The 72,089-nt window shown below is 36.2% G+C and overlaps 1 protein-coding gene across 1 annotated transcript; it reads left to right on the forward strand.

Moving 5' to 3' along the window:
- Positions 1 to 9,866: 9,866 nt before the first annotated feature.
- On the forward strand, positions 9,867 to 57,016 carry LOC149238865 (uncharacterized). The gene is made up of 3 exons (XM_089369688.1): positions 9,867 to 10,125; positions 10,372 to 10,439; positions 56,225 to 57,016. The coding sequence occupies exons 1-3, from the start codon at positions 9,867 to 9,869 to the stop codon at positions 57,014 to 57,016; spliced, it is 1,119 nt and encodes a 372-aa protein (XP_089225814.1).
- Positions 57,017 to 72,089: the final 15,073 nt, after the last annotated feature.

Raw genomic sequence — 72,089 nt, forward strand, 5'->3', positions numbered from 1 at the left:
ATACCATGGGTCAATACCATGTGCCATTTTGGTGAATACCATGGGTCAATACCATGTGCCATTTTTATTTTTATTAATTCTAATATTAGGGTTAATAATGGTTTTTTGCATGGTATTAATAACAATCTAGTCCATGGTATTGTGCCATAGTATTTTGGCCATAGGTTTCACCTAAATATAACCCATTTTTTGAGTGTTCGTAAATATAAGGTGACTTATGGAGTAAATATAAAAAAGATGTTTTATTTGTTTACCATACCTCTCGTTTATTTATATTTTTATTAATTTACCATACCTCTTTTACAAATATGGTATTTGGCCCATAGGATTCACTTAAATAAAACCTCTCTCTTGAGCCTTCATAAATAGAACGAGGGTTATGGACTAACTATAAAAAGAGGTTTTATTTATTTACGATACGTCTATTTTATTTATATTTATTTATTTACCATACCTTTTGAGTAAGTATAAAAAGACGTTTTATTTATTTACCATACCTCCACTTTACTTATATTTTTATTTGTTTACACCCTTACATGCATATAAGGTGACTTATGGAGTAAATATAAAAAATGTTATATTTATTTACCATACCTCTCATTTATTTATATTTTTATTAATTTACCATACCTCTTTTATAAATATGGTATTTGGCCCATAGGATTCACTTAAATAAAACCTATTCTTAAAATGGTCGAATGGATTCACTTAAATAAAACCTATTCTTGAAAATGGGCGAATGGAAGGTTGTAAGTCCTAATTTCAAGGGCTAAATTTACCTTTTTTACCCTCTCCCTTAAAATAAGGTGGGCTATTTGAGGTGATTTGTAAAAATGTACTATGATACAAAATATTCGCCCACTAAAAATTTAAAACCCCTTAATTTCGCCAAAGGGCGAACATTCGCCCCTAAAATTATCCTTGATACTTGGACATATCAATTTTGATCATATAGTCAAGCTTAGTAATAAAAAATTTGTCAAGGATTTTCTTAGGCTTTCAAAACCAAAGAATATTATTTTCAAACCCTGCCAACTAGGAAAGAAAATTCTAGTTCCATTCAAGTCCAAAGATAACTCATCATCAAATCCATTGCAAATGGTACACATGGATTTGTGTGGACCCTCCAAAATGTAGTCACCCACAGGTAAATTTTATTTTATGCTAATAATTGATGATTTCACCAAGATGATGTGAGTTTCATTCCTCAAAGATAAATCTAAAGCTTTTTAGAAGGTTAAAGAGTTTAAAGCCATGGATAAGAATGAAATTGATTGAAAAATCAAAAGCACAAGGTCTGACAATAGAGGTGAGTTTAATTCAAAATAATTTGATGAATTTTGTAAGAAGAATAACATCAAAAGGTAGTTTACAATAACAGAGACTCCCCAACAAAAAATTGTAGCAAAAAGAGCAAACAGATCAGTGCAACAATTAGCTAGAGCCATGATGAACTAAAGGAATGTTCAACAAAGGTTTTGAGTAGATGTTATTCATACAACAATGGTTATCCTCAACAAATCTCATTTTAAATTGAATAGTGATCAAAATCCCTATGATTTGTGGCATGACGTACCTGCAACAATTAAACACTTCATAGATTTTGGTAGTAGATGCTACATCAAGAGAAATGATGAGAAACTTGGAAAATTCGATGCAAGAGTAGATGAAAGAATTTTTCTCGAATATTCAAACAACAAAAAAGGATACAAATGCTATAATAAAAATACCAAGAGTATCATTCACTGCATTGATGTAAAGGTGGATGAATACGCTGAGCAAAAAGAGAAACAACTAGTAAAAACCAACGTTGGTGAACCAGTCAACATTGGTGAAGAATATGTTGATTCATATATGAAAGAAGACGATGAAGAACCTTCAAGTACTAAAAACAAATATCCCCTAAGGTATGTACAAAAAAACTAACCAATTGATCAGATTGTTGGTGAACTAAATATTGGTGTGTGGGAACTTGTTCCAAGACTTGCTAATAACAAATGCATTAGAGCAAAGTGGGTTTTCAAGAATAAATTGAATGATCATGGAGAAGTGGTAAGAAACAAGGTTAGATTTGTATGCAAAGGCTATAGTCAAATAGAAGGATTTGACTTTGATGAAAAATTTTATCATGTTTCTAGATTATAAGTAATACATTTTTTTTTGGCATTTTCTTGTTTTAATAAATTCAAAATCTATCAAATTGTTGTCAAATATGCTTTTCTCAATGGAAAACTGCATGAGGAAGTATACATAGAGCAGCCAGAAGGTTTTCAACTAACTTAAAAACCATATTATGTTTGAAAACTCAAGAAGGCCTTGTATGGTATCAAGAAAGCCCCTAGAGCTTGGTATTCCAAGACAGACCACTACCTGCTCAAGTGTGGATTTAAAAGAGGTGCAATTGATAACAAATCATATGTCAAAGAAAAAGATGGAAAACTAATTGTGGTGGTTGTATATTTTGATGGCATCATCTTTTCTAGTGATTCATATTTATTTACCAATGAATTTTCAGTTGATATGAAGGCCGAGTTTGAGATGTCCATGCTTGGAGAGACTTCCTACTTCCTTGGATTGCAGAATACACAGACCCACAAAAGAATTTTTATCTCTCAAATAAATTGTCTCAAAGAAATGTTGAATAAATTGGCATGGAAGAATTCTCTTTAGTGAGCACTCCATTGGTGACAGGTTGCAAACTTAGAAAGATGGATGAATCTCCAGTAGTTGACTAGACTTTATATAGATCCATAACTGACAGCCTCTCATATTTGACAGATTCAATATCAGACATCATGCAAGTCATTTCTATAGTTGGAAGATTCCAAGAAGCTCCCAACTAGAGGGAATGTGTCACGATAGAGGGACTATGGAATAAGCCTCGATATTTGGTTATTTTGCATATAAATAGACCAAGAGTGCATGAAGCTTATAAAGAAATTTGGCTTGCGAAGGGCTTAAACAAGCTTAGAGCCCAAGAGCCTATCTAATGGTCACATTGACCTGGATCTATGGGATAAGATAATTAAAGGGCTAAGAAAAGGTGATTAAGGTATAAAATCAATGGGACTATCATTTTTGAAACTAATTTGGTAGTTAGGTGAAAGTTAACTACATATAAAATTAGAAGAAGTACTGCTAAAAGGAAAGAATTGCTAAAATCAGTGAAAAAACTCAATTTAACTTATAGAAAAAGTTTGTTGTAATTTTAGAACTTGGTGAACATAGTCAGAGAACTGAAATAAATAGGAAAAAGGAAAAAAATAAGAATGTATGCAACAATCAAAGAAAATAAAAGAGGCAGAAAATAATAAGCCAAAATTCTTTATAAGTAGGTTTGAGAAAGTATTATACATGAGTTTTTCAGAGAAGAGATATGAGTTATATGAGTGGGTTGAGGTGAAGTTACTAGTGATTAGAGATTGATGAAGGTATTGGTGATTGAAGAAATTTATTTTTTTTAAATGTAGAGAAGGAATTTATGGCTCTAGTATGAAAATGGAAGAAAGATGAACCATTGAGCACCAAGAAAGTTGTATCTTGGAAATCATGGGTTGGTGCTCCTTCAGTGGGTGTTGGTAAATATTTGGGGTTGTAAATCCATTCAGTTGTAGCTTATAAATTAGGGAGGTGTAGCTAGAGAATTGTAAAAACAAGTTGTAGCTTGCCTTGTGAATTAATTGAAGAGCAATTTTGAAGAATGTGTTTTCTCCTTTTGTGTTCCATTGTGATTAATAATATTTTTTCCTATCATGTTTTAAATTAATTTCTCAAATATTTAATGAGGTCATAGTATTCTTTCACAAGTGAAATAAATCTTTTTAAATTGGTAAAATTCCCACAATACTAATTCACCCCCCCCCCTCTCAGTATTGTCCTGGTTTCCAATAAACATGACCCCACAGAAATTATTACCTATCTACTTTCGTTGCCAACTGTTATCAGAAGTTAGTTTTCGAGGAGTTTATGACAAATTAATTGAACACTTATTTTTAGTGTTGTACACGATCATCTTTGAGACAAAACCTCCTTGCATGAAAGATCAAGTGAAGGAATCACTCTATGAGATTGTTGATTGGTTTGCTTCACCAGAGGGCACCTGCATTAGATGTTTTAGGTGTCAAACAACCCCTCACGTTATGTCAAGGTATGTGACCAACAAGGTGGTCTTGTAGGAGGTATCCTATTAGTTGAATAATGGATTGTATGCACAACAACATACGAGGAAAAAGACTCATTGACCCACTCTTCCTTTATGGATTTGACTTTATGAGCTAAAGAGAATTAAGGTGGTCGATGTTGAAATTGAATAACTCAACCACCTTCACTTTGAAATCATAAACTTCCATAGATACAATCCTAGAAAATTGTGCAGGAAACACTATGAAAAGATACAGTGTACCTATCCATATGGACCTATGATTGTACCATAAGATGAAAAGATTAAGAATTGGTACACTGCTCTTAGAAATAATCGACCAAGAAATGAAGAAAGTCCCTCCTAGGTTCCACAGGTACCCGATGTTCAAATGGAGGAGATTGGACAAGAAGAAAATTCTCAAGTGGACACTATAGCACCCATGAAGAAGTCATAACATGATCCATTGGCAGAGAGTAGTAGAAAGTTCAGGGATGGTCCTATGAACAAAGGTTTGATTGAGGAAGAGCAATAGAGGAACCAAAAGGAGGAGGAAAAGATAAGGTTAGAGGAAGAGAGTGACAGAAAAGAGGAGATCTTACAAAGGGAATAAGAAGAAAATAAGAAGTAAGATGACTTGCTAAAGATGAGAGAAGAGGAGGAGAAGAGAAGAGAAGTGGAAGAGGAACTACAGAAGCGGTCACAGGAAGAACAAATGAAGAACATAAATGAGGATAAATCCACAAAGATAATGGAGGAAGAACATATGACTCGTGAATTAGAAGTAGAGTTGGAGGAGGAGGATGCCATTGAACCTATTGTAGATGAACCAGATGCTCAGCCAGATCCTCCTCTCATCAGGGGCCATCTCCCATTTAGTGAAGTGGGAATTGGTCCTCCGCCAAATGATAGGGGCATGGATGTATCCAACCTCACCTTTGACCGTATGAAGAAGAGGCTTGTACAATAAAGGCGAAGGTACTTTCCCAATGATCCTACCCATCCAATTTACATATCGACAATAAATGTGATAACATCTAACATCAAGAGAAATCTTAGAGAAATCGTGGCAGCAAATGTGGATTTTGCAACAACATCTCAAGATAACACAAAATATCTTATGGGTGAGGTTGCATGATTACACAAAGATCTAGCTGCCACAAAACAATAAGTTGATCATATTACCATAGAGAATCAACAATTTTATTCCACTAGTATAAACACGAAAGAGATATGGGTAGCCATATATGAAGAATTGAAACGAATGGAAGACAACATGAGGCAACTGTACAATGAGATGATTTTATTGCATGATATGTTACACCCCTCGTTCAAATTTATAAGAAATCTCAAGATATCTTGAAGTTCCTCAAGGTGACAAGCAGAGTTGTAGAATTGATACAGGATTGGGGCATCAAGTATCCTGATGTTCCTGAAAATTTGGTCAAGAAGGAGAGGATAGTTGCTAAGGTGGATAGAGCATGGTGAAGACTTATTGCTTAGAACTATGCCCACTAAGACCTTAGTGAAAAAGTGACCAATGCAATTGTTTCTTATGTTGGATTACATAAATCTAATGTAATTTTATCTTTTATGAATAAATCTAATGTAAAATAAGTCCAAGAGACACATGTGGAATGTAAAATGATATATGTAGAATATGAAGAGTCACATAGAAGCCCATAGGTTATAGAAGTCAAAGAGTCATCAGTAAACTCAAGATTCATTGTAATTTTTTTATAAATAAGCCCTCATAACTCAAGCAAAAGGTTGGGACCTTTAACGTTTTGGCCTTGGCTTCTCTAGTTTTGCATAAGGGAGAAGATCATTCTTTTGGAGAAGCAAGTTGTAGCTTCAAGTTCCACTATTGGAGCTAGTGTTTCATCAATGTAACAATGTACTTGGATCTTCCATTAATCATCAGAATCTCTTGGAGCCAACGCTCTCTCATGCATGTATTGTAAGTTTTGTAAGACTATTGTTTAGATGTTTTTGGTATATGTTGTGTTATGCATACCAAAGATAATGAAATATTTCGTTGCTTTAAATATGGATCTTATTGAATGGGTGTTTTTATGTGTTGATATGATCATTGTTACCTTCTGAACTAAATTGCAGGTTAATCATCAAACCTTCTCAATTTATTTTGTGTGTCTCTCTTAGGATAGTACTATTACTTTGCTATTAGAGGCTCATCTTTTATCTCTCTTGTGTGGAAGCTCCTTCTACTCCTTACACTTGATGGCTCACAAATATTACATAATTGGTACCCCAAAGTTATGTGTATGATCTCTTGTGTATGTTTTGCAGCTAAGGCATTATTTTAAGATCACTTGCAATGGTCATACCTTATATTTGGATGGGGCTCCTACACCAAATGGTGTTCTACACCGAACGGTGTGAGGTCTAATTCAAACTTCACATCAGGGAGAAGCCCTATATGTAGGCGACATCCAACATTGTCAACACATTCATGCTCTTTAGTCAGTGATCTCAATTCATAAGTATGTTATGCTATATGTTCAAAGGAATTAAAGCCCCATTCAATCATTTTTTAGTATTGTTGACCTGTTATGTTGACCCTCCATATACTATTTGTACTTTGTGATTCTATCTCTTGACAACATCTCTCAATGTTCATTTTGTGTCCATTGATGGGGGATACATCAAGGCCCTCCTTCAATGGATCTCCTCCTATTGACACCATGGCATTATGTAGGAAAGGGATCTAGGAAACAAGTGGTACCTTGGAACTTATAGTCATTAATTATGGAATTCCTTGTAATTGATAGTGGGTTTCTCTCATTGGATCTTGATCATTCAAGTCTATAAGTGTTCAATGTTAGATACTCTATACATATTTACCATATTGTACTAGGTACCTTGAGGTTAAATTTCGTTATTGGTGAGACCCCTTGCATCTATTAATGGTATTCATCAATGGTTGGGCATTAGGTGTCTTTTATCGTGTTTGGAATATTTTTTTCTATTCATATGATATAGAATCATACCATATATCGAGTTGAGTCAATGTCCTTTGGCCTAGGGAATATCATCCATATATGCTATCCCTTTCCATGTTGTGATGAAGTATATAACTATTGTATGAGTACTTTGAATATCACGTGGTGACTCTAATTTGTACTAGATGTATTCTTGATGCATATTATGACATGGAATCACATCGTATTTTCTCATGGCTATGATCTTATTTATGACATGGATCCATTGTGTACTTTTTCATGGCCATGATATTTCATATCATCTCATGGATATACAATGTATTGTGTTGGTAACAATGCTTTTTCCTACATCTAAGCAGGGGTATTCCTACCACATGGATGATCTATATATTTGAATGGTTGTTTATTTATTGCCGGTACTTCCTAGTTTATTTATTTACGATCTCCTTCCTTAATCCTTTCATAATTGTGAATGTTTGTAATTCATTTGAACCTTTATTTCCTCTTTTGACCTCATACATTAGGGGGCATCTATATACTTGTATATGCTACCATACTCCTTGCAAAGATGTTATTATATGTTACAAGGATGAAATAAATATCATAATTATTTCATAAGGAAATAATTATTTGTCACAATATATAATTATGAAATAAGAATTATTTCATAATTGAGAGAAAAACCAAAAAGTCAAAAGAATGTTCTAATGAGTTTGAAAAAGTTCATAGATGAGCATGGAATTTGAGAAAAAAATTCATAATAGGTCGGCAAAATCTCATAATTGAGCATGAAACTTGTGCATGACTTGTAATTTCTTAGTTCACATGCCATCAAACCTACCTTCAACTTGTATCCAATTAATTCAGGTGACATGAATCCTATCTTGAAGGAATTCTAAATTCCTATAAGAAGAGACCAATTTAAGGGATATGGGGTATCTATAGTTTGAGAGTCCTTATGATGGTGAAATAGAGGGGGTATCTATAGTTTGGGATTCCTTATGCTAGTGAAATAAAGAGATGGATAAGGAAGATCTTGGGAGTTTGGAGCCAGAAGTACCATAATATTCTCAAGCTAATATAATATTTTTTTACTTTCTTTGGTTATTAATATATATTTATGGTATTTTACCTCCAATCTATGTGAATTATTGTGATTTTTTTGTAAACATTGGTAGATCTACTTTTTCTTAAACAAGCTAGATTAAATCTGGTTGTCATTTATATTATTTGTATGCTAAGTGAGTTTGAGGGAGGTGTACTTTGTTAATTTTTTGTAGGTAATTGAATGTTGGAGGAAGGAGTGGAATCTTGGAGATGCATCAATTAGGATTACACGAGGGAAGAAATTGGCATAAGATAAGGATTTCCCTCCCTTGCTCATAAGTGTATACTGAATGTAAAATTCTAGATCTAGTGTGAAAAATCATATTTATCTATCCCTTGTTTTCCACTAATCTCTGTAGAATCAATGGGAGGACACAATTTCTTGTGCCCCCTCGCCCCCACCCACCCCCCCCCCCCCCCATTAATCACACATGTGGGTATAGCCATGTGAGGACTTTCAAGAATATTTTAAATGACCAAAACTTTATCACATTAAGGGTTGAGGAAGTGAAACTCCTCACCCTAGATAGTGATTGAGTTATGTTAAATATTGGGTTACTAGGAGGAGAAGGGGTTTCATTTTTTTGCATTATACTTATATTTTTAGAGCATAATAGAGGAGGAGGATTCTGTAGGATATTTTCATGCCACATTGTCAAAGATAACCCAATAGGAGTTCCCATTCATTTATATGTGTAGTTTTACTCTAATAGACACATATATTTCATAATAGTGTTTCCATAATTTTAATTTCATTATCAATAATTATTAAATAGATGGTTGGGATTTCCCCCAATTAGGGTGATGAAGTGTGAGTGTACGAGCTTGAAGATAACACAGGTGAGAGAACAACTAGGACGGCCGCCTACTGCCATCAAGCTAGATCAACCGGACTTTTTGGCATCCTACATGACTGCAGGAATTTCAAGGAAGCAAATTGGCATGAGTATGGGGGGAGAGAAGGGAAAGAACGGTGGTGGTAGTGGGATGGGACGTAGGGTAGGCGAGAATGGGTACATGAGGGTGGCAAGTTTAGGAAGGGAGCTCAGAATGCAGCAAAGGGAGGACAGGAATAGGGCAGTGCAAGCGTCGGGATCTTCTATGGTCGAGCTCAATTTTGGGTATGTTTCCTCTGGTTTACCTCCTGCAATTCACTCTGATAAGCATAGTATGTTGGAGGAGGAGGGAAATATGGGATATGCTGGGGAGGGGTTGTGTCAGGGTAGGCCTGAGGACCGCATTGAGAGGCAGAGAGAGGACCAAAGCATAGGCATGCCTGGGGAGTGTATTCTCACGCCAAACGGTCGGCCCTGGGAAACTAAGGATGAAATTCATAAGAAGGACAGGATGGTAGATGGCTTGGCCACCAACCTTAGTCCAGGGGGGAGAGAACAACGAATCCTCAGAGCGACGAGGAAGGCTGGAGTGGGGAGGGAATGCTAAGAAACAAGGATATGCCGGTTTATAGAAAGACAGAAGTTCCTAGAAAGCTAACGTTTTCCGTTGACAATTTCAAGCAGGAGTCAGTAAAAGAAGAGATGGCACGCCTGGGTAGAGGTCGGGGTGGTGGGGGCAAAGGGTGCTAGAGCTAGCCGCTTAAAAACGATCTTACAACTTCGACACCGATAGGTCAGAGAAGAGGCAGGAAATCTATTAAGATGGCGGTCCATGAAGCAGCTTGCGCATACAGAGAAGGGACGGATGCTGACATTCGCCAGCTAATCCAGGATATGGATGATAGCATCATGGAAGAAGATTTTGAGCCAAAAATGGAAGAATGGGGGGATATAGTCCCTGACCCAGGGCACACCAGGGGTAGGAGGATGCTATACAGACAAGCCGTGTACTGGGTCATGAAGTGTTTACTGGCTAGAGCCCTAGAACCGGTGGTGGGGGAGATGGCGGAAATAGCACAAGGTATGCCAACATCAAAAAGGACGTCAAAAACCTGCAAATTATGTTGTTTATGCAATATAGCAAGCTGGATGAGATCCAGCAACGTCTGATGAAGCTGTCTCCAGTGTCAGGTGACTCTACTGCTGCATAAGCTATCATGGAATCTGATAAAGATGATAGAAAGGAATAGTTTTCTAACTTCCAGTTTTTACTAAAGGCTAGCATTTACTTTTCCTATGTTTTTATGTTAGTTCGGAACTTGAACAGTGTTTGTTAGTTCGGACTTGAACAGTGTTTCTAGATGTGAAGTATATTTAGCTTGGATTGAAAGACTGGTAAAATTTTGCTACTAGATGGCATATAACAAACTTAGGTGGCCAACACACTTGGTTTCCCATATGGGCAAGTTGAGGCCACCAAAATTCTGTACATGGAACAACTTGCTTTGTAAATAGAAAAAGAAGGAACTACGGTAACTTACAAAAAAAACTTATGGTTTGGATTTAACATCTATTAAATATTATTTTTCATAGGCGAATATACAAGGTTGAGAATGATCTCAAATTTTAATATTGACCATTATCCCATTTTAAATTTTACACTTTACAATTTTTATTTAAATAAATGTCTTCTACACTTTGAAACACTAGGTGTTTCGGTTTAGATTTCATGTGAATAAATCTTACCAAAGGAATAAATGATATGGCTTGTCAAGAATATGAAAGGTTACGAAGATTAAAAAATAAACTATTTACCACTTTGGACATGGATTCCATAGGAGGTATGGATATTCTTTAGAGAATTTATTAGTTGAGCTTTGAATTGGGTGATCTTTCCATAACTAATGTCTGCACAATTTACATAACATGAGATGAATGTAAAGATCCCAAGACTTACAATTAAAATTGGTCTTCTATGCATGCAAACATCTACAATGTTGCGGCCTTCGATGTTCTGGGTCATGTCAATGCTAACAAGTGAGAAAGAAAATTTTCCTTCACCCACAAATCTTGCTTTCATAGATTTGGATAGTGTGGGCACAACTAAACAAATTAAACTTTTTTGACTATGGGAAGAAACATTGAAAAAACCATTTTCACACTTTTCTTGAGTTGAGTGAAACATATGAAGTATTGCATTTCAACAGAAGTGCCCCATAGTCTCCACACCTTGTTCTTCTGAGTGTGGTAGGTTTTAATTTCTTTGATTTTCCTAGATGAAACCCTAATGTGAGAGTCTACCACGAGGATTTTTTTGGATTATTTGGTGCAAAACTAGGAGGAAGCTGTCAGGGATCAAATTTGAAGGGAGGGGTGTGACATTTCAATTTGAAAGGTTGATTTTATTTTAGCTTTCCAATATTGACGAGTTAAAATAAAATACTTTTTTCATATGAAAATGGGAAAAATAAATAAATTTCTATGTGTACCTCACACATCACACCTTTCATTATTTAAAGTTGTGTAGATATCAAAAATCAAATAAACAATCTTATATATAGTCGAAAACTCTAAGTTCACTTGAATGAGCATACTTAAAGGACACTAGTTCACCAATATTATAACCTATATAGGAATGACATATAGGAAATTTATTAGCACCATTTACTTACACTATATAGGAATCATATGGAGGGAATTCAATAACACCATTTACTCTTCCATTTCATGGACACTCATGGACACCATTGCTAAAATACAATGAAATTGATTGTCTTTCTTATAGAGTAGTCAGTCCAATCATTAAAGCAAATTGTAATGAATTTTTTTAAAAGTAATCAAAATACAATATTATTTGTGGATATTACTGCAATATACAATAACAAAAAAATAGAAAACAACTACTATTTAAAATATCCAACAACACAATTTTCCATAAATGAAATATAAATCACAAGAATATTTTTTCCATGAGAAATATAGGCATAATGATTAATGAATATGTGCATTATGAAGAAAACACCATTGACAAAAGAAGATAATAATAACATTATTTTTTTTCAACATTAACAAATTTTTAAATTGAATACTATTAATTTCAAGTTGAATTTGTGATAATTAGAAACCATGCCTAGATTAAATGAATTTTGATTCCTAGTGCCTATTGTAGTGTCTTGATATTAAATAGGAATAAATAGTTAACATTCATAAATGCAAGTGAGAGGAGAAAGTAGTATAGGCAAGCAAATGGAGTAGGCAAAAAATGAAAACCAGTAGGAAGTAAGAAGATCTAAAGTTGGATCCGTGGAAGATTGGTAGCTACCATTTGTAAATCCAAGTAGCAAGATGATGTAGAGCTGCTTCAAATTGGAATTGTTTCTCCTTTGTGAGTGGAAATAGTATTCACCACAACCAAATCTTTAGATCTTAAATATCCACTACTAAGAACATAATCTTAATAGATATTTTATAAATGCATGCATGAGCTACATAACAATAGGATTCTATTGTATAAAATGGCAATGTTTATTTTTTTGAATTATGTTGATATGGGGAAAATTTGTTAATATTGTTTTTTAATTTGTCATGGTATATTAAAAATTGACTAATAAAGAAAAATAAAACTATAGAAATAATGATAAATAGACAGATTATAAAAAGTTCCAATATCCTTTAATGAAAAAAAAACAAAAGAATCTTCATTTCAAATTTGTAAAGTAAATTTATGTTTTAATCTTCATTTGCATAAGAAATAATTTTATGCTCTTCTATAACAGGCTAAAAAACTCTTGAAAGGAAATAACAACTTATAACAAATTCAATTTTGAACATGTTGAGCCACTTATACTAAAAGAAATTATGGAAACCAATGCATCATCATAAAGATTCCCCCTCCTAAGAAAGAATGGCTAAACAAAAATTAGGATTATAAAAATGTAGGTGGGGTCCCCATGAGAAATAGGTAGTATCAATATCAATTGCATAGTTTATTCTCATTTAAATGCTTGGTGCCACAAGGAAGTTTTATATTTTTTTACAAATGGTTTTTTCTATGACATATATGGTTTAAAGAGGTTAATTATTTTGAACGCATACGTGATTTCAAAAATTATGATTATCTCTTGTGATTGATGTATTTTCAAGTTTGGATAATACAAATCTATTATCAACATGCAATAAAAATGTACCTTCTCTCATGGAATGATCATCACTCTTGATGATGTGAATACCTTGCAATTGCAACTAAAAGAGTAAAGATACAATTATTACATTGAGTTGATAAGAGTTAATAAGTGTAGGGTTTCAAAATCACATCACATTCACTGTGACATAAGAGTATAAACACAAGGATAATATGGTGAAGCCTTACGCCCATTTCAAAACACCAATATGCATGTAATACAATGAACTTTGGTAAAGGTTTTAATCATATATATGTGAATCAAAAAATCAATGCAAACAATACAATTTTAATAATAATGTATGTTGATACATGTGGTGTGCGCTCATGTTCATACCCTCCTTTCATATGAAGGACAATTCATAAATCTTAATTTTAAAAATTCGATGCCAATTCCATGACCTTGAGACGCAATACCAATAATAACTCTCATCTGTGATCCATGTCAATTCCCACTGGTCTACATGGATTTTGTGTGTGGCATAGAAACATGAACAAATTTCACATATGTGGAACTATCTCTGCATCTTGGATAATGAATGAACACGATACCGTGATCTAGTTTGTTATGACCTTAATTATCTATAACCATGCCTCTAGGTCATAGGGAAGACAATTCACCATTAAGTTCTGAGGGTGATGAGAGTTAACTCCCCGAGAAATGAACAAGCAGGATAAATGGTTGGGAAAGCGGGAATGTTAACCCTTTCCTCACGTCATTGTTAAAAACAAAACCAAGTTGATCATTGAAAGGCTCATCTTGTGCTACAACATCTAGGGAAACCATCTCCAATTGATATAAATGATACAAGAGTAGTTGAAATTCGCAGATACAGGTATGACAGGCAATTGTTTCTCCTCTCTGGTTCATAATTTTAATTACAAATTTTTGACTGGTTTCATTTTTCTGTTTATCATGATGTAATGTGTTAATACTTCCCATCATTTTACTTCCCATCCTCTCTTCATTGTTTTTCTTTCTTGCATGCATGAGACTTGTTTTTTTGGTGCCCTCCTTGCTCACATTGGAAATATAATGATTCCTATTGTCCCTTGAGCCATGCGCCCATCCAAGATCTATCATGCACATCCTATTCAAAACATACAGGCTTGTATCCTGAGCCTCACACTGAATAACTTGGTAATCAAACAGTGTCTCATTATTTGAGCACCAACAATTCCAAAATGAGAGGTCATATTCCCTCCAGGAAGTATGTGACCGCATGCATATTAGCTCAATATAATGCTGAATAGGTTGAAAACCAAGGTATTAGATCATTGTTTCTTTTTACATGATGCCACACAAAAAATTCCTGGTGCGACTTCGACCATCACATGACAACCCTAGTTCATGTCATGGAAAAATGAGTGTCTACTAACATATTTATCTCATAAGTTGTGTTCAAATATAAATTGTTACCTCCAACTATGTTACTTTTGAACACTACTCAGGTTGTCCGACCTAATGGGAGTTAAGCCATGGTTCTAGTCACACTTGACTTGCATCGTCCTAAAAAATATTCATTGTCCTTCAACTCAATCACGCTGCCAAGTTATGTTGTGTCACGACCATGTTGTAGCCTTCTAAAATCTATCGATCACATATTGTTTAAGAAGAATCCACACTTAGCAACGCCCAAAACTTCATCTCAATAAATTCTCATACATGTTGTGTTCAAGATCATTGGTATGCCTTCCCGAAATCCCCCCTATACTAAGATGTCTCGGCCCTCGATGGTAAAGGTTTCAATGGGTTGTTTTCTTTGTCAATTATGTATGACCATAAAATCTCAAAATCAAAGAAAACCCACATTTATATAAATGGGGTAGAGGTCTAGCTGCTATAGGGAAACCTTTACCCTATTATGGAAAATCATAATCCACATACATGACTTAAATTGATTCAATTCTCAAGCCACATAGTGATGGTTAAATGATGGTCTTGGGAATGTTCAACCCATTTCACCCTTCATAAGTCTTACTATAATTCCTTCTCAACTAGTCACGAGTTCGTGATTTAGACCTAATAACCCAAGTCATGATCACAATTTTCTTTTACTATGATTGGCCTCTTAGGCCACATCTATTCACCGCATGTCAATCTTCATGCATGCTCTGCTGAAAACTTAATATAGTATAAAATAAAGGAAATTTCCCTACAACTTGAGGGCTTGATATACTTAAGGCTTATGTGTATATATTATAATATCTTCTTCATATACATATATATCCTAATATTAACCATGCATACAGGTATATTCATCCATTCTATAATCATACATAACATTTATCATTTCCTATGGTGCAAGGGTGTCCCCTATCTTGGCGATTCTTACTATAATTTGAAAATTTTAAAATTGGAAACATAAATTGTTATCATAACTTACATATTAAGATCCATCTCACATATAGATATTCCATATATGTTTATGGCCATTTTTGAAGAATAAGAATAATGTCATATCTACTCATTTTCTAATATTTGATACATGTTAAGTCACATATGCTCACTATACTTCTATTCATTGTAAGTCACATATGCTCACTATACTTCTATTCAATTAATGGTTGGTACTCTTATAATTTATTTCTTACATATTCATTCAAATATGGTCTCAATAAGCAGTTCCGACATGAAGCACCATATTTATTTTCCCATATTATGTTGATACATCCACACAGTTATTCTGGTCACACTTCTCATGTGCATGCATTCAATTCTCTTCCCTATTGTTATATGTTTCCTTTATCTGTGTATACAAGAATCTAGCATAATTATGGAAAACATGACTCGAGACAATATTTATTTTGATTTTTACAGTCAAAAATATGATAGTTTCATAACAAATTATTTTGATTACAATCAATATGAGCTTTTTTAGCACAGGCTCAAGGGGAAATAGAATGGGGAAATAAAAGAATTAATATGACTTGGAACAATAGTAGGAATAAGAAGATCAAATTTTCCATTCATTTCGATCTAGATTTAGAAGAATTTAACCAGATATATCATATTGTTCATTTATAACTCGGAGTTCCCACTCCTCCTACACCACATGCATCCCAAAATATGCATCTTCCTCACCCAAGCATAATATAATTTCCCGAACCTCAAGCTCCTCAACAACAATAGTTCCAGAACTATGGATGGGAGGCTGACCCTAATAGGCTTGCCTTGGGATTTTCTCATTGTCCCACCTTCTCTCATTACTCTATGCAACCTATTATAGCTCCTCCATAGATACCCTCTTCTCTATTCCATGCTACATCATTTCATGCACAACAACCTATTAAGTAACCTGCACAATGGGTAGTAGGAAAATTGCATGCAACTATTATACCTGTACATTCTCCTTGTGAGGACACCTCTTCTCATACTCATTTTGATATCTCTATAATCGAAGGAGGAGGGAAGAGAGAAATTTCCTCTAAATATATGCATCCATAGACACAACCAGAGAGGGAAAAAGGAAGAAAATAAATCTTACTATTTGGTTGGTCCAAGCAGAGATTTGGAGCTTACTTGAGTTTCTTTGGTATTATGGTTTTTAAATTATTTTACTTGTATCATTTCATATTTCGATATTGGTATACTTTGGAACAACACTTCTTCATGAATATGATATATATCTTTTTTATTTTATATAATGACTTTATATGGGAGACATAAGATGGTTCTATATGTTTGATTATTTATATATTTATGGTTGATGGCTCACTTTATACACATGATTATTATTATGTTGGTGTTAGTGGTAATGTCATATTTTGTATGTTTATTATGGAGTTACAAGATTAATGTGGATGCTTCACGGAGTCAGTGACCCCACCTACTTTATAAAATTAACTTAGTTTACAAAATAATCATACCAAAATTCCTTCTCTAGATAAAAAGAAAAGATATTTATCTTAACACATAATTAGTTCAAAAACAATTTTGAACTCCAATTACCTGAGGGAGGTATAAAACTAGATTGAAGGCAAGGAAAGAAGGATGGAAAAAGTTAGTGAGGAGATGTATGTATAAATACTTAATATTGTCATTTTTCATATGGTTTATTATTTCAAAAGTATCATAGCTTACCTATTTTTGTGAAAATAGAAATCCTTTCAGGAGTGATAAGGAGTAAAGTGAGCTCATCTAACTTTTGGTCCTTTTTCTTAAGGTTTTTATCGGTTCTTGCATTGATTACTACTATTAGAAGGTCTAGTATTTCTTTCTATCAATACTAATTAGTATGATTTGTGTAGAAACATTGTTGTCTAGTCTTATCAAAATGAGTACATGCTGCCCAACACTATATCTTTCTTTATTGATTGACATTATAATGTCTATTGTATGAATTTTATTACATGGTAGACATTTTTAAGCAATTTCTAGTTCAAATTTTCTCATAAATCAGCTATAACAGAAAGTTGTACTTTCATTTTGCTAATAAAATCAATATTATTGACATATGATATATTTTAGCATGAATTCTCCTATACATTTGCTGTATATTTTCTAATTTTTTGAGGCATATTTACCTAATATTTATGGTAGGAAATTATTATTAAACTTCATATCAGATTTAAAACACATGCATGTATAGTCTTATGGATAATAAGGTATGATTTCTAAGGAATTTTCCTGCAAAGTAACTTCTTTATTTTTTTTTTATTTTTTTCTCTAATTTTGGTTGATTAACATACAACAGTATATGTAATTATTTATCTTTCTTCTTTTTTGTTTATTATACTTTTGTAATTAGTTTTCTCAAATTTTCCATAGATAATTTCCTTTCTCTTATTTGTAAGAAGTTACTGCAAATAATTGTAGCATAAATTTTGGGAATTAAGCCTACGGCCTAGTCCCATTATCTCACTAGCCCAATGAGATTTAAGGGTGTTACTGGTGAAGCACAAAATATTTTCTCATTAATAGAACCCTAGACGGCATCCTAATTTGCAGGAATATGTTCATGTGTATGTAGGATTCCACATTCCATGATCATGGTAATGTTATTTCTGGATATTTTTACTTAGTGGATGGTACATGGATTATGTCCAATGTTTCAAGTGGACACTCCACCCATCCTCAAGGACCAAGTGAAGTTGACTTATTAGAAAAAGAGTTCCAATGAAACTATATAGATGCTAAGATGGAGGACTGCTAAATTTTCCAACATTGGATTTCCATAGGTCAAATAGAATGTTAGCGAATGAGGACACATGATAAACCATTCAAAGAAAATGACATTTTAGTTAATAAACTAAAATGTAATATAAATTTGAATATTCAATCAAATATTTGGATTGATTAAATAATAAATTATTAAGGGTAATGAGAAATAATAGATAACTAATATTTGAAAAGGGAAGGGGGATAATGGGGTCATTCAAACAAGAAGGGGTGGGGGATCCAACATATTAGGAGAGAGAGGTGGGAGTGGGGGAGGGGGGTTAGGAGAAAGAGAGGGGAGATTATATTAAAAGAAGGGAAATAAGGGGAGAAATAGAAACTGATTAAACTAAAAGGAGGGAGAATTAACACATGATTAAACTAAAAGGGGGAGAAGGGGATGAATAATAAAGGAAATAAATGAAGATAGGATACAAATGTAATATAGGCTTAAGTAGATTAATTATTGAAAGAAAGAGAACAATAGAAGGAGGGAAAAGAGTCAAAGGTTCATGTTTTCAATGAGAGGTTTCAATTAATGGCTTAAATTAAATCCATCTTCACAATTAAAATTATTAGGAATTTTTTTGATTTGAGGGCATCTCAGATGATCTAGGGGGAATAGAAGGGAGTGGAGGAAATAATTTTTGTTTGACAAAAACAAATAAGGTTCTTAAATTTATAGGAGTGCTCAATAAGAGTTTATTTAGTAAAATGATTATGATGAGTATCGACCATGTATCCTTTTAGCCAGACATTAACGAACCTACTTGTTTGGACTATATAAAAATTTGCACACTAATGGAATCTCATAGATGCTAGGACCAAGAAATGGATCAAATTGATATTAAGCGTATTTGAAAATTTGCTTCAATATCTTTGAAGGGTTTGTGTTTACGATTGAAATGTATTGCCAAAAATTAGGGGGGTCTCCTAGATTTGAAGTCCCAATTAGACCTCACACCGTTTAGGATAGGATCCCCATCCAGGGCTCTGATGCCACCATGAATGTTTCCTTTCTTGGTTATGGAATGAGAAGGTGTCAAAGTGGGGACAAGAATGAAATGCCTAGGCAGCTAAACAAAATCATCCCAAGATTGACAAATTACAGAAATAGGTACAAACAAGTGTCAACAACAATAAGAAGAGGTATGCCTCGAGAGGGATTAGTGAGCCAAAACCCAATCAGGAATACAATACACAGGAACATGCTAGAAGTTAAGTGCAAAATAGTTCACAATATATCAGTGACATGGAAAGAAATAAGTAAACACCGATTTAAAATCAAAACATACTTGCAATAACTATGAATCAGTTCATAACATATTGCATATATGAGAGCACACATGACAACCAATACAACCACCATGAGTAAGCATAGGAATCAGAGCCAAACATGAAGAACATCTTATTAATGTTACTGCAACTTCAAGTACATATCTTGCAATTGGTCAAAACCCAATAGTGGAACATGGGCTACTCATACCATTTCCCAATGCAAAACCCTAGCCTCACTGCAACTCCACTCTACTAGCTGCGAAGAGTTGAGTGCATCACACTCTCAAGTACAAATCAACTATCTAATCCGCCTCAACTCAAGTGCTAAAATGCCCAACAATGCAGCATGAGGGCACATTTATAGAGATGAGGTGATTGTTCACCTACCATGACCCTTAACCTCCCCCCATGACTCTTGGAATTCTTCATTGTTCTCTCATAGATTTATTTAGTACAAGCTGAACTGATATCAAAATAACTACTAACACCATGATGAGAACATTTACATACCGATAGCAAAGAGGATGTGAGGAGAAAAGAGAAGTTTTGAGAAACCATAGAGTTGGTTCTTGTTGCCAACATTATTGTGAAACCCTGGAGACTTGCATGAAAGGTTGTACTTCTTGCTACTCCCTTGCTTTCATCCAATCATCTTTTGTGGTTGTGTTCCTACCATTGCCACCAAAATTTAGGAGACTGAGTGGACCCACTTTCGACATTGTTGAAATCCTAGTTGTGTAGCTTCTGCCAAAAAAACATTAGCTCTCTCCATGCAAACCTTCCACCTACAAATGCATGACATTGGTCATATATACTTTTAACAAAGAATTATTTTAAAATCATAAGCATTTGATTGAAAAAAAGAAAAGAAAAACCATAATTGGCCCTCTTCCCCTTTATGTAACGGTGTTGCTGAAGCACGGGGCCTTTACAAATTTTTTCCCGAGTTTCCTTGATATTTTCATGATCCATAGACCTGCTATTATGCATATGACAATCACCGAAAACAACTCCATGGTCTTGAAATGTCAAAATGCATAGTTCCCTCTGCTTCTATTTAAGCGCTCTTATGATAAGTTGCAATTAATATTTGAAGCACCAGTGGCGTAGTCTCATTATCATGGAGATGGTCTGGCTGTGACTATGCGAACTAGTGACCTGGGAAGAGTTCGCACATTCACACTACATGAGGGTCACGTCCTTTTGTTGCTTTTGGAGTGCGATGCTGTGACTTTGGTGGAGGTGCGATTTACAAGAGGTCGCACAATCGCATTGCATAGTCGGTCGCACATCCCTGTGGCTTGCTGGAGTTTCAAAATGCAATTGTGCGACCTTTGAAAACAAACATCTCTCGTTTCTTTGCATAAAATGTCATTTCTTATTTTCTGTGTAGAGACAACGGTAGCGAACATTGGCAATATTGCTATGACATGCTTAATTTTTTATACCCCGTGTATTGCCAGACAAATGCGACGCACTATGTTGAGTGCATGCTCGTGTGCATAATGGGGCCATCACATTATAGCACGGGACATTCCTTCTATCACCATGGATCCTGAAAACCAAAAGAAAGTCATTCCCTATATGTGCTGATGGTCCCTGTTTACATACATTCGGCCCACAATGTTACCAGTATACAGTGTCATCCATCCTTTCCTATGTTGCACCAACAATATTTTTATGACTATCAACCTAGGTCATTAGTATGATTTGCACGAATGGTCGTTATATTACACCAATCTTGTGCCACAACCTTTCCAACTCTAATATAGCAACATTTGCATTGCCTCAATGATTCCCGAGGCGCTATTTCATGCCCCTATTGATGTGTATTAGCTATTTGGCTCATCATGCTCTTGGGGTCATTACTTAGTCAGTTTTTTAACTCCTTTCCTTTGTTGAAACCTAACACTGTGCCCTCTATAACAAGATGGTCATTTATCAAACGTCTAGGCAAGTCATAGCTTGTGATAACAAGAAGTCGCAAAGTCAGATATTGCATAGGCCACTGAATCTCACCTCTATGACCTAGGGAGGGATCACATGATCATGTAGTAGGATGGGTTGCACCTTAGGTGCATATTTGAAATTCCTCGTTGTGACTTTTTGACCAGTGGAAGAAGCTGCAACTTTGCGACTCATGAAGATCACATAATTGCACTTTTGGCTAGGTCACAATTTAACTAGAGAATGTCGTGGGTTGGGAGTGTGATCAACGACCTTAATCACACTTCAACCAATCCGACGCGGAATATACCCAGATGGTGGCCTGAGCTGTGACTTGTACCCCAGCTGAATCCAGAAAACACCTGGAGTAATACCAGTCTTAGTTGTGCGTTGGGAGTTAATCCAATATTTCTGGCATAAACACCATATATAAGGGTCCGATAGTATGCATGTGGAGCGATTTTGTTGGTGTGAAATGGTATTGACATTACTGTTGTGCGATAAGCTTTGGCTAACTCTCACGGAAACATGATATGTGGGTGTCATTTTCGAAAAGCCGTCCTATTGGTATTGAAAACGTTTTGGTTACCTCACCACTGCAACGACACATTCTCTTTGTGCAACCCTCCATCATATACATTAAAAGCATGATTGTACTTATAGTCGATGTTTATTTATGGTCCGGTGTTATTTTATAGTCTCCAGCTTCCAAATAACATTTCATTACCATGACGTGGCGTGCTTCCAATTCATCATGATATCACTCGTATCTATGTGCGATGGAATCGAATCATTTTATTATGAGGCTTTGTGTAATGATGCATGATAATATTCATATGGTGAGGAAGGGTCAGTCGTTTGGTGGACAAACATATATACAACCCCTCACCTTTATGTCCTGAGCGTAGTCTTAGCAACCTTGCATCATACTGTGTGTTTTGGAAAGTAGCCCCAAAGCAACCATTGGCCCATTCTTTGGCAACATTGGCAATGCACTTCATGTGTTATGATCCCTTGAGACGTGCATCTCATAGCGCTCTTTATTCATCAATGTACAGATCATCATGACACATTTTCTTTCCCTTCGTGATTTTTCCTGCTCTTCCCTCCCATCAATGTGTTGTGTTGTGGCAGTGCAACTATCATTTAAATTGTGTTGATACCTGTTGGTCGCACTCTTTTCGAAGAGAAGGATATTACGTATAAAAAAAAACCCTTGCAATACATGCTCATTGTAGTATCACATATACATCAAGCGTTACATTGTGTGATTTATAATGGTGCCTAGTGGTGTCTCCACTATACCTCATGGCATAGTTTGGATTGCTGGTCGTTTGTGGGATAAACCTTTGCCCTCATTCCATATTCCTAAATAAATATATAATGGCCAAAAAAATCAATGTAGCGTTTGGATTGCTAAGTAGTGTGCACCTTTGAAATATGAGCCTTTCAATCACCTTTAGAGTGTATAGATGTCTCAATGGTTTTCATGGATTGCATATTCGCATACTTTAGCCCATTTAAAAAAAAATATTCCATGCATAAGGTATGTCAACAAGCTTCCAAAGGTTGGCTCATATATCTTATAAATACATTATTTCACAAATTTATGTCCATTCATAAATTTGCATAGCCTCGTAATCATAGCATTATTGGGTCAGCCCAACATGCCATATTGCAACATGAATCAATTTAAGGGTCTCTTTTATCATGGTATCTTATAATTTAAACTCAAGACTTTTGGTGCATCACAAGTATCAATATGCAATCATAAAATTCAAGAAGTACCCTAATAGAGGCCTAAGTAACCTATGATGGAAACATTTTGTTTCTCTTTTGAAAAGTGTGTGCCTCATACACTAGCTCCCTGTGAATAAAATTACATATAATCATATTTCATCTTGAACACATGAATTAACTTTTGGTACATGAAGTGATTTTCATCATGATACAATGATTTGGCGTAAGTGTTGTGTATTGTTGGCAAGAATGCATCCTTAGAGGTCCATAGGTTAGGTAAAACATGAAGGGGACATATATTTGACAATATAGGGTTTCAAGCATGATGGCATATTTCAAACCCTAACATATTTAACAAAATGAAAATGAGAGTAAAGTCACATTCATCAATACAAGGAACCTTCATCAACATATGTTATAGAAAGATGAAACTTTAAAGGAATATGACATTTCTCAGTGTACTATTAAGGTGAAAAATTGTGTAAATCCCCAATCCATTCCTACAATCAATACGTAAGGAGGAGAAGTCACATGTGCCACAAATGAGCGGGTGCACCTGAAAGGGTTTGATAGCAAGGGTCATGGGGAGAGTAACTAGCTCACAAAACATGATCAAAACCTTAATGGCTTGGGCGAGCAGAGGGGGAACCCAAAATTTTGGATATGCTCAAAATTGTTTGGTGTTGTTGTAGTGGCTATAACAATTAGCGAACCACAGGTAGAGTCCATTATCTCTGCCAACATCCATATAATAGTTCAAGTCTGGAAAATGATGCAAGTGGAGTATTGAACAGTCACTATGGGTACCTCTTGCACTACCTTGACCTTTACAGATATTCACTCCCTTTGTGTTTCAGCTAGGTCCTGCTAGTCATTAAACACCCAATTAGAAGGCACATATGCCAGTAGTTGATGATGATGCAAAGAACAAGGCACAATGCTTATTATATCCAAAATTTTAAAATAAGTTTCTGGTGTTGCTCTACTGCCAGCAGGCATGGACAATACCTCGACAGAGTCACTTCAAGAAATAAAAAACATTGCTCCACTGCCAGCAAGCCTGGTCAATACCCCGACGGAATCATTACATTACCTCTCTATGCAGGAGGCCTTTCTTGATCCTTTCCCTTTATTTAATTTCATTTTATTTCATGTGCACATTTAGCATTTATTATTGGGTGTTCATTACGCCAGGGCAGATGAGGGATCCCTACTTATTTTGTGGGAAAGAGAGGTTACTTCTTTGTTGACAGAAACTAAAAGATATTCTGGTTTAGGTTTTCCGTCATGCCAAGATTCCAAATTTCATCTCCAATTAACAGGAGAACAATGAAAACAAGTCATTGAAATATTCAAAACCACGCCGCACATAAGGTTCGGGTTATGGGTAGGTCATTCAAACTGATTAGGGTTACCCATAAGCAACATATTTATATTTTCCTTGCTAATGAGTTAGACTTGTAGGAAAGATGCCTAGGACGTGAATTTTAATGACTGGTATTAAGAGGAGCTACCTCTTGGAGTAACCATCACAACCACACACAGCCATTAGGGTTAGGGTTTTAATATTAGGGTAAGCAAGACCATGCAACCGTCTGAGGGTGTCAACATGTGTGAGGAGGCCACGTAATCCTTTTAAGGTTTGAACATGTGAAAACAAGTGTGAGAAAACTAGTCATAACAACAAAGGATCGAAGGCTCCAAGTTTGCACAACATCATGTGGTGGCATGTAGTATAGGGGAAAATGCAAGGTTAGGTCAACGGCCAGTGTCGGCTATGCAAGAAGGAAAATGCATTATGTAATGCAATAGGTAGTATTTATGATGCATTACACTGCTATGCTAATGCAAGGAAGAAAACATCCAATTGCAATTAAAATACTAATGCAATCCGTACGCATAGGTTGTAATGCAAAATATGAATGCATAATTAAATTCCAAATGTTATGCAACAACTAAGTTCCTATGATAGAGAAAACACAACCAAGCATATCTAAATCTTAGCCATAGAAGAAAACGATAGAAAGAAAACTTTTATAAGAAAACCTTAATTAGAAAAATAATAAGCAAAACCTAAAAATTAACTAGTCTAAACCCTAAAACCCTAATTTAACCAGAGAGGATGTTGGGTCATGTGAAATCAAACTTCCAATGTAGCCATCACAACAGTTCCTGACATGCAAAAGTAAAGATGTCAGCAATTAGAATATGTAAAAATATTTTTTCAAAAACCAAAATTCTCACCTATGAAACATGCACAACAGGGAGAAGACCATGTCTACTTACAAGAAAATGTGCCAAAAAAGGTCGTTCAAGACAAACTGAGTACAAGCCTAGCAAACAGAATCACAAACTTGAAATTTATAATGATCCCTCCATGACATACATCCATTCATGCTTAACCCTAAATCCAATGTGAGGCAAGATGTTGCCTGTTGGTAGAGAAATTTTCTAGATACGATCCTTCAAGCCAATTAGCAACCTCGTCATGGTATCAAGGATGATCAACTTGATGACTTTGAAAAGATGAATTTTCATCGGTTGTAACTGAGATACCAGAGGATTCAAACATGGAAACCCTAATTTCAAAAACTCTAGTTTGAAGTTGTCCATGGATTTAGTTGAGGGCGTGAGGACCTGACATAACCAATAGCGAAAGCTGAAGTGCCTCACTGTCCTGACAAATCTCTGAACCTTCAAATGACAAGCCATCAAATATTGGTTGTTTTGTAAGACTAACACATGAGTGCATATGGTCATAATTAGTTGTGAAAGGACAATTATCAATTAACATATTGTTGATTGGATTAGATGTCTGAATATTGATAGATTGGCAATTCAACATATCATATTCTTTAGATTCCCAATAATGAATTGAATCAACCAGAAGAGTCTGAGGCAGAGGAGAGGTTAGGTGATTGGTACCTTCCCATGTTTGGCATTGATAGGGGGTGGAAATATGTGTTTGGAGCGACCTCACTTGAATTAGAGGATTTCTGAGATGAGATTGCATTCAAAAAGATGATGATGAGAGGAGAGTGGTGTGCAGAAACCCCAGTTTCAGAAACCCTAATTTTACATGGTTCAGGGGTCTCATCACGAACGCGAGAACTTGACATAACCATTAGCAGAAGTTGAAGTGCCTCAACCTCCTGATGAAACCCCAAACATTCTAAAGGTGAATAATCAAATTATGGTGCCTTTGTAAGATAAATAGATGGGTACAAATGATAATCGCTAGAGGTGTGAGCGAATATGTTTTTCATATAATGAAAATCACTAAAGCCGCTAGTTTGATCAGGTTGGGTATCTGACACATAAGGCTCTTCTTGGATTAAGAGTGAAGAGGAATTAAGGAGAGAACCATCTTGAGTTAGCCGATATGTAAGGCCTTCGTCTTCACCTATTAAAGGTTGTGAACAGAAGAGATCAGGAACATGAGATTCATCATTCTCATAATGCAATTGTGAAACATCACCCTCATGTTCATGATTGCAACCAACACCGGCAAGATAAAGTTATGAATGGTTTGTAGAAAACCCTATTATGGTAGACACATGAAATAAATCAAGGTATAATGGATGAAAAGGTTCAAATGAAGGGGCACCAACCATACCAAGACTCACATCTTGCACAAAAGGATTTTCATGTATGTCATATTTCGTGGATTTGATAGTACAATCAACTTTATGTGAGATAAGACACGAGTCATGGCCAATCGATGAATGGAATTCAAGAATAGAGTGAGGCATGTGTTTAATGGGTTCAAGATGGGTTTCATCAACAGTGAGAGATGTTGCATCAACATAATTTTCAAATTCAAATTCCAAAGGATATACAAGATCTTGGGAAGCAAGACAATTTGATTCATTTCCATGAAAGTTCTTTTCATCATATGAACCATTTACAACCAAAGTTTAATTATGTAACCAATCAGGAGGAGGATGAGAAATATCAAAAGCAGTAATTTCCTCCTCGAAGTCTTGAGGTTTTTCTGGACTTAGAGAGGTAGGAAAGACAATATTAGGGAAAAGATCTAGGAAACTTGTAACTTGTTGATTATCATGATACTCATAAGAATCAGGATTTATTTCAAATTGAAGGTGTTGCAGAGAAACAAGAACCAACCGTTGAAAATTTTCACTTACACACACCCAATGGACATCTCCTTTAGGAAATTCAAAACAAAGATGAACAAATATAGCAGTAAAATCCTCTAAATATTCTCCACATTTCATCCTAAGCACAATCCCTATAAACACATGTTGACAATCGTACCTGTGAAACACTTGTCAGAGCTTATTGATGAGTTGCTCAAACGAATGGATGGAAGTTACTAGAAATGTGTGGCACCATCGCTTGACGCGAACTTCAAGGGTGACGGAGAACCTCACATAAGCAAACTCTTCATCGTCGATCTTGTAATATTTGAAAAACTTAAGGAAATAAAAAATGTGCTTGGTTATGGATGTTCCATCCTCACCATCAAATTTTAACTGAGACAAGCGATAGAGATTCTCATTGGGGATTGAACATTGACAAATGTATAATTCAGAGAAGAACTCGGGAGTGAGATTCAGGACAAAGCCATTTACAGATATGAGACTAAAATTCAGACTCCAAGGGCTCATCTTGTCATCTAGACCTCCTTCTAGTGCCAATTTGTTGATGGGTTGAAATGTACCACCAAAAACTAAGGGGTCTCCCCTGTGTGAAGTCTCAATTAGACTTCACACCATTTGGGGTAGGAGCCCCATCTAGTATGTGGGCCTGATTGACACCATGAATGTTTCCGCTCTTGATTATTGAATGAGAAGGTGTCAGAGTGGGGACAATAATGAAATGCCCAGGTAGCGAAACAAAGTCAACCCAAGATTGATAAGTTTCAGAAAGAGGTACAAACAAGTCTCAACAACAATATGAAGGGGTATGTAGTGAGAGGGATCAGTGAGCCAAAACCCAATCAAACATACAATAAACAGGAACATACCAGGAGTTAATTTCAAAATATTTCACAATAGATTATTGACATGGAAATAAATAAGTAAACACATATTCAAAAGCAAAACATACATGCAACAACTATGAATTAGTTCATAACATATTGCATATATGAGAGCACACATATGAATAGAGTAAAAATACCACACAACCAATACAACCACCATGAGTAAGCATAGGAATCAGAGCCAAACATGAAGAACATCTTATTAATGTTGCTACAACTTCAAGTACATATCTTGCAATTGGTCAAAACCCAATAGTGGAACATGGGCTACTCATACCATTTTCCAATGCAAAATCCTAACCTCACTACAACTCCACTCTATTAGCTGCCAAGAGTTGAGTGCCTCGAGCTCTCAAACACAAGGTGATAAAGTCCCCAACAACGAGGTGTGAGGGCACATTTATAGAGATGAGGTGATTATTCACCTATCGTCCCTTGACCTCCTTGACCTCGTGCCATGACTCTTCGACTTCTTCATTGTTCTATCATACCTATTGTTTAGTACAAGCCGAATTCATCTCAACATAACTAATAACACCATGATGAGAACATTTGAATACCAATAGTAGAGAGGATGTGAGGAGAAAAGAGAAGTTTTGAGAAACCCTAGAGTTGGCTCTTGTTGTCAACATTATTGTGAAACCCTGGAGACTTGCATAAACAGCTGAACTTCTTACTACTGCCTTACTTTCATCATATCATCTTCTGCCATTGTGTTCCTGCCATTTCCACCAAATTTTAGGAGCCTGAGTGGACCCACTTTCGACATCATTGAAACCCTAGTTTTGTAGCTTCTGAAAAAAACCATAGCTCTCTCCATGCAAACCTTCCACCTAAAAACACATGAAATTGCTGATATATACTTTTAACAAAGAATTATTTTAAAAGAATAAACATTTGATTGAAATAAAGGAAAGAAAAACACTAATTTTCCCTCCTCCCCTTTATGTAACGGTGTTGTTGAAGCACGGGGCCTTTGTGAATTTTTCACGAGTTTCCTCGATATTGTCATCATCCATAAACCTACTATTATGCATATGAAAATCATTGAACATAGATCCATGGTCTTGAAATGTTAGAAGGCAAAGTTCCCTCAGCTACTTTTTAAGCACTCTTATGATTTTTTAAAGCAAGTCACAATTAATATTTGAAGCACCAGTCGCGTAGTCGTATTATCATGGAGATGGTATGGCTGCAACTTAACAACTTGGTTAGACACTCTTATGATTTTTTAAAGCAAGTCACAATTAATATTTGAAGCACCAGTCGCGTAGTCGTATTATCATGGAGATGGTATGGCTGCAACTTAACAACTTGGTTAGAGGTTGCACAATCGCACTGCATGAAGGTCGTGTCCTTTTTCTTCTTGTGGAGTGCAATGTTGTGACTTTGATGGAGGTGTGATTTACTAGAGGTCGCACAATCGTGTTGCATAGCCAGTCGCACATCCCTGTGGCTTGATGGGGTTTTAAATTGTGATTGTGCAATCTGTAAAAACAATAATCTCCAGTTTCTTTGCATAAAAGGTCATTTCTTCTTTGCTGTGTAGAGACAGCAATACCGAACGTTGGAAACACTGCTATGACAGGATTAATGTTCGATGCCCCATGCATTACCAGACAAATGCGACGCAGTGTGTTGAGTACATGCTCGTGTGCATAATGGGGCCATCACATTATAGCATGGGAGATTCTTTATATCGCCATGGATACAAAAACCAAAATACATTCATTCCCTATATGTGCTGATGATCCCTATTTACATACATTCACCCCACATTGTTGCTGGTATACAACATCATCCATCCTTTCCTATGTTGCACCAGCAATATTTTTATGACTATCAACATAGGTCATTAGTATGATTTGCATGAATGGTGGTTATAGTACGCCAATCTTGTGCCACAACCTTTCCAACTCTAACGTAGCAACATTTTCGTTACCTCACTGACTCTCGAGGCGCTATTTCACGCCCCTATGATGTGTGTTGTCTGACTAGCCCATCACGCCCTTGGGGTCATTACTTCATCATTTTTTTAAATCCTTTCCTTTGTTGACACTTGGTAATGTTCCCTCTAGAACAAGCTAGTCGAATATGAAGCGTCTAGGCAAGTTGAAACTTGTGATAACAACAAGTCACAAAGTTGCAGAAGAGGGTGAGATTGCATAGGTCGTTGACTCTCCCGACTGCGATTTCTTTCCTCTATGAGCTAGGTAATGGTCACATGATCATGTAGGAGGATGGGTCATACCCTGGGAGCATGTTTGAAATTACTCATTGTGACTTGGCGACTGGTGGAAGAAGTTGTGACTTTGCGACTCATGAAGATCGCATAATTGCACTTTTGGCTAGGTTACAATTTAACTAGAGAATGTCGTGGATAGGGAGTGTGATTAGCGAACTTAATGAAGTCACACTTCAACAACTCCGACGTGAAATTTACCAAGATAGTGGCCTGAGCTGCAACTTGTACCCAGACTAAATCCAGAAAACACATGTAGTAATAATGGTCTTAGTTGTGCGTTGGGAGTTAATCTAGTATTTCTGGCATAAACAAAATACGTAAGGATGTGACAGTATGCATGTGGATTTATTTCTTCCATGTGAAATGGTATTGACATTTCGGCGATGTGATAAGCTTTGGCTAACTTTCACAGAAACATGATATGTGGGTGTCATTTACGAAAAGCCTTCCTATTGGTATTGCAACCATTTTGGTTACCTTGCCACTGCAACGAAATATGCTCTTTGTGAAACCCTCCAACATTTATATTAAAAGCATGATTTTATTTATATTTGATGTTGATTTATGGTCCGTGTTGATTTATAATGGCTAGCTTTCAAATAATGTTTCATTACCACAATGTGGTGTGCTTCCAATTCATCATGATATCACTCGTATATATGTGTGATGGCATCGACTCATTTTATTATGAGGCTTTGTGTAATCGTGCATGATAATATTCATATGGTGAGGAAGGGTCAACCGTTTGGTGGAAAAAAATATATACAACCTCTCGCCTTTGTGTCCCGAGCGATGTCTTAGCAACCTTGCATCATACTATGTGTTTTGGAAAGCGGCCCTAAAACAACCATTGGCACATTCTTTGGCAACACTCTTCATGTTTTATGATCTCGTGAGACATGCATCTCATCACTCTCTTTATTCATCAATGTGCAGAGCATCATGACACATTTTCTTACCCTTTGTGATTTTTCCTACTCTTCCCTCCCATCAACGTGTTTTGTTGTGGCAGTATAACCATCATTTAAATCATGTTGATACCTGTTGGTCGCACTCTTTTCAAAGAGAAGGATATTATGTATCAAACAAAACCCTTTGCAATACATGCTCATTGTAGTATAAGAAATACGTCCAGCGTTGTGTAGTGTGATTTTTAATGGTGCCTAGTGGTGTCTCCGCTGTACCTATGGCATAGGTTGGATTGATGGCCACTTGTGGGATAAACCTTTGCCCTCATTTCCATATTCCTTAATAAATATATAATGGCACAAAAATTGATGTAGCATTTGTATTTTCTAAGTAGTGTGCACCTTTGAAACGTGAGCCTTTCAAACACCTTTGGAGTGTATAGATATCTCAATGGTTTTCATTGACTGCATGCATAAAAAACTGAAAATCCTTTGTGCATAATGTATGTGATCAAGCTCCCAAAGGTAGTGCATAATGTATGTATGTAGTGCATAATTGATGTCCATTCGAAAACTTACATGGCCTCCTAATCATGGCATTATTGGGTCAGCCCTGCATGCCACGTGCAACATGAATTAGTTTAAGGGTCTCTTTCATCATGGTGTCTTATAATTTAAATGTAAGACCTTTGGTGCATCATAAGTATCAATATGTTATCACAAAATTCAAGAAGTACCCTAATAGAGGCTTAAGTAATCTATGATGGAAACCTTTTGTTGTTCCTTTGAAAAGGAAGTGTGTCATACATTATCTCACTGTGAATAAGATTACATATAAGCCTATTTCATCTTGAACACATGAATTAACTTTTGGTGTTTGAAGTGATTTTCTTAGTGATACAATGATGTAGCATAAGTGTTTTGCAGTGTTGGAAAGAATGCATCCTTAGAGGTCCATAGGTTAGGTAAAACATGAAGGGGACATCCATTTGACAATATAGGGTTTCAAGCATGATGGCATATTTCAAACCCTAACATATTCAACAAAATGAAAATGAGAGTAAAGTCACATTCATCAATACAAGGAACCTTCAACGTATATTATAGAAAGATGAAACTTCAAAGGCATATGAGACTCTTAGTGCACCGTTAAGGTGGCAAATCCTGTAAAACCCCGATCCATTCCTACGATAAATACATAAGGAGGAGAAGTCACATGTGCCCTAAATGAGAGGGCCCACTTGGAAGGGTTTGATAGCAAGGGTCACAGGGAGAGTAACCAGCTAAAAAAACATGATCAAAACCTTAATGGCTTGAGCGAGCAGAGGGGGAAACCAAAATTTTTTATATGCCCAAAAATTTTGGGTGCTATTGTATCAGCTACAACAGTTTAAAAAGTGTTTTATTATTTTTCTTGACTAAGATTTTAGAGATGTGGTTTGTGTTCTATTTTATATAGGGAGGCAAAACTGTAGCTTCAAGAGGAAGGGTCGAGGATGTGTTAGAGGAAGGGAATTGAGTAGCAAGGAAAGATTTATTGATTTGGCTGGATGAATAACCTCTATCTTTAAGGGATTTCATAAGATGGTATTTTTATTTAGAGAGGAGTTGGTGATAAGAAATGAAAATAGTCCTATTAAAGAGGAACTACTACATATGGGTGAGAAAATTGATGCTTTATTCTAACAATACTGATAAAATTGTTTATACTATCTGTTTTTTTTAGAAGCCTTGAATAATGTCAGATATCTAACACAATGCATAAACACATCTATAACTTCCCCTCCCTCATTTACCCAAATTTACAAGCTTAGTAGTGTAAACATGAGATGGGTGTCACTATGACCTTACCTAATCTCCTAGTTCCACTTAAGGAAGTGGGGCCTACAATTGAGACTTACTAACTTTCCTATAGGGATTATAGATCACTCATAGGTTGAGCAACCAGCCCAAGTAACCAATCCCTGATTTGGAACCTTTTTTTCTAACCTGACCCTATAACGACACCCTCGACATTGCCTGCATGCGTTTATGAGCCTCCAACCACACTCAAAAGACTTTCTCCATGCGGTTATGACCTCATATATTAAGTTCTATGCCTGTCGTCCCGTGATCTAAACTGCTTTTCTAGGTTAGTCTCCAGACCATTGCCCAAAACTTCCTGTAACTTTATAGAATCATATTTCTCATAAAGGCAATACTAACCATTCAAACTTGAAGCCAAAACTTGACCCAGATTTCCTAGGACACACTAGATATTCCATCAAACACATGGAAAACATGTAAGCTACAGGTCATGAATGCATATCTAATCATAAACTAATAATTTTCACCTAAGAACCACTGAGAAGGCTCTATGCCCTCTGCACATAACTGCAACAACACTTATTAGTCCATATATTCATCAACCATTAGACAACTAAACAAGTCATGGCAAGAGCCATAGATGATATACATCATGTAAACAACAAATAACCAATAAATAACTAGCATAAAGGTCATGGAAACTTAGCCATAATATCACCAACATAACCACTACAAGCATACATGAATCATGGTAGAAAAATAGTTCTTATTAATATATGAAAATACCAACCAAGTCAAGGAATTCCACATACCACTAGACCATAGATTGGACTGAACCAAATCTCTCTTTCAGTCAATCACCCTTGTTCCATATCCCAAGCTTGAATTTGGAATCTCATGGAAATAACCAAAACAAAACCATTCAGGGCTTCTAAAGGACAAAATAGCTCAACCCTCAACCATAGTGATTCCACCTCTATAGTTCATAAACCACTTACATCAACCAAATCGGTCTCTACCCAAGTTGTTCAGGGCTTGGGGAACTAGTAACTAAACCCACAACCTTTTAGGGCTCCAGATAATTTGTCCAATATGGCTCTAGGGACTAGTAACTCAACCCACCAAGGGCTCCAAAGCATTTGTCCCAACCTAGGCTCCATAACTAGTAATTCAACCCAAGTTGTTCCAGAGACTCTAAAGCATTTGTTCCAACCCACAACCATAGGGAACCTGAGCACCAATAAGAAAAACAATAAGTGGAAAGCCCAAAACACAATGGTTTTCTAGGACATGACAAGGAAAGAATAAAACCGTTGTTAATCTAGGAAAATATCCATGCCAATAATAACACACAACCAAAAAATCACATGCATATACCATGCAACTAGAAATCAGCAAGGAAATCACTCATGCAACATATTACCTGCAAATAAATCCAGTTGTAGTTGTTGATCCAACTGTTCCCTTGTGCTTTCCTACTTTTATTTTCCTTCTTTCTCCAATCCAAGTGAACACCCAAGTGCTCCAATAATTCTACAATATTTCTCTAAGTGTGCAAGAGTGTGAGAGAATAAGAGAATCAAATGAGAGCTCCAAAACTAGACTGACAAAAGATGTGAAATAATCCTTAGAATCCTTATTATCATTAAGGCCTATGTTTTATTCATTTTCCTCTAATTTCCCTCTCATGCATATTTGTGTCTCTTCACCTTCATTTTCTCCTATTTTCCTCTATTTTCATCAATAAATGCCAATTAATGTCTCTTTTCCTTTACCAATACCTTTGCCAATTTCCATAGCCATTAATTAATCATAAGTGATACCCATCACTATGTTTTACCCAAAATTCAACTTGGAATATGTGTTCCATGACCTTGGTTTTATTTTATTTACATGAAAATCAACGAGGGGTTGTTACAAACCCCTCCCCCTTGGGGGAACATGTTCCTCAGTGTTCTATGACACCTATTACCAACAAAACACTGAAAAGAAAAAGAAAAAGAAAAAAAAGACATTATAACATAGCTCAGTTCAATATTTATAATGAACATCTACTACAAATCATGACCAACATAATAAACAAGACAATCATACTGCTTATTGGAGGTTTATAACACAACTCATTGTGGTATCTACAACAACAACCATATATACATATACATATACCAAAAATGAATTTACTTGAACCAACAAATAATGAAGGATACATAGCCCACATTTGATCAACCATATCTCATGTAGCGTCATCAGGCCCAATGTGCTTCCACTACACTTTAAACTTCTAGATTGCTTTTTTCTAGACCATGAGTTGTTTCTGCTGCAATATGAATTATGGTTCTGGATGGAATTCTCCCTCTAGTTCCACCTATAATATAGACCAGTCAATCACATTATCAACATCCTAAACATACTTCTTAAGCAATGAAACATGGAAAACACCGTGGACTTTCAATGTTGGCAACAATGCAAGTTAGTATGCCACTAGTCCAATCCTCTCAAGTATCTCAAAAGGCTCGCAATACTGAGGCGCCAACTTGGCACATCATTCAGGGCCTCAAGGAGATCATCTTAGGTTTGATGTGCAAGTACAAATTCTCCCCAACCTAAAACTCCTTGAATGCTCTATTTTTACTTGCATAACTCTTCTGCCTATCCTGTGTTGCTTCAAATTCCTTTTAATAACCTATATTTCTTGTTCCATCTTTGTCAACATGTCCAATCCTCTCAACACCTTACCGACAAGATCACTTCATATGATAGGAGTATTACAACTCTTCCCATAAACAACCTCAAATGGACTCATCTTCAAGGAATCTTGGTACCAATTATTATATGCAAACTCTAGCAATGGAAGATACTCATCCTACTTCCTCTGCTGATGCATGACATACATCATCAACATGTCCTCAAGAATATTGTTGGACCTCTCTACCTGTCCATATGTCTATGGATGATAATTTGTATTGAAATCCAACTATGTTCCAAAACCTAAAAACAACTCCTTCAAAAACCTAGAAGTGAACTTGGCGTCTCTATCAGATACAATCTTCTTGGGAACACCATGAAATCACACTATCTCCCTAATAAATATCTGAGCTACCTCACTAGCTGAATTCATAGACTTAACTATAATGAAGTGTTCTACCTTACTTAACCTGCCAACCACAACCATGATGGAATCATGTTGTCTCGATGTCCTTGGGAAACCTATAATGAAGTCCATGGAAATGACCTCCCATATCCACTCTAGAATTAGAATGGGCTACAATAGACCACATGGATGCTTACACTATGATTTTACCCACTGACAATCCAAACATCTCACAAAAAATTAAGAAACCTCTTTCTTGAAGTTTGGCCAATGATAGAATTTATTAACTATTGTCAATGCATTTTGATATCCCAAGTGATCTAAATACATCTTGACATGAAAATCCCTCAATATAAGTTTCATGAGCTCACTGTCATCTGCCACATAAATCATGTTCGCGAATCTAACCAATCCATCTGTCGTGAGGTGATACTCCTCATCCCTATCACCTTCACCCTGTTGTTGTAACATGTGTCTTAACTCCTGATACGTGTCATCATGTTGTCCTTCCTATAAGATTTGCTCCTGTAATTCTATCCCATAAGAACTCATTGTTGCAATGTGATTCATCTACACTCTTATACTAAGAGCATCTACAATCCTGTTCTCCTTTCCCTTAATGTACCTCATCTCAAAGTCAAACTCACTGAGAGTAGCCAACCATATAGCTTGTCGAGCATTCAAATTAGGTCGATCAAACAAGTACCTCAATCCACTATGATCACTCATCAAGACGAACCTTCGTATATGGTAACTAGATGAATCCACGGGTCAATTCAGAGGTGACACGGTGATGGAATAGAATAACAGAATGATGGGACAAAGGTTTATAGATTAGAACCAAAAGTTTGATAAAGGTGAATATTTGAAGATCTATACGTGGGTTCATCAAGACCAAGTTGCATATACATGCAGGTACAAAGAAGAAAAGTTAGGTACATGCTTGCACACTAATTTAAGAATACCAAGGGTCCTTACCATGGTATTAACCCACAATATTGAGCATAGTAACAGTTACTTGATCCTGTCCAAGATTGCCACTAGCACTAGTGTAGTTTGGCTCATGGTATTTGCTAAGGCTCTAACTATATAAGGAGGTGAAGATCAAAGTGCTAAGTGTGCATATGAAAGTTTTCTAATGAATACCTCAATTTGAAGTATATTTGCATTGTAAGGGCCATAGTTGACACATAGATATGAAATAATTATGCAGCGATGAATACAATGATGGATCAGGATCATGAGGCTTGAAATGACTTTCCATTGTATGATTTTCTCATGGATTGACTAGATCTAAGTATTGATGCATGTTTTTATCTCTGAATATTATGATATGGGTCTTTATGAAGTTCTGAAGAGCTGCACAATTTTAGGTCAAAATTTGTAGATCTATACACAGGTTGGTCTCGGTGAAGTCACGTATACACGTGGATTTGTTTCTTCAAAGTCGCATATATAAAGGAAGGGTTTCTATTCATAAATGAATGATCCAACCTGATCAATGTTGCTATATCTTTGTTGTATGTCAATTATATCCTCATGTTGGTCTATGTTGAGTGATAATGTCTAAAGTAGAACTGATTGAATGTTGAATTTGAATTTGGTTACATGTTGATTGGTTCAAAAGATTATTGATGCTTCTAATTGTATGGGGGTTTTGTAAGCTAACAAAATATTTCAGAATAACTCTGGTCAACTCTTTGTCTGATTCAGAATTACAAGCTTTTATTATATTGAGATCTGTACACATGTTTCTCTACAAAAAAGCGCATATACACGAGGGTTTTCTTAGGTGAAGTAGCTCATACATGTTGGCATATGAATGATCAAGGTTGCAATTGATACTGTGTGTTGATGTAGTATTCTGAGTTTAGTTCTATGTTCTGGTAATAGTGATCTCACTGTTCTGTTTGAATTAGGTTGGTGTTTTCTTTAGTTGATCTACAAGTTGTGATGTATTAAGGCAAGTGGATCCAGTGTGAAACTTTATGAAACATGGTCCACAGATGTTGTTGAGGGTTAGAGCCTTCAGTGAGGAAGTAAAATCTTCCTGCTAGTAGTAGTTGGTAATTAGATTAGGGGGTTGGAGTTCCCTTCCAGTAGGAGTTGGAGAACGAGTGAAGGTTTTAGCCTTCAGTAGGTGGGTGCCTACCTACTCGAATGAGTTTGCACCAGTACAAGAATGAAATGATTTTTTTATATTAATAATTTTGAAGACTGAGATGACAACATCAGTGGTTTTCTCCCACATTGGGTTTCCACCTTAAATCCTTGTGTTCATGTGTGTTTCTTATGTGTGATACTTTATTTTGTTCTTACTGCACCTACTTACTACTTATCAAATGCCTAATAAATCTCTTACATTCTGGTTTAAGTTTAATAGATAAAGAATTAGTTGTTTTATAAGTTTACTAAGCATATGCTAGTTTCTTTTACAATAGTCACGTACATATGTGAGTGGGGTTCAGTAAATTCATGTACATATTTTAAAAAATAAAATTATTATTGTGATTTTTTAAAATATTGATTCAACCCCCCCCTGTATTTTTCCCAATAACTGGAATCAGAGCAGGTCCTTCAAAAAGAAGCTTGATCGCTTGAAGGAAGATCTCCCAAGATGAGCAATCAAGACAAAACAACATCTATCAGACCACCACTCTTCAACGGAAATAATTTAATATATCGGAAGATAAGAACTAGATCATATCTTTAGTCCCTTGGATCAGATGTTTGGGAAACTATGGAAGGAGGTTACGAATATCCAACCATAATTCCAACAAATGCAGAAAAAAAGAAAACACATGAAACCGATGCCAAAGTTGTCAATGCATTATTGGGAAGTCTAACAAAATCATAATTTGTCAAAGTTATGCAGTTAGACACAACAAAAGAAATATGGGACAAAATCATTCAAAACTATGAAGGTGATACCAGGGTAAAAATTTCTAAACTCCAAACTCTCAGAATTCAATATGAAACTCTCAGAATGCATAATGATGAAAGTATTGCTAGTTTCTTTCTACGTATAGATGAGATTGTAAATCACATGAAAAATATGGGTGAAGAAATAAAGGACACCACTTTAGTAGAGAAAATATTAAGATCTGTAACTCCTAAATTTGATCCGGATTTAAACAGGAACGCAATAAAATACATAGATAACCATATACACAAAAATGCAGTGGAAATAATACTTCATTTCACTACTGTAAAATACTGAAATATGCGTACAACCAGAAATGGAAATAAACTAGCTAGGGTGATGGTAGCTTATCTCTGAGAAGAGATGTGCGGCTACATGCCTCTGAACTGTTCTGAACTGTGTTACAATGAGGCTCAAAGGCCTATTTATTATTGAGAAACAATGGAAAACCCTTCACATCCCAAAACCTAACCCTAGAAGATGAAACGCCAAATTATGGGCCCCATTTGGGTAAATTGGTACATCAATTTCTTGGGGTCGTAACTTTGGCATATGATCTCCGTTTGACGCGTACGATAGCTCGTTAGAAAGGTCTATCCGAGTACTACCACTTCGGGAGGAAACATGGGTCCATGGACCCATGTTACCCCAGATTCCCAAAAAAACGTCGTTTAGGGCCTCAAAACGGATTCGGAAGTTCAGGACCCGAAAAACTGCTAAAAATAGTAAATTGTGCTGCAATTTAGGAAACTGAAAAGACTGAAGAGATAGTTGTGGGGTCCAAATGGGATAGGTGGGTGGCCACCAACATCCACCTGGATCATTCCTCCCCCCTTAGGAAGCAATGGTCCCCATTGCGTTGAGTTCCTCCCTGAGATGAGGAAGCTTCTGCTGAGTTGGGTCTCTAGTGAGCTATTCTGCAATCTCTGATGTGTCCAGAAATGGTGGAAAGCATGGTCAACGATGGTCCACATTGAACACTCGGTGCAAGCGAAGGAATGGAGGAATGTTGTGCTTCAAAGCATTGTTTCCCATAGCCTTGGTACTGGTGTAAGGACCATGTCTGAGTGGTCTGAGTTTCTGATGGGTTCTAGTAAGGCGTTCTCTCTGCATATGCAACCAGACTTTGTTGCCCACCTGAAACTTGTGTGGTACCCCTGTGGGTGAGGAGAAGTTGTTCCTGTGTTCTGTCATGACTGTATTCCTTTGCTACTGCTGCTGCATAGAGGAACCCCTTGCAGGGGTCATGGATGTAGCAACAATCTTCCCCTTACTTTGGGGGTGAACCAGACAGATGAATTTCCTGGTCTATGATATGAGCTTGTTGCCTTCCTTAGCGGTGATCAAAGATGTGGCGGTAGGTGGGGCTACCTCTGGTATCCTGTATAATGAATTATTCAAAGAAATAATGACAACACGAGTCCTGGACTCATACACAGCATGTCACCTCCACAAGTATGGCTGGCCTAATAATGCATCACAAACATCTAGAGGTGTAACATCACACAATACCTCGTCTGTGAAGGGTTTGATGCTGTAGGGAAGGCAACACTACTGGCGAAATTTCAAATCTCGTCCTTCATGAAGCCACCCGATACTGTACGGCTGCGGGTGTGGTGTAGTCGGTAGGCCCAACCGCTTCACGACCTCTGCTGAAATGAGGTTCTTTTGGCTGCCATTGTCGACAATGAATTGCAGCGGCGAACCCTTCACCCACAGTTGTGAGTGGAAAAGACGCTCCCCCTCTTCTGGATCTGCAGGGTCATTCTTCTAGATCTTGGCAGTGGCAACAGTGGCGCTGGGATCCGCATCAATGATTTGCTTCCCTTTGCCATTCCCCTTGTCAAGTTCTAGCTCAGGGTCAGAACATGCATCTGATTCAGAAGCCTTCAACTCGGCCACCAGCGACTGCTTGGTCCGACACTCACTTGTGTTATGAGTGGGACGCTTGTGGAACTCACACCACTTTCCTGTGTCCTTCTTCGGCTTCGTGGTATTGTTCTTTTCTTGCGGCTTCGACAGGTTGTCTTGGGTCACCCCGCCTTGGCTTTGTCCTTTGGGCTTCGGATTTGCAGATCCAAAGTCTCGCTTCTTCTGTTTGAACTTTTGCTCGATTTTGACAGTGTATCGGTATGCTGTGCCGAGTGAGGAGATGTTCAAGAACACCATCTCTTCCTGGATGTATTTGTGCAGGCAGCCACGGTATTTGAGTACCAGATGCAGCTCAGAATCTTTGATACCCAACTGTGTGCGAAGGGTATGAAAAATGTTTGTGAACTCCGGCACATCTTGGTCTCGTCCCTGCCGCAGTGTGGTCCATTTGATGTATTTGTCCTCATAGCTTCCGACAGGGTAGTACTCCTTGATGGCATCCCGAAAGTCATTCCAAGTGGCTGCGGCTGAAAATAGTGAGCCTGTACTTTCATCCTTCTGCTCGCAGTAGGCTTCCCACCAGTCCTTGACGTGGGGGGCTGCTTTGAGAAGAGCGAAAACAATCTTTTCCCGACTTGAAAATTCTTGAACAGAAAAATACCCATCTAGCAAATTTAACCATTTATCTACGACATCTGCGTCTATTTGACCCTCGAAGATGGGGATTTCAAAATTAACTTGTACCTTAAACGGTGTGGCGTTTCCAGAGTCGCTGTTGGAAGCCGATGCGTCGCCTCTGGGTAGCCGCTGAAGGATCTACGCAAAGCTATCCATCATCGCGTTCCTTTGCCGCTCGAGCGCTTCTTCGAGCAAGATTTTGATAGGATCTCCTGCCCCCTCGTCTTTCTTCTCATCCGCCATGGGAGGCTGTCGGGATTTGCGACGCTGGTCTTGCAAAGGTTCGACCAGTTCAAGCCCTAACTCCTTATATCTCGACCTCGTTGGGGACATGCAAAGAAAAACAGAGAAAAAGCAGACCGCTCTGATACCACTAATCCGGATTTAAACAGGAACGCAATAAAATATTGAGATAACCATATACACAAAAATACAGCGGAAATAATAATTCATTTCATTACTGTAAAATACTGAAATATGCTTACAACCAGAAATGGAAATAAACCAGCTAGGGCGATGGTAGCTTATCTCTGAGAAGAGATGTGCAGCTACATGCCTCTGAAATGTTCTGAACTGTGTTACAATGAGGCTCGAAGGCCTGTTTATTATTGAGAAACGATAGAAAACCCTTCACATCCCAAAACCTAACCCTAGAAGATGAAACGCCAAATTGTGGGCCCCGTTTGGGTAAATTGGTATATCAATTTCCCGGGGTCGTAACTTTGGCATATGATATCCGTTTGACGCGTACGATAGCTCGTTAGAAAGATCTATCCGAGTAATACGACTTTGGGAGGCAACATCGGTCCATGGACCCATGTTGCCCCAGATTCCCAAAAAAACGTCGTTTAGGGCCTCAAAACGGCTCTTGAAGTTTAGGACCCAAAAAACTGCTAAAAATAGTAAACTATGCTGCAATTTAGGAAACTGAAAAGACTGAAAGAGACAGTTTTGGGGGTCCAAATGGGATAGGTGGGTGGCCACCAACATCCACCTGGATCAAAATTTGAGTCAAAAGTGTCTCCCATTGAAGAGAAGCATGATCTGCAGACTCTTATTGTTGTTCAACTTCACGGGATCTTGACTGCTTTTGAAATGAAGAAAGGAGGTCCCTTAGAAGTCAGAGAAGATGCATTTAAAGCATCTGCAAAAGGAAAATAAACGCAAGAAAACAAGGAATTAGGATATATATCAGAAGAAGATGAGGTGAAATTTGTAAAGAAACTTCAACTGGGCATCGGATGGTTCAGAGGTAAGTTTCACTTCAAATGTTTTTCTTGTGGTAGAGTTGGTCATTATGCTACTAAATGTCCTCATAAAGACAACCATGACAAAGGGAAGGATACTACGAAAGGTAATATGAGAAGGTTTTATAATAGAATAATTTATTATACTCATGGAGATAGTGATGGCTTGTCAATAGTGAAGAAGGAGAATCTTATCAAGATCTTAAATTACTCATGGATTTTGAGAAAAATAATAATGAGTATAATGATAAATTTGTGGATGCTTTAGAGGAAAGATATTTCTTTGAAGAAATTACTCTACTCAAAATTTTCTTGGAAGAAAACAAAGTAGCCATAGACACATTGAAGCATCAACTCATGGAAAAGGAAATCATAATGAGAAGTTAGAATGTGAAGTAGTAAGTCTAAGAAAGGAACTTGAGAAAATAAAAACTTTGAATCTTAGATTTGCTAAAGGATATGAAACCTTAGATGAAATTATCAAGGTACAATGCTCTCCTCTTATGAAGACAGGTCTTGGATACACTGGAGAAACATCTCAAATAGAAAATTCTTCAACCACCACCAGAAGTTATCTAAATGCAACAAAAACGAGTTAGCAAAGCTTTAGTCCTCAACAAAAGAATAAAGGCATTCCACAGGTAAATCATGTTCACTCTAATCCAAGGATGAACAACTTACAGAGGCACCAGTGAAAAGGTAAACAATACCAGAATATTCTATGATGACATAAATTTCTTCTTTAATGGATAATGTTTCTCATGTCATAATTTTCATCATAAGGCTGCTCAATGTGTTGCATACAAAGCCATCAAGACTAGAGAAGCAAGAAAACATAGGAATGAGAAAGGAATCAAGAAGAACACTTATAATAAATTCTCACCTCTTAAAGATGAAATTGAATGCTCATTTTTCAATAAATTTAGACATGAAGAATCTGAATGCAGGAGAAAATTATAACGAACATCTCAAAAAGAGCAAATATCAACGAATTCTAAGGTATGGATAAGGAAGGAGTGACAGTCTAAAAGTTGTGGCATAACATTCTTTGTAGAAGGACAATAAAATCAATGGTACATTGATAGTGGATGCTCAAAACACATGACAAATGATAAAGATAAACATATTTCATACAATTCTTTAGAGAAAGAAAAGAATGTCACTTTTGGAAATGACTCGTCTATTGTCATTAAGGGTAAAGGTTATGTTTTTCTAAAAGAAAAGTTTAAAGATGGTAATGTTATGTATGTTGATGGATTAAACCATAACATGTTTAGTGTTAGCCAAATGTGTGGCCAAGGAAATGAGGCGGTATTCCGCTCAAGAGAATGTGTGGTTCATGAACTTGACATAGGAAAGATCGTAATAAAAGGAACAAGATCCAAAAGAAATCTGTATATTGAAAGGTGGCCAAGAACAATGTTAGCTAGGCAAGGCAGAGGAAAACTGGTTATGGTACAAAATGTTGGGACATCTAAGCTTCTCTCAAATAAGCAAATTAGGCAAGCTCAAAGTTGTTCGTGATCTGCCCAACATCACCCTACTAGAAAGTACCATATGTAAGTCATGTCAATTTGGTAAGCAAACCAGAGTTCAATTCAACGCCAAAGAAGGATCAAAAAGTAAGCCTCTTGAACTTATAAATATTGATTTGTGTGGACCAGTAAAGAAAAAGTCACTTCGTAGAAAACAATACTATATCTTATTCATTGATGACTTTTCTAGAATGTGTTGGATTGGTTTATTGAAATTAGAAGATGAAGCATTTGCTAAATTTAAAGTATTCAAAGCATTAGTTGAAAATGAATTATATCTAAAAATGAAATGTCTCAGATCTGATTAAGGAGGAGAATACATATCAGATGAATTCTTTGATTTTTGTGAACACCGTGACATAAAAAGACAATTTTCTGTAGCTATAACTCCTCAAAAAAATGGCGTAGCAGAAAGAATCAATAGAACTATTCAAAAAATGGCTTGTCTTATGCTTGATGACTCTAGAATTCCTAACACCTCCTTAGGTGAAGTTGCACATACCGCAGTAAATATTCTCAACAAGGCTCATGTTCGTGTGAATAGTGATAAAAATTTGTATGAACTTTGGTATGGTAAGCCTCCCGCTATAAAGCATTTTGGAGTTTGGAAGAAAATGTTTCATAAAAAACAATGATGAAAAACTTGGTAAGTTTGAAGCTAGAGTAGATGAAGGAATCCTTCTTGGTTACTCATCTAGAAGCAAAGGATACAAATGTTACAATAAGAGACTTTGGAAAATTGTTGAATGCATTGATGTTGTGATTAATGAAGAATTCACAAATCCCAAAAATGTAACAACAGAAAAAGAGGATGATGATGATGAATGCTTTCCCACATCAAATCACAATGATATAGAAGAAGAAACTAATGAAGTAGCAAAATAAGACACATTAGACAAAGAAAAGGCTCCATCCAGGTATGTTCAAAAGAATCATCTAAAAACTCAAATTCTAGGAGAAAAGGAATCTAGGGTACAAACAAGAGGAACCCTTGTAGGATCTCATAGTTATCTAGCTTTATTATCCACCATTGAACCAAAAAATGTAAATCAAGCTAGTAAAGATGAATGTTGGGTTAAGGCCATGAATGAAGAACTTGATCAAATTAAAAATAATGATACTTGGGAATTGGTTCCAAGGCCTCATGATAAAAATGTTATTGAGACAAAATGGATATTCAAAAATAAGTTGAATGAAAATGGAGAGCTCATTAGGAACAAAGCTAGAATTGTTTATAAAGGTTATGCTCAACAAGAAGGTATAGAATTTGAAGAAACTTTTGCACCAGTAGCTATACTTGAAGCCATAAAAAAATTTCTTCCATTTCCAAGTTTTCGACATTTAAAAGTTTATAAAATGGATGTAAAATATGATTTCCTTAATGGAGATCTAGAAAAAGAAGTATATATTTAACAACTAGAAGGATTAATTTTGGGGAATGATGAAAACCTTGTATGCAAACTCAAAAAGGCTTTATATGGGCTAAAAGAAGCTTTGAGGGCATGGTATTATCGTCTTGACAAATATCTTCAACAACAAGGTTTCACAAAAGGATCCGCAGAAAGAAAATTGTACACAAAAATTGAGGGTGATAAACTACTAATGATTGTTGTTTATGTTGATGATATCATCTTTGGCAGTAATGAAGAATCTATGAGTCAAAACTTTGCTTCTATTATGAAGAAAGAATTTGAAATGTGTTTACTTGGGAAACTAACCTATTTTCTTGGTCTACAAGTGAAACAAGCAAAATATGGCATCTTTATCTCACAAACAAAATATCTCAAGTAGATTTTGAAGAAGTATGGGATGGAAGATTGCAAACATGTATGTACTCCCATGATGACAGGATGTAGCCTTAGTTCTAATGATGATTCTACCACAGTAAACCAACCATAATATTCAAATATCTCCAAGGAAACCAAGACTTTGGTCTATGGTTTCCTAAAGATGCAGATCTTACCCTTCATTCATACACAAATGTGGATTGGGCTGGAAATGTTGATGATCGGAAAAGCACTAGTGGAGGTGCATTTTACATGGGACCCTGATTGGTATCTTGGTTTAATAAGAAACAAAGTTCCATTTCCTTATCTATAGTGGAATCAGAATATGTGGTTGTTGCATCTTGTTGCACACAACTTCTCTAGATGATGCAAACATTACAATATATATAAATCAAATTTTCTCCACCCCTCTCCATCCTATGTGTAATACAAGTGCTATTAGTATTTCAAAAAAAATTGTTATGCACACTAAGACCAAGAATATTCCAATTAAGTATCACTTTCTACAGGAACAAGTGCTTGAGAAAAAGGTTAAATTGGAGTATGTTCCCTCTAAAGAACAATTTGTTGATATATTTACTAAACCTCTTCCCAAAGAAGCATTCAATATCTCAGACAAAAATTAGGATTTGTCTCTACCTCATTTTGTTGTTAATCTAGTTTGCTTAGTCTACATGTGAAAATTCAGAAGGTTTATTTCTGTACGCAGGTTTCATGAAGTATAGTCATGTAAATATGCACTTTTCTTTGCAGAAAGTCACATATGTTTTTCTCTAATAGAAAAACAGTGGGACAGACTCAAGATCAACCTCTGACATGCTACTGACAACTATGATTTGATTTTTCTTGGTCTTGATTTTTCTTTATTTGATTTGGCAGCTATGATTTGACAGTTATGTTTTTCTCATTGATATTTATTTAATTGATGAAGATGCTTTGATGAATGAGTTTTTAACAATGAATAGGTCACATAGGTTTAGGGGGAGCATTAGACTTGCAGAATATAATGCATTGTTGGCATTATGGTTGTTGAATTATGCTACTATTATGATCTTTTGGTCTCAGTTATTAATGTCATATTTGTCATTTGATGTAAATATCATGTGGAGACCTATGATGTAATAATTTTTATATTCAGTCATGTATGGACTTTTGAGGTTATGTAAAATATGTAATCCCACTTGGTTGCATGGTTGATTCAAATACGTATCCCCACTTGGTTGGCTGATTGAAGTAAGTATGAGTCCTTGGTGATATGAAGGTCACACTCAGTTGAGTTATAGAGTCATGTTATTCATTTGAAAATCTTTATGAATATTCAGCATGTGCTTAGCGGGAGCATGGACAGTATAGTGAAAATCAGATCCAAAGGGGGGGAGATTTGGTCCGCCCTATTCCCTTGATGTCAAAGGGGGATAGTATCTTGGTGTTTGGGATATTTGATGTATCTAACAAGTTTCTACAGGTTGAGGTGATCAACACCAACATGGTTGCCATCAAGTCCAAAGGGGGAGATTGTTGGCATTATGATGCATGTGTTGTCCTTGATGGAAACTCACTTGTAACAGAACAAGTATATGGTAACTAGATGAATCCACAGGTCAATTCAGAGGTGACAGAGTGATGGAATAGAATAACAGAATGATGGGACAAAGGTTTACAGATCAAAATCAGAAGTTTTATAAAGGTGAATATTTGAAGATCTATATGCGGGTTCATCATGGCCAAGTCAAATATACACACAGGTACAAAGAAGAAAAGTCGTGTACATGAAGGCGCACTAGTTTAAGAATACCAAGGGTCGTTACCATGGTATTAGCCCACAATATTGAGCCCACTAACGATTACTGGATCCTGTCCAAGATTACCACCGACACTAGTGTAGTTTTGACTCATGGTATTTGCTAAGGCTCTAACTATATAAGGAGGTGAACATCAAAGTGATATGTGTGCATATGAAATGGTTTTTGATGGATACTTCAATCTAAAGTATATTTTCATTGTAAGGGCCATAGTTAACACATAGATCTGAAATAATTATGCACCAATGAATACAATGATGGGTTAGGATCATGAGACATGAAATGACTTTCCATTGTATGATTTGCTCATGGATTGACTAGATCTAATTATTGACACATGTTTTTATCAATGAATATTATGATTTGGGTCTTTCTAAAGTTATGAAGAGTTGCGCAATTTTAGGTCAAAATTTGCAGATATGTACATAGTTTGGTCTCAGTGAAGTCTCGTATACACATGGGTTCGTTTCTTCAAAGTCGAGTATATAAAGGAAGGGTTTTTGTTCATAAATGACTAATTAACATGATCAATGTTGTTGTATCTCTATTGTCTGTCAATGATGTCCTCATGTTGATCTGGGTTGAGTGATAATGTATGAAGTAGAACTGATTGAATGATGAAGTTGAATTTGGTTACATGTTGATTGGTTGAAAATATTATTGATGTTGCTAACTGTATGAGGGTTCTGTAAGCTAACAAAATATTTCAGAATAACTCTGTTCAACTTCGTGTCTGATTCAGAATTAAAGTTTTTAGTATATTGAGATCTGTACATAGGTTTCTCTACAGAAAAGCACATATACATGTGGGTTTCCTTAATTGAAGTAGCATATACATGTTGGAATATGAATGATTAGTGTTACAATTGATTCTTTATGTTGATGCAATATTTTGAGTTCAATTATGTGTTCTAGTTACAGTGATATCACTGTTATGTTTGAATTAAGTTGGTTTTTTCTTCAGTTGATCTACAAGTTGTAATGTATTAAAAGAGGTGGATCCAGTGTGAAATTTATGAAATTCCATCCACAGATGTTGCTGAGGGTTGGAGCCTTTAGTGAAGAAGTCGAAGCTTCCTGCCAGTAGTAGTTGGTGATCAGATTAGGGGGTTGGAGCTCCCTTCTAGTAGGAGATGGAGAATGAATGAAGGTTGTAGTCTTCAGCAGGTGGGTGCCTACATACTGGCATGAGTCTGCACCAGTACAAGAATGTAAAAAGTTTTTGATATTAATAAGTTTGAAGATTGAGACGACAACAATGGTTTCTCCCACATTGGGTTTCCACCTTAAATATTGGTGTTCATGTGTGTTTCTCATGTGTAATACTTTATTTTTGTTCTTACTACACCTACTTACTACTTATCAAATGCCTGATAAATCTCTTACATTCTGGTTTAAGTTTAATAGATAAATAATTAGTTGTTTTAAAAGTTTACTAAGCATATATTAGTTTCTTTTAAAACAGTCACATACATACAGGAGTTGGGTTTAGTAAAGTTGCGTACATATTTCAGAAAACAAATTTATTCTTGTGAGTTTTTAAAATATTGATTCACACCCCCCCCACCTCTTAGTATTTTTCACAACACATTACATCCCTAGACTGACGGTCAGACAAAGTTCATCAACATGATGATAGTGAACATACTTTGCATGTATAACTCCAAGCATCCATGAACATGGGATATGAGCCTTCCTTATGTGCAACACAACTATAACAAAGCTCTCCATAGCTCGATTGGTCGCAATCCCTTTTAAGTGGGTCTGGGATTTCAACGATTTTGTTTGATTGATGTCAGCATGCCTAATGTGAATACAGAGACATAATCCACATATGTATAGTCCAAGGCTGATAAGGTAACTAGGTTTATTGAACACATCCATCACATCTACCAGCAAGTTCATGATATATTTAATAATTCCAATGCCAAGCACAAGAAGCGACTTATACCCCAACCTCATTGGGGACATGCACAAAAAAATAGAGAAATAGCAGACCACTCTAATACCAGATATGATCAAGTTATGGTTGACCATGCACATGGTAGACCATGTTCTTCATGTTCACCATGGATGTCAATGCTTTGACCATGTTGACGATGGTCAACCATGTTGCCCATGATTTATTGTGTTTGGGCATGGATTAACATGGTTGGCCATGGTTGAGCTTGTTTGAACATCGTTGAACAAGGTTGAACTTGAAGACCATATCTGACCCATGGAGTCTTCATGTAGTCAACCTATGTCATAGTGCTTGTGTTCATGGGATATTGTAGACTACCCTAATCTCACTAGATATGATAAAAACCTTCCAAAATTCTTTTGTAGAACCCATTTCCAAGAAAAATTTCTACTAAAAGTAACCCCTATTTTCATGAAATATCCCTTTTTACATCCCCCAATACCTATAATTTCCCTTTACCTCACATTCCTCCCCCACCAACAATACCTACAATATATTAACTCTATTTTTCATAATTTAAAAACCCCCTTTATGAATGAATGCAATAAGATATTGTGAACAAGTTGAATTCCCCATGGTTTGACTATCTTTTAGGTTCCTTTAACATGGTTGATCTTAGTTGACCATGGTTGACTATGGTCAATGTCTACTTAACTATGGCTAGACATCATAGAACAAGGTTGTCAAAATTCAACTATAGATGATTGTGATCGACCATGGTTGATCATGATGCCCATGCTGAACATGGTTAACCATTGGCATCCATGTTGATCATGGTTGGCCATTTTGACCATGGTTAACCATTGGAAACCATGCTGACCATGTAGATCATTGTTGATGGTAGTTTGACCAACTTTTACCTTGGCCATCTTGATCATGGATGCCCTTGTTGTCTATGATTGACTATTCTCAACCACCTATGACCATGGTTGATTATGTCTGACCTTAGTGAACTAAGGGAAGATCATGGTTAGCTTAGTTAAACATAGTTTACCATGGATCTCAATATTTTTGCTTGTGGCATTACAACATCATTGTTTTGTTCAATTACAATGAAGTTTGATCATGTGTTTTGGCATCATTTGTTGTTTGGCACATTTCAATGTTGTTTTTCATTCATCATGTTACAATGAGATTTATTGTTCGTCACAATTGCGATGGCATTTATTGTTTGTGTTGTTTTATTTTTTTTATTGTTCATCACATTATGATGTTAGTTATTGTTCATCACATTACAATGACATTTATTGCTAGTGACATTGTGATGGCATTTTTCACTCATCACATTATGAAATTTTTGTTGTTCATCACATTGTGACATTGTTTGTTATTCATCACATTGTGACATTGCTTGTTGTTCATCACCTTGCAATTAAGTTTGTGATTTGTCACACTATGACATCCATGTTAACCATGGTTAGCGATCTTAACCATGTTGACCATGATTTACCCTGATTAACCATAATCAACCATGTTGACCATGTAGACTATTATTAACCATGGTTTAGCCATGTTTGACCTTAGTTAAATATGCTTTGGTATCTTGACTATGCTGACCGCATATGGCCATCTTGTTGTCAATCATTGACTATGCTCAACCATATATGACCATGGTTGATTATGTTTGACTTCCATCAACCAAGGGAAGATCATGGATGACCATGTGCCTCAATGGTTTTGTTTGTCGCATTGCAACATCATTTTTTTGTCCAATTGTAGTGATGTTTGATGTTCATCACATTATGATGTCATTTTTTATGTGTCACATTATGACAAAGTTTGTTGTTCATCACAGTTTGATGTTGTTTATAGTTTGTCACATTTACATTTTTGTTTGGCACATTGCGACGTCATTTATTGATTGTGAGTTGCGATGATGCTTATTATTTGCCACATTATAACATTATTCGTCACATTGCACTGATGTTGGTTGTTCGTCACAATGTAAATACGTTTATTATTCATCATGTTGCAATGATGTTTGTTTTTTATCACATTGCGATGTTGTTCATCACATTGTGATGATGTTTATTGTCCATCACATTCTGATGATATATGTTGTTTGTCACATTATGATTTTTTTCTTTGTTTGTGACATTGCAATATTGTTTCGTATCCATTATGTTGCAACGATGTTTGTTGTTCATCATATTACAATGCCAATTTTTGTTCAACACATTGCGATGATTTCAACATTGCAAACAATATTAAAGTTATTAAGGTTATATTGTGACATTGTTTTTTGTTTATCACATTGCAACATCATTTTTGTCATTTGACGTTTGTTGTTCATCACATTATGATATTGTTTATTTTTCATCACATTTTGTAATTCATGTTGACCATGGTTAGTCATCTTAACCATCCTGACCATGGTTGACCATGGTTGACCATAGTTAAACCATAGTCAACCATGTAGATCATTATTGGCCATGGTTTAGCCATCTTTGACCTTGATTGAACATGGTTGGACATCTTGACTACGTTGACCACATATGGCCACCTTGTTATCAACGGTTAACTATGCTCGATTCCAAGACCATGTTTGACCTCAGTTAACCAAGGGAAGGTCATGGTTGACCATGGCTCTCGATTATTTTGTTTTTTGTATTTCAATATCAATTTTTTGTCCAATTTTGATGATGTTTTGAAGTTCATCACATTATGATGCCATTTTTTCTGTCATGTTGTGACGAAGTTTATTGTTCATCACATTGTAATATTGTTTATTGTTCATCACATTGCAATAACGTTTATTGTTCATCACATTAACATCATTTGTTGTTTGGCGCACTACAACATTGTTTTTTATTAGCCCTATTGTAATGATATTTATTGTTTGTCACCTTACGAAATTGTTCCTCACATTGCAATGACATTTATTGTTTGTCACATTGCGATGTTGATTGTTGTTCATCACATTGGGATGATGTTTATTATTCATCATATTGTCACCTTATTTGTTGTTTGTCACATTGTGACATTATTTGTTGTCTATCATATTGCAATGTTGTTTGTTGGTCATCGCATTGCAATGATGTTTTTTCTTGACCATATTGTAATTTTTTTTGTTGTTCATCACATTGCGATGTAATTTGTTGTTCAATGGATTGCGATGTGATTCACATTGTGAACAATATAAAGTGTAATATTAAAGTTATAGTACTAAGTTATAATACAATTTGAAATGTTACATTAAAAATTAAAAATTGAAACACTTAAAATATATTAACATTAAAATTATATCAAGTATTAAAAATTAAATTTATTATGTAAAGTTATTTAAGTTAAGTTTATTAGATTTAATGGCTATATTAATGTCTATGTCCACATTGTCTATGGACATGATGTCTGTAGTTGATTATGGCTAAACATGACATCCGTCTTGACTATCCCTAACTATAGTTGACTTTTGTTGACTATGGTTAAGTAATAGATATATAATTTCCAAAACATGATACCCATGTTGACTATAGTTTACTACAATTGCCTTTTGTTGTTAATGGTTGACTTTTGTTGACTATGGTGGACTTTTCTTTGACTCCATTTGAATAATGTACACATAATTTCCAAACAATGATGCCCATGTTGACTATGGTTTACTTTTGTTGACTAATGTACGTATAATTTCCAAGATATGATGCCCATGTTGACTATGGTTGTCTTTTTTTTACAATGGTTGTATAATTTCCAAAACATTATGTTCATGTTGACTACGGTTGACTAATGTACATATAATTTCCAAAACATGAGACCCATGTTGACTTTTCTTGATTATATTTTTTTCTTTTTTTTCTTTTTGTATCTAGAGGAATCGACAACTAGGCCAGTCTCGTACTCACATGTCATGTGGTCGATTCTAATTGCTACCACTATAATTTTTAGGTGCCTAAATACTCCCCTTTCACAAACATAGGAAAATCGAGAGGATTTGATCATATAAACTTTTGCTACATAATACTTTATCATCACGACTATCACCAATTAAACTACCCCATAAACTTTTTGTATACTATAATAGGTATCATTTCAAAATAAAAAATAATTATTTCAGATAATAACAATAATGTAATCTACTTTAATGATCTATACATAATTACTTCACAATTTATATTAGATTACTTATTATATTTTAAACATGATATTTGTTGATATTATATTATTATGCGTGGCTCCGACATGTATTATGCATTTAATTTGAGTCTGATCACCTATTATTTTGGTCAAACGTATTATATAATTTTAAATTTAAGAAAGTTTAACTTCACAAGTTATTTTTATATTTATTGCAAACATTTTTATTAGTATTTATCTTTAATCCTATTGGCTATAACTTTAAAGATGTTATTGAGGCATGCTTCATAACTTTAAAGATGTTATTGAGGCATGCTTCATAATTTGTCGTAGAATATAACCTTTAGTTACTATATAACCTTTATTTATTATATATTAATATAATAAATTTTATAAAAATAAAATTAATGTATATATAAACCATAATGATTCCCTAAATAATACATAAAGTTTATACACTGAAACAAAGATATATTTATCATTTAGATACAATTTGAAACTATATAAACCAAATAACTGAAAGTCAAGACAAAGTAATACTTGATTTTAATATTAATTTTTGAATCTTAATGTTTATATATGGTCTTTGTACAATTTGGTGCTGCTACAACGACATTATAAAGGTGCAATCAAGAGTCAGCGTCACATTAAAATATTTTAATATTGGTTTCCACACCCATAGGTCATTGCCAATACAACAAAACAAATTTTTTTAATATTGGTTTCCACACCCACCAGTCAACATATCATAAAACATCAACTACCAACCATTAATTGTAAAATGAATTCGATCGTGATTCGTAATAGTCGTATGGTATGGTTTGCGCATCTAACCCGAAAATTATCAGAGCAAGAAAATGACGTAAAGTCAACCAAATTCGATTTTTGATAGCAAAATATAGTAAATCAAACCTATTTGATTCTACCAACTCCGTGATTTAACTTATAATAATAAACACCAATAACTTTAACTAATTTCTAATCTCTCAAAAATAAAATACTAAATATACTATTGTCCCATATGACTTGAAGGTTGATTCACTTTGCACATTTATATGGTTGTTTAATTGTACTTGTTGGGTTACAATCGGTGGATTTAAAAGGCTGGTTATAAAATTTTGTACACCGTTGGTAAGTGTTTTATGTGTTTATAAAAACCGAAGAAATTGTTCACCCACTATCTATCCATAGTATCAAAATTGAAATTGTCATGGCCTTTGGTTCATTATAAAAGGATATAAAATTATTTTTCATATAAATGAAAATTAATATTAAAAATGGCTTGAGAATAAAGAAAATTTATATAAGATTTTGTATTTTTATTATTTTTTCTCAGAATTATATTTATATATATTTATTTGTACTCAATTTTTTAAAAAATTATTATAATTTTGGTTTAATACAATTTTATTTGTATAGAGTTTAGGTAGACATGTATTACTTATTGAAGTTACAATTTAATAATGGGTATGTGTGAATTCATTTTTATTACTCAAAGAAGAGTTATTGCAAATTGAATTAATTCTTATGATTTATTTTCCTATTTGGATTTACTATAAGTTTTTATGATCTATTTTGTTGTTCGGATTTACCAACTATCATCTTATGTGACTATATAGTCTTCTCCTACATGGTAAAGATTGATCTTAGAATCTAGATGTAATTTCATTTGATTCATTTGATAAGTATAATAACTCAATTGATTTCATGCATGTGACTTTTCTTTGTAAATTATGTTATGTGCAAGTTGTTTTATACAAATGTGAAATGCAATGCTAGAGTGCCCAGATTAATTTAGCTGTTGCTGAGGGAAGGTGTAGACCGATTAAGATGTGCAAGAACATTACTCTATCCCACAATCTTTTTGTTGATGACATCTTAATTTTTGCAATGCTGTGCAAATCTACATGGGCCTGTTTATATGTGATTTTTCAGAAATTTCAATCAGCCACGACCTTGACCATTAATAAAGGGAAATCTGTGCTACATCATAATGAAACTAATCTTGCAATAGCACAATGGATAGCAGATCGTTTTGGTATAAATCTCGCGCTGATAAGGGATGGCTTCACATATTTGGGGTTCCGCTTAAAAGCAAAAGGGTACTGCATTCGAGACTGGAATTGGCTAATCGACCGCTTCTACAACAAAATTTCATGCTGGGAAATGCGTTTTCTTTCTCTGGCAGGTAGATTTATTTTGGTTCAGGCAGTGCTTTCCCAGCTAGCGGTTTATTGGAGTCACCTTTTTCTTCTGCCGGCATCCGTCTCCAAAAAAATGAAGTCCTTGGCTGCAAACTTCATGTGGGGCGGTCGCACTTACCAGTCTAAGTTCCACCTTGTGAAGATGGATTCCATCACTAGACCGAGGAAGACCGGCGGTTGGGGCCTTCTGCACATGAAGTATTTTGGTAAAGCGCTCCTTTTCAAATCTCTCCTCAGAGGCATATATGGCAAAAATCCATGGAGCACCTTCATCAATCAGAAATATCTCAAAGGTCGGAATATATCATACTGGTACAGGAGATCAACTTTAGGCATCAGAACTGGCTCCACAATTTGGCTGTGTTTCAGGAAGTTACAGTCTTTTTTCATGGAGAATTTGAGATGGTCAATCTTTTCTGGCGAAGGCGTTCTCATTGGTATCGACCCCACTCAGCATAAGCTTGAATCCATGATTCTCCCAGCTTTACTTTCCTTCTTCCACTCAAAGGGCCTTTTCACCTAGAATAAACTTATAGATTCGTGGTCCTCGCAGAAGCCAATCTGGAAAAATGAAATACAATTAGCTTTACCCCCTCCCCTCTGCCCCTTATGGCTTTCTGCTACCAACAGCTTCTCAAACAAAGGATTCGTTCAATCTGGTACAAAGGACGAATTGTTTTGGTCTTTTGAGAACCCTCCCTACCTGTTACTGTCAGAAACCTCTATTCTCTCCTCTCATCCGACCTTCCGCTATCTTCCCCTACCTTTCCCACCAAACTCTGGAAAGCTCCCTGCCCTCTTAAGTCGATCCTCTTCTCATGGCTACTCTTCTCTAACAAGAACCTCACCTGGGAGGTTCTTCAAAAAAAAGGATGGCAGGGCCCTGGCAGGTGTCAACTGTGCTTATCTGAAGCTGAATCAAACACTCATATGTTCTTCGAGTGTGCTGCTGCCTCTTCAATCTCGTACGAGCTTTCTCTGATTTATGGTTTTTCTCACAGGTTTTTTCCCTCTGTATAGGATGGTTTCTTCTGGTGGAGTGCCCAGCGCCCCTCCTGGCGCGCTCTTTTCATCCTCACTTGCTGGTACATCTGGAAATGGAGGAACAGACGCATCTTCCAGAATATCTGTCAGCCCCTTGACTCCATTTTGATCTCTATTTCGGGGTCCATGCCTTCCTTGGACTAGCTGGATACGTTTTTGGGCAGCATTGTCTCACTGATAGACCAATCAGAACATGTCGATCCATAGCTTGTCTTGCGGCCCTCCACGGTCCATTTCTTGTGATATTCTAAGTCTTATGTTATGCATCTTTTTGAGGGTTACATCTGATCTCATTCTGCACTTTTGGGGAACTATATGTTTTTTCCCTATCTTTATGATCTTTTTATTTCGACTGAGGTTCCTGTAACTTCCATGTATATTGATCTTTATATCAACTTAATATAATCTATGTTGCTTTTTTTCTCTGAAAAAAAACATTTTGCAAGATTTTTACCCTATTACATGTAATTTAAAAATAAGTAAATTATAATATTTAATTTCATTTTAATCCTTGCTCCCACTTAAAATTGTGAATCTTATCTATTAAGTAAGAATATCAAGGTTTCTAAATATTCACTCAGATCTCAGTTTTTGAATACCCTAATTATATATATATATATTCTCCCACGTTAAGTTTTCTAATTTTTTCTAATGTGTGTATATATATATTCTCTGACATCTTCGGTTTTCTAATATATTTTTCTAAAAGTTGGACCTAATGTATTCATCAACTTGTTTGGGAAACTCATCTTAACTCAATGTTGCATCCTATTGTCTATGTTTTCTTTTAACTAGACATTTGATGAATTTCCCAAGATTCTAAATTAATCACCTTTGTTTTGTGCATCTATTTGATGATGATTGGTAGAAGTGTGTTAAATATTTGTTCTGAAGTTCATAGACAGAGTCCTCTAGAAATGACTCACAAATAAAGCATCTCTGCCACGTGAAATGTTCTTGAAGATTGTTTGTAGTTTTAGAATCATATTAAATAATAACTACACAAAGTTTGGTGTGTGATTGCCTTTTTGGAATATCATGAAAATGAAATGTAACATTGTGTAGAAATTTAAAGCATTCTTTTTATATTCTTAATAATCCCAAAACACGAAAAGGTGGACAGTTTGTCCAAAGATCCTTTTGATACAAACCATGAACTATAATTTAATTTTTTTCCATGGAATAACTCATACATACTCCCACAAAATGTAGATACTACAAGGAAAATACCTTCTAGTGGAGGTTATAGCAAAGGTTTTTAGTGTTATAAAATTGGAAAAAAATTGTCAAAAAAACCTCCGCTACAACATCCATTTATGGTAGGAGATGTTTTAGCAGAGCTGATAACGAAAATTCATTGCAATTAAAAAAACTGAGTGGTCAGAGGTTTTAGCAGATGTTTTCTTAGTAGTGTGCTTACTAGAAAAATCACACCGGTGTGCTACTAATATAAAATAAACAATGCTATAAAGTTAAATAAAAATATCAGAATTGGAAAGAAATTTTTGGAGCACTGGTGCGTTAAATTTATAAAAGCACCGATGCTTTAATAATAAAATGCACTAGGCCATTGAGTGAAAACAACACTGGTGCCTGAAAATTATACTGCCCCAATGCTATGCCTTCCAAAAAATTCATGTTCAGTACTTTTTAGGAAGGGCACCGGGGCAAGCAAAAAAATATTGCAACCCCGGTGCTTTTATCTTCTCCAATGCACTGAGCAGTTATCTGTAACAATGCACTGGTGCTGATGAGTTGTATAAACAATATCGATGCTTATATGCTTGCAAAAGCCCCAATGTTGTAAATTTCACAAAAGGCACCCGGGTAGGCAATGAAATGTATAAATACACAGCAGTGCATTAAAGGTAATGATGCACTGATGCGTTAAGGGAAAATCACAACAGTGCATGAAATGTATATCCTCTTGGTGCGCATTTATTTTACAAAGGCACCGGGATGCCATTTTTTATTATTGTAAATATCGTTTAACATGAAAAACACGTATTTGGAGCAGTGTGCATTAATATACAATGTCCCATTATACATTTTCTCCTTTTTAGAAACATCAACCTGTGACATTGCAATTATTATGAATTTTTAAATTTGTTATTCATCGAAAGATTGACATATATCTTATAACAGTGTTCATATAAATTAAATTTTGATTAATGCATTTGTATATGATGTTTGGATTAATTTGTTATATCATCAAATTTCATATCTCTTTATTATAATATTTAATCATCCATATATTTAATCAATGGTGTAACATTTCACAACGACATTGGACAACACAATAGAATAAATTAAAATGTATTTTATTATATATGAATAAGAGGCTCTTTTTCATACAAAATGGGATAGTTATTGTTAACCCCTTGTGTTTCAATTAGGACACTATGTCTATTACATTAAACAAAATGTCTAATTTTAATAGACAATTATTCCAAAAAATACAACAGTTTGCATTGATATCCAAATAGATCACCGTTCTTCGTTGGAATTGTTGTTAGTGCTCGTGCTACTTCCATGACTTTGGTTATTTGGATGAATGTTTTGTTGATTGCATCGATTGTTTTCATCTTCTTTAAGTTCCATCTACAAACATAAAAATAAAGTGTAATGAGTGTATCTATAGTGGTGAGAATAATGAAAATTGAAATAAATAATATAATCAATGTACATTGAAAAACAATATACCATAGTGAGAAGTGAGTCTTGAATTACACACATTATTTCAAAACCAAATCTCAAGCCTTCTTTCACCAACTCTTCTATTGGCATAGTTCCATAATTTATTTCGCTCAAGTTTTATACTCCATATTAAATCATAGATTTAATATAAATGATTTTTTTTTTTTTTCTATTAATTATAAACCCATATAAGTAGAACAATATAGATACTTACAAATTCCACAATTAATTTTTGATATGCCAACATATATTCACAACCCATATTTAACTCAAAGTCAACCAATTCTTCTGATGGCTCTTTTTTGCATGTTAGCACATATTTGAAGACATTCAAGGATGGTTGCTATAAAACAACTTAAAATATACAAAAATGAAATCTTAAGTTGTTAGAAGGAAATATTAACAATTACTCACAAACTATGATATCAACATTTTTCTTTCTTGTCGTCCTATTTTATGTGTTGAATGAGTTATATTTTGTTTTCTTTTCTATAAGAAAATACTTGAAAATTAATATTCAATTCTAAATTATTGATCCGAATTGGATCCTAAAAACTTTCTAAGTTTTCATGACTATTTTAAAATTATGCCAAAAGATTCAAGTCTTAGAAAATTCAAGCTATCAGAAGGAATCCTCGTGACAGTTGCAGTTATGGCCAGAGCGGAGCAACGAGGACCCTCAGTCAAGCGCACAGACCGTTGGCCCATGGTAATGTGCCCTGGCACAAATTGGCAAAACCGGAGGCCAGTTCGAGAAACTAAGGTAGATTCTGATACGCGATTAGCGCTAAGCGCTAATCACGTATTGCAGGGCGTCCCCCTCAGTGAAGGAAAGCCCCGAAGCACCCGGAACCGAAATGATTGTGAAATGTGGAAAAGTAATGTATTTGGTTTCATAGTGTAGGATTCCACAAACTGGAAGGATATTGGAAGGCCTCGAGGCAGTAAGCAGTTTTGACTGAGTCTCACCCACTACCACACATCAAGTGACACGTGTCCTGCAGATGAAAGAGAAAACTGCCTACATCAGACGGGTAAACGACATGCAACTTGCCTGCCTGATATGAACGACGACCGTAGGATCTGGGGGGCCTAGATCAACGACGAAGGTGCATCCCGATAAATAACCGGATTTGGCAAAGTTATAAAGCAAGATTACAAGGGATTTGAAGCCCGATGTGGATGATGAGTTGGCAAAAGAATCGTGTTTTGCGGGCGATCTTGAAGCAAACAGAAATAACGACCATTCAAATATGATTCAAGGAATATGACACCCAGTTCGTTAGGAAACAGGTGCCCACCTCCCTGCGAGGCATTACCCCGTGATGATGACGCAGAGCAGAGGAATTCGAATAGAGAGAGGAAGGAAACTAGAGAGTCGGGAAGCGGAAACAAATAGTCAAAGAACGGACTGGATTTAAGCCATGAACTGACAGAGCAGAGGGGGAGTTAGTTAGACGTCGAAAGCTAAGAGCCGAAAACAGAGAGTAGAAGCTGAGCTGACCTAAAGGTAGCATCAAGCCACATAGAGCCAGAGAGAGTCAGAGAGTCTGTGTACTCCATAAAAATCTTGAGAGGTTCAAGAAAACTCCTCGACATAGGCCTGTCATACTACTGTGACCATTAGAGGTCAAGTTTCAGTAAGGAGAGTCTGTGTACTCCAGTTCTGCTGACTTATATTTGTTAAGTGAAACTCAAATTGAGCTCACTGATTGTAAAACTATGCTCTGAAAACATAATAGAGAGGCCACCACTAAAGGCTAGACCAGGAGACCTAGCCCAGGAGAAATGGGTGAAATCCTTATTAAATTTGTTGTATTTACATGTTTGACTGTTATGTTTTCTCTAACTGCCTCAGTGTCTATGTATTCTAGTAATCTTATCGATCCATTGCATAAAGTAACATAGGCACATCCATGCACATGAGTATGTAATACCTTTAATTCTTTGTCCTGGATAAATTCCAAATCAAGTGGTATCAGGGCTCTAGGTTACTAAGGTTAGACAAGCTTGTGCTGGATCTTGTTGTTGAATGCTAACTAGATCAAAGCTTAAATTAGGAGAAGGAGATTTTGTTGAAACTAACCCAGAAATTGGAAGAGTCTATTCTAAGAGGAAGATGTCAGAAGAAAGTCCCTTGGAATTAGACCCCCAGTTCATGGATAGTTTCATGACCATGAGATCCATGGTGGAGGAAATGTATGGGGAAATTTAAGAGAAATAGAGATGAAGATTCATCAAACTCCAAACAAGACAAAGGAGTGGAAGAATATCTCCTCCATGACCACTCGAAAGGCAAAGGGAAAGAAGAAAATTTTCTCACACCTCCTAATAGCCCTGAAAATAAAAAGAAGACATCTTTGATTAAATTAGATGTTAAATTTTATTTACCAATATATGATGGAGAGTTGAATGCAAAGAAGCTGGATAATTGGATTAGACAGATTGATGTTTATTGCAAAGTGCAGAGCATTGATTCAGACAAGAGTAAGATTCAACTAGCCAGCCTATGCCTTGAGGGCACTGCCTTGGTATGGTGGGAAGGCAGGACACAAGTTGACATAAAGAAACATGGTAAGATTCTTTCTGTCTAGAGTGAATTTGTTTTTGCAATTAAAAAGAAATTCTATTAACTAGCCTATATGCAGCAAGCCATGATGAGCTGGCAAACCCTTCGACAATTAAAAGGGCAAAGTGTACAAGGTTACACCCAAGAATTTAGGAAAAGAGCTTTGATTCTAGGAAGTTCTTTAGACTCACCTGAGACTCTGCTGAAGTATATAGGTGGTCTACACAACTACATGAGGCACACTATCCTCATGTTTAATCCCACTAGCATAGATGAGGTATCCATCTAGGCTACACATCTAGAAGCTAGAGGTAAGAATGGGAACCCAGAAGTTGGGGGATCATCCAAACCCACTGCAAGCAAGAATAAGGAGAAAAGAAAACATAAATGGAAAGAGAGGAAGACAAATACTATACAAAATAGCAGGGCTTCATGCACTCACTGTAAGAAGGATGGGCATGATGATGAACACTGCTGGATTCTGCATCCGAAGCTGAAACCCAAGAAAAACGAGGGCAAAAGGAAGAAGACTGCTGCAACTATTCAAAAGGATTTAGGGTCAAACTCAGGAGATGAAACAACAATCACAGCCATAGGTATAAAAGGTAAAAATTCTGAAGCATCTACTAGTAATTCTGCACAATCTACTGATAATGAAGAAAATGAGAGGAAAAGAAATGAGCTTTTTCATATTCGAGTTATTTCGAAGCATCAAAAGATTGATACTTTGTTTGATAGTGGCTCACAAGTAAATTTAATTTCTGACGCAATTGTAATGAAGTTCGGATTACTAACCACACCTCACAAGAAACCATATCCATTAGGTTGGTTATGTGATAAAGCAAAGCTACAAGTGACTAGACAATGTAAACTTAAGTTTTCTTTTGGGTCAACATTTGTAGATGAGGTTGAGTTAGATATAGTTCCTTTGGATATATGTGGAATTTTTTTAGGAAGTCCTTACTTGTATGATAGAAACGCTATTTTCTATAGAGCTGAGAACAAGATGGAATCAAATATATTGTAAGAGATCATAAACTCAAGAATAATTATACTCTCATAAACTTAGGGTAGATGAAGAGAATTGTAAATTCATGAAAACAATTTTTACTGATGGTTGTAAAGGAAAAGAAACCTGATAAAACCAATGTATTTGAGGGCTGTGATGCTCGACAACAAGCTGATTTATAAAAGGTTGTTTCAGAATATGATATATTATTTCAAGAACATAAAGGTCTACAACCCAAAAAGGAAATAGTACATGATATTAATTTTTAGCGAGATGCTCCATTGCCTAACATCGGAATGTACAGGTTGTCCGCTTTAGAGAATGTAGAAATCAAGAAGCAAGTATAGGAGCTGCTTGAGAAGGGGTTCATCAAACCTAGCACATCACCATGTGGGTTTCCAATTGTCTTGGTGAGAAAGAAATATGGCTCATGGAGAATGTGCATTGATTACCGAGCACTAGATAAGATAACGATAAAAAATCATTATCCCCTTCCTCGCATAGATGATCTATTGGATCAATTAAAGGAAGTTGTTTATTTTTCCAAGTAGGACTTGCATAGTGGTTATCATCAGGTCAGAGTTGCAGAGAAAGATGCATGGAAGACTACTTTCAAAACAAAGCAGGGATTGTATGAGTGGCTGGTTATGCCTTTTGGCTTAACTAATGCTCCTACTACTTTCATGAGAGTAATGAACGATGTACTTAGACCTTGTCTTGATGATTTTGTTATTGTATATCTCGATGACATTCTTATATTCAACAAAACGTGGGAATAACATTTAAAGCATGTTAAGAAAACTCTAGATGTTTTGAAAAGAGAAAATCTTTATGTTAAACTCTCAAAGTGTGAATTTGGAAAAACATCTTTGAATTACTTGGGTCATATAGTAGGGGGTGGTGAATTGAAGATAGATCCCTCTAAGGTTGCAATCATTGGAAACTGACCTAAACCCAAATCTTCTATAGAAGTTAGAAGCTTCCTAGGAGCAACACAATATTGGAGAAATTTTATTTCTAACTTTTCCTTAATTGCAGCTCCCTTACATGCTTTAACATGATTGAACAAGGTGTTTCAGTGGGGAGGCAAATAGTAGAAAGCCTTCGACACCTTGAAAGAAAAGATTAGTATTGCACCAGTACTAGCACTGCCCAATATTCAAAGACCATTTGAGATTGAAACAGATGCCAATGACTATGCCATGGAGCAGTGTTGATGTAGCATGGTAAACCCATATGTTATCATTCTAAGACATTTAATTCTGCAGTAGTTAACTATCCCACATATGATAAATATTTGTATGCATTAGTACAGAGTGTGAAAAGGTGGAAACATTACTTAATGGGAAAAGAGACAGTTATACACACTGATCATCAACCACTTCAATATCTGCACTCCTAAACTAAGTTGCAGCAATCAAGACACTATAGGTGGATGGGTTTTCTACAATAGTTTCATCTTGTCATCAGATATAAAAAGGGCATACACAATAAAGTTGTAGACATGTTGTCCAGACTAATCATAAATTCATCTACTATACTTATGCATAACTTAGTACTGCATGAAAACTACATTGAACAATATGCTCAAGATATAGATTTTAAAGATGTATATGCAACTTTAAGTCAAGGAAAACAAGTAGGAGAATTGAATTATCATGTGAAGGACCAGCTCTTGTATCATTTTGGGAACTTATGCATTCCACAAACTGAAAGAGTAAAGATAATTCGAGAAGCACACACTTCTCTAATGCCAGGTCACTTTGGTGTAATTAAGACAGTTTCACAGTTGCAAAGATTTTGTTATTGGCCAAAAACGAATGCGACAGTTGCTAGATATGTAAGAGTGTGTACCATGTGTGCTAAAAGCAAGCCCAACAATAGAAAACTAGGCCTGTACACTCCATTACAAGTTCCTTCTCATCCTTGGGAAAGTGTTTCCATGGACTTTGTTGGAGGACTGCCTAAATCTAGGAAAGGTCATGATTATTTATATGTTTTTGTGGATAGGTTGTGTATTTTAATACCTTGTAAGAAACAAATTACAGCTGAACAAACTGCAAAGTGTTCTTTCAGCATGTATGGATTCACTTTGGATTACCCACTTCTATTATATCTGATCAAGATACCCAGTTTGTTGGGAAATTTTGGTCGAGCTTGTGGGAATCGACGAACACTAGACTGAAAAAGAGCATAGTTTTTCATCCACAAACAGATGGCCAAAAAGAAGTGGTCAACAGGACAGTGATCTAGTTGCTCAGAGGCTATTGTAGCAAGCATCCCAGGCTTTGGGATGAACATTTATGTTACGTGCAACATTATTATAACCAAGCTAAACATTATTCTACACAGATATCTCCTTTTGTGACCTGTTTTGGTTTCACACCAAGGTCTCCCTTAGATTTTGTATTTGGTAAAGACACAACAGTTGATAGACATAGTGATGTGGACAAGGAAACCATGTTCATTGAACAAATCCAAGAGATTCACCAGGAATTACAGGAACAACTGGAAATGAGCCAAGCCAAGTACAAGGCAAGGCATGACAAGCATCGGATGGAGCTTAGTTTCTAAGTTGGTGACCAAGTCTAGCTGTATATCAGCAAAGACAAAATGCAAGGTGAAGGTAAGAAGTTGAAGCCAATAAGGTATGGACCTTTCAATATACTTGAGAAAATTGGTGAGAATGATTTTTTCCTTGATCTACCAGCTTACATGCACATCTACTCAGTTGTTAATGCAGTCAGCTTGAGACTATTTGAACCTTCATTAATTGAAGATCCCAAAGAGCAGAGTCAATTGCCTTCTATTGATGATCTATTACCTGAATATCTTAATGAGTTACAGGAAGATATAGTTCTAGACAGGAAGGTGAGGACCACATGCAGAGGGAATGTTGAGTACCTCAGGATTGGACTCAAAGGTTCAAAACCAAGCAGTGCGAAATGGATAGAAATTGAGCAAGAGAGGAATCTATACCCTCACTTGATTGATGCTTAAAAGAAAACCAACTTTTGGTGGTCCAAAATCTTTTTCGGTGGGAAGGCCGTGATCCTAATTGGATCCTAAAAAATCTCTAAGTTTTCATGACTGTTTTAAAATTATTCCAAAATATTCAAGTCTTAGAAAAATCAAGCTATCAGAAGGAATCCTCATGACAGTTGTAGCTATGGCTAGAGCGGAGCAATGAGGGCCCTCGGTCGAGTGCACAAACCGTTGGCCCATGGTAACGTGCCCTGGCACAAATTGGCAAAGCCGGAGGCAAGTTCGAAAAATGGAGGTAGATTCTAATACACGATTAGTGTTAAGCGCTAATCATGTATCACAGGGCGTCCCCCTCAGTGAAGGAAAGCCCTGAAGTGCCCAAACCCGAAATGACTATGAAATATGGAAAAGTAATGCATTCAGTTCCGTAGCGCGGGATTCCACAAACTGGTAGGATATTGGAAGGCCTCGAGGTGGTAAGAAATTTTGACTGAGTCCCACTTGATGCCACACATCGAGTGAAATGTGTATAACGGATGAGAGAGAAAATCGCCCGCATCGGACGGGTAAACGGCATGCAACTTGCCCACCCGATATGAACGATGACCGTAGGATCTGGGGGGCCCAGATCAATGGCGGAGGCACATCTCGATAAATAACCAGATTTAGCGAAGTTAAAAAGCAAGATTACAGGGGATTTGAAGTCCGACATGGATGATGAGCTGGCGGAAGAGTCGTCTTTCATAGGCGATCTTGAAGCAAATAGAAATAATGGCCATTCAAATATGATTCAAGGAATCTGACACACAGTTCGTTAGAAACAGGTGGCCACCTCCTTGCGAGGCGTTACCCCGTGATGATGACGCAGGGCAGAGGAATTCGAATGGACAAAGGAAGGAAACTAGAAAGCCGGGAAACAGAAATGAATAGTCAAAGAACAGATTGGCGTTAAATCCATGAACTGACAGAAGCAGAGGGGGAGTCAGTTAGACGCTGAAAGCTAAGAGTAGAAAACAAAGAGTAGAAGCCGAGTTGACCTGAAGGCAGTATCGAGCCAGACAGAGCTAGAGAGAATTAGAGAGTTCGTGTACTCCAGAAAAATCTTGAGAGGTTCAAGCAAACTCCTTGGGATAGGCCTGTCATACTACTGTGACCATTAGAGGTCAAGTTTTAGTAAGGAGAGTCTGTGTACTCCAGTCTTGCTGACTTATATCTATTAAGTGAGACTCAAATTGAGCTCACTGATTGTAAAACTCTGCTTTGAAAACATAATAGAGAGGCCACCACTGAAGGCTGGACCAGAAGACATAGCCCAGGAGCATTGGGTGAACTCCTTATTAAACTTGTTGTATTTACATGTTTGACTGTTATGTTTTCTCTAACTGCCTCATTGTCTATGTATTCTAGCAATCTTATCGATCCATTGCATAAAGTAACATAGGCACATCCATGCACATGAGTCTGTAATACCTTTAATTCTTTGTCCTAGATAAATTCCAGATCAATTATATGCATTAAAAACATGTTGTTGAGATGGATCCTCTTGTAATGCAATTATGTCCATTTCTTTGACTATCTCCATGTACATTTTTTGGACATTCTTGCTAGCATCGTTTTTTTTTTTTTTTTCTAGTTAAGACTAACCTAAGTACCCACGGGGGATTTGAACCGGTGACCTATCGCAAGGAGTGCCTTAACATCGCACCCATTTAGTGTCAATCCAAAACCCCGTGGGCTTCTTGCTAGCATCGTTGATCCTTTGTGATTTTTATAATCTTCCTAAAAAGGTAATAAGTTGTTTTTATATTGATATATGAAAACTAAATATAAGAAAACTTATATTAATAAATGAATGATTTGTAGTAATATATACATATGATTCTAGAAAATCATTTTAATTAGGAATATTACTTTATGAATGATTCTTTTTCGTCGTTGTATGTTTTTTCTATTGCAAGTCAAACATATCTCATTGACATTTGCTCTGGAAATGCTCCCTGTAGGTTAAATATAACTGATTTCTTTGAATCATTAGATTGATTTCTATATTGTAAGTGGAAAGCACGTCTATATGTTCGTTCTAGTCTATCCCTCTATTGACGTGCTGGACCCGCCAACACGTCAAGGGATCTCCCTGGTAAGAAGTCCCAACTAGAGCTTAGACCGTTTGGAGTAGGAGTCCCAACAGTGGGTATTAAAGCTATGCCTTGACTGTGATAGTGCGTAGAGATAAGCAAGATATATTTGTTGGAAACAAGTGTGTGACCTTGCAACAAGTGAAGTGAGATACATGGGGTTCTAACACACGAAGGGGGAAAATAAGTGTATCCCTTAGAAGCCTATAATATTACATATCCTAAAAGGAATACAGGAGTTGAATGACATCACAAGATGGAAAGAAAAATAGTCGAAAATCCAAACTGACGAGTTAAACCAACACGACTTCAATAAGATTCATACAATCGTATGCAAAATAGTTCATACACAAATGCGTAAGTTAAACAACATACATTGCTAAAGTAACCATAATAGTCAAACTACAATAACAACATATCCATGAAGACATGCTGGCTCTATTATATTATATAAAGTGAAAGTTCCATCCACACATACAACCATGACAACAAATAGCCCCAATAGTGCAACATTACACTCAACAATGCCTGCTCCTCCAAATTGATATACTCACTCTGCACTATGGAGAAGCCAAGGCTTTTCAAAATACTCTCCAATCCCTCTCTAAGCAATGCCTAGCAAAATCTTGGATCCAAAAAGCCCGTTTTATGAGTTATAAGGTTCTATATATAACAGAGGGTGAGGTGAACCTTGACATTCCCATTTGTGACTCTTGGACTACCCTCATGATTCTTCAACTTCATTACATATAACTCTTTACATTACATATAACTGTTTGCATTCCACTAATCACACTTAGAATTTCACTATAGATCATGTTTACAATAATAATGCATTTTCCACATATACCCATGTGGGACAAAAATAGACTTGATTTAGCTAGATAAGGCAACACTAAGGCTTAGATGGCTGTAGAAAGACCAACTCGTCAACCTCCTCTCCGTGATCTTCGATGACAAATTGATGCCAAGCTTGATATTGTGCAATGGTGTCCGTGTATTGTTTGATGTTGTCTTTCTAGAAACGAACTCTTGCCTCCATCGCTTACGGGTATACTAATTTGGAACCTCTATCCAACTCGTCCTGTAACATTCACAGCTTAGTCATGAGCACAGCCAGACTAGTGACATACCTCTACATATTCTTTGTGTTGATCTGCAAATTTGAGCTCGTGGCCATGTGCATCAATTGATCAAAGTGCGCGTCGAGCTCCAATCAGACTTGGTTCTTCTCTTTAGATTCACTGAGTGTTCCAATCGACCAGGTGTTGTACTTTATCACCATGACATCCAAACTCCTAAACAACTATGTGTACGAAGCCTCAACATTGGTGATGAGTAGTGGGAGTTCCTCATAGTTTCGGATCATACTCTGGATGTGTGCTTTGTCCAACTCTACCTGCGGCTTCATCATCTTATGCAAGTGAAGTGGGGCTCCCTTGTACCTCATTGTCCATGTCTGTACATGATCAATAATGGCATGTATGTTTGTGAGTGTGCGTGCTATCTTGATGCAGTGCTGCTGATGACCATGTAGATGGAAAACTACCTTGTGCACAATGACAAACCTGTCATACAGTCTATAGATGAATCTCTCAAGAGCCGATACTTCAATAAGTATTGCTTTCTTCATCTCTGCTCTGGTGGATCCTGTTGATTGTTCCTCTCTCTTCTTGGCTGCTTATGATTCCTTAGCCTTGCGCTCATTTTCTGCAATCAAGAAATTCACACTTGAGCTTGTGGCTTTGGCATAAGCCTTTGTAGCATTGGCCAAGGCAGCTGGATGTCTTCGTACATCTGACACAATCACATGTTATTCAAAGTATGCAAGTGATGCATGCTCATTCAGGATGTGCACTCTTTGTGCCTGTACAACTCTTGTTTGTGACACATCAAAGGTTATGTTGTACACATCTGTTCCTGGATCATCCTCAAGGAGAATGGTATCCCCTTGTTTACTTTGGACTTGCTCTTCTGTTAGAGCTGGTGAATCTTGTGGGGTGACCTAGACTGATTTTGGCATGAGGTCAGTGTCCTAATCTTGTTCCAGTTGTTCCATCTTTGTGTCCATATATTCTACTATCAGTTCATCCTGCTAAGCAAGTTCTTGTTCCTGTGGCTGCTCACCCTATTCATCATTTACTACTGGATCTGAGCCTTCAACTTGTATTGGCACATTTTTCTCTGCATGTGTGCCCTGCACTTCCTCTTGTTTTTGTTCATGTTCCTATTCTCGTTCCTCTCGTGCTTCCTTCTCTCTTTTCCATAGCTCTTGTTCTTCTTTGAGATTCTTCTCTACTTCCTGCAACTTCCTCTCTGTCTCTTCCAGTATTTTCTTATCTCTTATTTTTTGCACTCCTCTCCTATCGAATTGTTTCCTCTTTTCTTCTATCTCCAAAGCTACTCTCTCAACCAGTGGATCTTCCTTAAACTTGTAGCTTTTCTCTGCCTCTATGCTTTCAGTGTTATAGACATATTTGGGCATTGCAACCCCAATCACATATGTCAATAAACCAAGGGCTCTAAAACCCTTAAAAGTGTTGTTTCATACCCTAAAGGATCAAGGTCAACTGATTACATCATTTCCCAAAAGTTCTCCCTGGAAAACTGCTCAGAACTGGTCAAAATTGGACCATACAGACTGCTCCATGCTAAGGGGGCAATGCATCTCACTTGTTGCACACAAAGGGTGCGATGCATACTGAAAATCCCTTCTGTAGGGTGCAATGAGCGAGAGCAAACAAATGGTAGAGGTAGTTTGCTAGGTGGAAACTCAAAGAATCTTCTAGAAACTGCTAATATGACACTTGCCTCTCTGAATTCGCCCAGGGATGAGTAAGAGATCATGAAATCTCCAAGTGGAACCAAGAACTATCAGTGAAATGACACTAATCAAAATCCCATAAGCTGACTCACTCCTCTACAAACATCTATATATGGATCCCTCATCCTAGAGATCCAGAGGCTGGAATTTTGTAATTTGTAAGGAAGTGTTGTTGGTTTCTCTTTGAGACATTGTATTGTTCGGTGATCTTGATTTTTATGAGGTGAAGAGGGCTTTAATGCTAGGAGGATGATGCTGGATCAGACAGCTTGGTTGTAATCCTCTCTTCTACTACTTCTATCAATAAAGCTATTTGAGTTTTCCTCCATTGAC

The sequence above is a fragment of the Pinus tabuliformis genome, chromosome 8 (genome assembly GCF_031772625.1).
Source record: "Pinus tabuliformis cultivar Carrire ecotype Pingquan chromosome 8, CPIR1, whole genome shotgun sequence".
Lineage (NCBI taxonomy): Eukaryota > Viridiplantae > Streptophyta > Pinopsida > Pinales > Pinaceae > Pinus > Pinus tabuliformis.

Excerpts from the sequence above, each read along its gene's own strand:
- LOC149238865 (XM_089369688.1), top strand. The coding sequence starts at position 9,867 with ATGGCGGTCCATGAAGCAGCTTGCGCATACAGAGAAGGGACGGATGCT. Across the intron at positions 10,126-10,371 it reads GATGGCGGAAATAGCACAAG|TGTTTGTTAGTTCGGACTTG; the intron begins GTATGCCAACAT and ends GAACTTGAACAG. Across the intron at positions 10,440-56,224 it reads TAGCTTGGATTGAAAGACTG|AAATTTCAATCAGCCACGAC; the intron begins GTAAAATTTTGC and ends GTGATTTTTCAG.